Source organism: Orbicella faveolata, unplaced genomic scaffold (assembly GCF_042242905.1).
Source record: "Orbicella faveolata isolate gen_17 unplaced genomic scaffold, um_ofav_v1 contig_35, whole genome shotgun sequence".
In the NCBI taxonomy this organism is placed as follows: Eukaryota; Metazoa; Cnidaria; class Anthozoa; order Scleractinia; family Merulinidae; genus Orbicella; species Orbicella faveolata.
This window is the reverse complement of record NW_028301564.1, coordinates 8,037,712-8,109,353: the sequence shown is the minus strand read 5'-3', so window position 1 is coordinate 8,109,353 and position 71,642 is coordinate 8,037,712. Positions and strand designations below refer to the sequence as shown.

The window sequence follows — 71,642 nt, the reverse complement described above, 5'->3', positions numbered from 1 at the left end:
TGTACCTGGTTAGCCCAGCATCAAGTAAGGAACAGCCCCCGTTTATTGATAACTTCAGATAAGCTTAGATAGTGTACGTTATATGAAACTGAACAAATACATTCAAAACTAGTGTGCCTGCTGCCCGCCAAGAAAAACCCCCTTTTCTTTAGGAGGAGCGCTAGTCTAGAATGATTCCCCAAGTAAAATCCTGCCAACACACGATCTCGGTTCTGATGTTGCCATGACAACTGCCAAATGTCCGGCGAACCGTGAAAACGTAAATTTGTTGCTATTCTACGAACCGCAGCAAATAGCAAGCTTTGACGGTTGACGGTTAATGTTTTGGCCATTTGACCGTTAACCCCATTGAGATCCTCTGCCTAACGCTAAAACAAGGATAACATCGTTTTTGAAAAACTTTAATATTGAGCATCGTGAGAAGCAGGCAAATGTTCAACTGTTTGCTGTACTTCGTAGACTTATTTTTTCTGTCTTCCTGATCAAAAAACTAGAAACTGCCAGTTCCTGATTGGCACACCACTGAGTATGGCAGCTTTCATTCGTAAACGGTTTCAGTAGTGTAGTGGTTATCACGTCCGCTTTACACGCGGAAGGTCACCGGTTCGAGCCCAGCCGGAAACACATGATTGTTTTTCCTATGAGGCTAAATCTTGCTACCCAACTCTAGCCAACTCTTACAAAATTTTGAGTCAGTAAAAAGAAAACAAAAGAAAAAGAAACGAAAGGTGTCGACGTAACTGAGCTCCATTAATCCTTTATCCTTTAGCAACTTCATATTAGGATCCATACCTTAAATAACGCTATCGAGCTATGATCTTAATCAAGCTTATGTTATTGATTGTTAGTGGGTTGGTAACCAGAAATGTACGAGTTTAGTCGGAGAAACCAAAAATCTATTCGCAATTAGTTGACGGTTGATTACAATTTTTGTGTTAAATGTTAATTTACTCTTTTGTATTCTCCAACGACAAAACCATCGTTTTAAACTTTTCTATTCTTTTTGTTGTGTGTTGTTTTTTTATTAAATACTACTGCCTTTGTACAAGAACGTTGTCAAAAGTTTGGCCTAATGAGGAACAGCACCCGTTTATTGGCTTTGTTTAAACTGATTTGGTCTTATTCTTTAAGATGTATGTATATATTGTTAACGTGCTTTCTCAAATGATGAGGACATTTTTGTTGAAATATAGTTATCCCAAAATTATTTATTAGAAGTTGTTTCCCATTTATTTTCTAATCATGTCTCGTCAATATCAGTAGCTTATGTTCTAAATAACAAGGAACTAGAATGAAAAGCAACATATTAAATTATCTGTTTTTCTAAAATGAAATTCTAAGTACATTTAGAAAAAAAATAAAACAAATCACCAAGTCATGCCTCTAACATTGTTTTTTCAATAGTTATAGTATTTTGTATATTGAACCAAATGCTTACGGTTTGGGGAATAAGCTCAAATGGTAGGGCGCCCGCTTAGCATGCGGGAGTTACCGGGATCGATACCCGGATTCTCCAGCAGTCTTTACTTTACTAGCTAATATGCAGCTTTACTTTTTTTTGAAGGCAGATTTTTTTCGGACCATTGTTGTACAAGTAAAGGTTTGTAAACTTTTTATTTGGATAATTTTCTCTGGCTATCAGAGAAGATGAGAATACTCCTATTAAAAAATTTTCCGCTGTCGCTCTAAAACTACGTGGACTTCAATCGACCAGCGGTAAACAGGCAATACCCAGAGCACCTTTCGGTATATTTGTCGCGCGGTACGCTTTGTAGCGCAACTTTTCTCAAAACAGCTGTATGACACAGATATCACAAAGATTCTTTGAAGAATTACTCTTTCCTTTGCGACTTGCTTTATTGTAACCTGGCAGTTAAAGGTTGAATTTCATCTTTTAGAACTGAAATTGACGCCCTCCTTTGGCACGGAATGGTAAGGAAAGGTTAAATGGCCGCACCCGGGCCTTGCTAGCCCACACACTGCAGATCTAATCTAGTCTCCGTTGTATTAAACAACTGAGAGTATTTTTCTTTTCCATGGATGGGATGCTAGTCCATCGTAGTTATCCGCCCACACTCCCAGCCCCCCACCGTGGAGCGAACTACTTTTACAGCAATGAAAAAAGAAAGAAATATAAATTCATCAAACGAGACAAGTCGACCAAAGAAATGTCGCTGAACTAACGGGACAAATGTAATCCAGGGCGTCTATTTACATTTAAGTAATTTTGTGAAAGCGCTTTATACTCTGATAAAACATCGGTTTTTGACCAATCAGAGCGTGCGCAGGGTCCTATCTATATCATAATGGTCATTTATTCGCCATATAATTCTTGAAATTTTCCACGCGACTCTTGCGTAGATCTTAAAAGTAAATCCATCGGATAACACAACCAAAAAAATTCCCAGTGGTACAACATGTGAAGCTTCGTTGAGCAATTTTCGAAAGTAATAAAAAATTAAAAAGTGCAATATTTGTAAGGCACCGATGGGATTTGAACCCATGACCTCCTGTTTACTAGACAGGCGCTCTAACCAACTGAGCTACGGCGCCCTACATTAGATAACCTCGTGTATTATTGTTTACTCGTTTATTTTTTAAAAATAAAAAGAAAAAAAATTATAAAGAAAAAAACATTGTTAATACATATAGTACTAAGTTGGTGACATGTCCATTTCACGCTTGGTAATTTCCAGCAGTATTAAGATAGCTCAATACCTCTTAGGGTGTTCAGCCTCAAAAGGTCCACAGCGGGAGCTTTCGTGTTTCCTTTCAGCGTATTGAGCCAAAAAAATATGACAGGAGATAATGTGTTGTTTTAGAATTGGTACTTCTTAGGGGTCCCTCGGGGACCACCTGGGCTTTGATTGGGCGTTTGAAAGGCGGGCTCCGAAAAGTTCCAGAGGTCAAATTCTTAAAAAAAAAGATACCAGAAAGGGTTAATTCCTAGGGTTGGTATGGGAGATGGACGCTCCGGGTCATGAGCTCCTGATCTTGCTTTATTGACGGGACGCAGAAAAATAATCAGCGGAGTTGGACTGGTAACTACAAGACTACACAGAACAATAACCATAATAACAAATGTTTGCCAGGGAACATACTTCATCAAAGGTGTTCTTCATTGGGGCCCTACAACTGTTCTCAGATAAGTCTACACATTGTGCAACAACATTTACACAAATCTCAACATGGAAAAACATAGTATTAATTCCAAGTTTGAAGTGAACTATTCTCTGCCAAATATTGTTTAAGTGGGCCCAACTTAGTCAACTTGTGAGGTTCCTTAAAGAACAAGTTCGCATTTAGCGACTATAGTTTCACGTGCCTTGCAGCTGCAAGATGGCAGGATTCGATGTCCCGTGGAGAGAAATCTCGAATGTTTTTTTTAACTGCCGGCTTCCTACCTTTTTTTTAACTTTCTATCTTTATTGCTAGCAAATATCATTTTTTTTTTTTGTTTTCTTTAACTTCCTAGCTTGATTTTCTGTTTATTTTTGGACAATGTGGAGATAATTGTAAATAAAATCTGTTTCTGGAAAGAAAAGTAGGGGTCACCAAGCTCGTTAAATCCAAGCAAAGCTATAGCAGTGGCCATCTGCCTTATCATTGTTCATTCTAGTACTTAGCGCGCGCACTTGATACATGACGTGGCTCTCTCTTCATCCTCTCCTGATACCGGCGAAATGTTTAAGCAATCTGCCAAAATACTCTTCACCCTCAAAGATGTTCTCATCATGCTATACGATAATAGGGGTTAAGGTTATGGATTGCTTGTAATGGAATGGTCAATGTCATCATCTCTCTTTTTCGCCAAATCTTATTAGCAAAACGTATAAAAGAAATTGATTAATTACTCCATTTAAAATACCCTGGAGAAAAACAAAAACAATTGAAAAGTTTAAAACGATGGTTTTGTCGTTGGAGAATACAAAAGTTGAAATTGACTAAAATTGCAATCAACCGTCAACTAATTGCGAATAGATTCTTGGTTTCTCCGACTAAAACTCGTACATTTCTGGTTACCAACCCACTAACAATCAATAACATAAGCTTTGTTAAGATCATAGCTCGATAGCATTATTTAAGGTATCGATCTTAATATGAAGTTGCTAAGAGATGAAAGATCAATGGAGCTGAGTTACGTCGACACCTTTCGTTTTTTTTTTTCCTTTTGTTTTGTTTTTGCTGACTCAAAATTTTGTAAGTGGTGGGTAGCAAGATTTAGTCTCATAGGAAGAACAATCATGTGTTTCCGGCTGGGCTCGAACCGGCGACCTTCCGCGTGTAAACGGACGTGATAACACTACGGAAACCGGTTACGAATGAAAGCTGCCATACTCAGTGGTGTGCCAATCAGGAACTGGTAGTTTCTAGTTTTTTGATCAGGAAGACAGAAAAAATAAGGCTACGAAGTACAGCAAACAGTTGAACATTTACCTACTTCTGACGATGCTCAAAATTGAAGTTTTTCAAAAACAACGCTATCCTGGTTTTAGCGTTAGGCAGTGGATCTCAATGGGGTTAACCGTCAAATGACCAAAACATTAACCGTCAACCGTCAAAACCGCAATATTTTTACCGTCAACCGTCAAATGAGCAAGCCAATATTAGCCGTCAAATGTCTCAGATATCCTTAATTAAGAACTAAACGATTGTCTAGGGGCAAGGTATGCTGTTTATAAAGCAACGTTTTAATATATCACAAAAAGTATGCTTATGTTCAAGTCCTTCAACTTCTAGTCACGGGAGCAGGCGACTAATGCACGCGGCGGTAATAAAGGTGATATAATTACGTTAATAAGACAAACATTTGAAGAGTAAAGACGCAATATTGAATGCACAAATTATAGTACTAATTGGATTGGTCAAATATGGACAAATTTGTACCCTTTTATGAAAAATTACAGCCTAATTTGCTTCAACCGTCAAAAAACCAATAATGGTAACGATCGCGATAATAACGGTTTATTTACATCACATCCGCGCAGTGGCTGTTTGAGAAGACCTACTAACATGCAATGCAACTAAAAATTACGCTAACAGGATGGACTCTTGACGCTAACTATACAGAAAACAATTATCAAAAAAAAGAATCGTCCCCGGGTGGGCTTGAACCACCAACCTTTCGGTTAACAGCCGAACGCGCTAACCGATTGCGCCACGGAGACTTACATGGACGGTGTTTGTACGATTTTCATCAAGTTAAATTGTGTGGATGAAATTTTAACTCGCGTAAGGTTTCTGCTACATTATTGTATCTTGCTCGAATGACATGAAAAGCGAAAAACCAGGGAAGTTGGATAGTAACTGTCTTAGTCAATAAGCCAACAAATAACTGGTGTTATATAGTACCAGTTTAATAGAGAGAAGTAGGTTAAGACCTTTTTCAAATGAATATTCAACCACGTTTGGCCTGTTGGTCTAGGAGCATGATTCTCGCTTAGGGTGCGATAGGTCCTGGGCTCGACTCCCGGAGAGGCCCTTTTAATACTCTTTTATTGATAAACACGACATCAAAACGAAACAAGCTACGATGGCTTATGTGACGTCACGAATGCCATATGAAACAGTGAATTACCTTCCCCCTTTAAAAACAAATTTCTTTCATTTTTGTGCAAACAATTCTAACTGACCACAATGAAGCCTCTTTATATTAGAATATGACTTAATCAAGTGTTTCTATTGGCACCCATATTTTTCAAACCGGTACTCTCCAGCCCCCCGGGGTGGGGGGAAAATACTGGCGGATATGGGCTATATAGGTAAGTGCCGCAGTAAAGGGTATGGTTTTCAAGCAGTTTACTCTAGCATAGTGTATATAAATCAGAGCGTTTGGGTCTAGAATAGAGTATCATTATTCACGAAACTGACCAGTTGGTTGAAGATTTTATCTAACCTAAGGAAACCAGGAATTGCCACTCATAAATATAAAAAAATAAAATCGGCAAGTTTAAATTTTTGCAACTCGGACCCAACAGCGTCGATAGATGACTATCATAAAACACCACTGGATATTTTTAAATGGGGTCCCAGCGGAACATCCCTGCGCAGAAAATTCTAAAGTACCCCCGTCCCCGGGTTTTCAGCTACATGTAGTAACATTATATATAGACAAAGGTAAATTTGATCTAGTCCTTTTGTTTTGTAGCGATCAAAACAAATATATAAAAACAGGTTTTTAATTGAAATAAAGGTCAAGAATTAGGAAAAGAGAAATCAGATAAATCAGATAAAAATCTCAAGATAGTATCTTCCAGTTGATTTAGTTAAAAGGAATATTGGTCCGTGTGAGGGTCAAACTTACGACCTTGGCGTTATCAACACCACGCTCTGCCGACTGAGGTAACGGACCAGACACATTTACCTCAGTGCCGTCTTTTATTAAGTTATACTGCCTTTGTACAAGACATTTACCATAAGTTTGGTCCGGTGAGATATAGCAAACGCTCAGTGGTGTCAGTTATTTTAATAGTCCATTGGGCGGTGGCCAGCAGATTATTGCTTCTATGAGATACTTTAAGAGGCGCCCTCTGTAAATTTCAACTATGGCCATTTGGACCAGAAAAAATCAAATTTCTCAAACTTCCTGAGATGAATGGTCTAGATAAGTGATTCACAAAAATATAACTATCAGTTCAATTTGATTCGTATTTTAGCGCTGGGGCCAACATCTTGGCTTTGCCCCTCTGAGAGGGCTTTCAGCGGCCATTTTAGGGCACATTTTTAACAATTTGCCATACAAACAAAACGATATAAATCCGGGTAAAAACCCTTTATTCCAGACAAGCAAATGTTTCTTGTTACACTGAAGTAAACTAAAGTAATTTTGATCTAGTCCTCTTGTTTTTAACTGATCAGGGGAAATTAACTAATGAAAAAAAATAAAGGAAAAGAGAAATCAGAGTACAGTCAGTTAGAAATCTTAAAAGTGCATTTTCCAGCTGGTTTACTTAAAAGGAAAAGTTGGTCCGTGTGAGAGTCGAACTCACGACCTTGGCGTTATCAGCACCACGCTCTGCCGACTGAGCTAACGGACCAGACAAATTAACCTCGGTGCCGTTTTTTTAAGTATTACTGCCTTTGTACAAGAACTTTATCAGAAGTTTGGCCTTATGAGGAACAACATTGGCTTTGTTCAAACTGATTTGGTTTTATTCTTTAAGATGTATGTATATATTGTTAACGAGCTTTCTCAAATGCATGATGAGGACATTTATGTTGAAAGATAGTTATCCCGAAATTATTTATTGGCAGCTGTTTTTCATATACCTTCCAGTAATGTCTCATCAGTATCAGTAGCTTATGTTCTAAATAACAAGGAACTAGAATAAAAAGCAACATATTTTATTAAATGATCTGTTTTTCTAAAATGAAATTCTAAGTAATTTTTTTAGAAAAAAGCTTAAAACTAATTACCAGGTCATGCCTCAAACATTGGTTTTTCAATAGTTATAGCAATTTGTATATGCTTACGCTTTGGGGAATTAGCTCAAATGGTAAAGCGCCCGCTTAGCATGCGGGAGGTACCGGGATCGATACCCAGTCTTTATATTATTAGCTAATATGCAGCTTTTATTCTTTTTGAAGACAGATGTTTTTCCGACCATTGTTGAACAAATAACGGTTTGTAAACTTTTTATTTGGATAATTTTCTCTAGCTATCAGAGAAGATGGGAATACTCCTATTAATGAATTTTCCGCTGTCCCTCTGAAACAACGTGGATTTCAATCGACCAGCGGTAAAGCAACAATACCCGAAACACCTTTCGGTATTGGCGCGGGGTACGCTTTCAGTTACGCTTTTGTAACGCAACCTTTCTCATAACAGCCTTATAACGCAGATAACACAAAGATTCTTTGAAAAATTACTCTTGCCTTTACGACTCGCTTTATTGAAATCTGGAAGTTAAAGCTTGAATTTCATCTTTTAGAAGTGAAATTGCCGGCCTCCTTTGACACTGGATGGTAAGGAAACGTTAAATGGTCGCACCTGCGCCTTGCTAGCCCCCACACGGCAGAGCTTATCCCAGTCTCCCTTGAATTAAACAACTGAGAGTATTTTTCTGTCCATGGATGGGATGCTAGTCCATCGTAGTTATCCGCCCTCACACCCAGCCTCCCATCGTGGAGCGAACTACTCTTACAGCAATGAAAGAAGAAAGAAATGTAAACTCATCAAACGAGACAAGTCGAACAAAGAAATGTCGCTGAACTTACGCGACAAATGTAATCCAGGGCGTCTATTTACATTTGAGTAATGTTTTAAAAGCGCGTCGATAATTTGAGCTGTGAAATGCATAAATGAATGGATTTACCACAGAACTTATAAAAAGGAGCAATAGCCTAAAAGCCCGCACGGTTTGGCTTACCATCCGAAAATAGCGAAGGGCAGTAACAACACTGGCAGGTGAAACACACGCTCCGGAAACAAAAGTAACTGTCAGCGACATCTTCAAGAGTTGTTTTCGTTGTCGCATGAGTTTTTTTTTCTGGGATATTGCTATCAGGTGTAACCGCACTTATGTGATTGAGCGATTTCACAAGTTTGCTGTAGCGAAAGCTAATAACGAGAAAAGGAAGAGTGAAAACAAAAATTATGTAGAAGATAATGTGAGTTAACTCTGCGTTCTGCCTGTACATCTGTCGGCAAGCTGCTGTCTTGAACTTGTAGTTTGTGTACACAAACAACGGTGTGTTTAAGGCAACGGACGCCATCCATGTGCCAATAATCGCGTATCGAACCGTTTCTCTCGTAAGCTGCGACATCCGTAGAGATCTTACTACTGCGTTATAACGTTCTATTGCTAGGATTGTAAGCGTGAATACCGAGACAATCGTAGCATTCAGAGGAACGTTGAAGCCGACAGAGAACATACAGAGAACAGTTCCAACAGCTTCATCTGGAAGGACCCTAATCATTGGGATGAGGCAAAAACCACAAAACAGGAGACTTGTAACATCGGCAGCCGCTAGATTTGCCAATAAATAATTCTGAGCGGTTTGAAGCGACTGGGAAACAGGACTGAAATATTTCCAGCGATTCCAACTCCGATAACTACTGACGCTGACAAACAAATCAATAACTCGTCGATCGTAAGATAAAGTTTTCCATTTGAGGCTTTCTTAACCAACTCCACTATTGTCTCGTTCGTTGTAGAATTCCCTGAAATGTTTAAAGACATTCTCTTTTTCAGATTCGTTACTTGGTAGCGATTGAAGATCTGTTGAACGTTGAAGTTTGTGCCAAAGCAAATGGCTTGTAACCAGTTAAAGTAAGCCTTCCTGAAAGATGTTATCAAAGCAATTGACCTTTAATGCAAAGGGCTAATCAATTTTGTTGTCTATAAATGACAGCAAACGCAATTAAAAAAAATTGCATCGTTCTTCGGAGAATGAAATTGATTAACAATGAAATCTTGTGAAACTTTTTAATCCAGCTCGGTAGTTGGTACAGCGATGGCAGTTTTTATATTAATTTTGCTTTCTCGTGGGAGAGGAAATTAATTGAAAATGCGCCGATCGTAATCACTTAGTATTTATTTCATAGCGGGAAAGATTAAAACAAACAGAGCATTTAATCCACGTGCGAGAATCAGTTTTGTGTAAATGTAATTACCGACTGATGTTATAGATCGCCATCGATTTGAAAATAGCGTAAGGTTCAGCCTACTACTATATGCTGTTCTTAACAAATTTATACCGAGTTTTAGGGCTTTTCGGTTTGGTTCCTATTTAATGATGATGGACAGAAAGTAAAGCTATTTTATTATTTTATTCACGCAGACGCTTTAATTCACTGAGGTTATGTTCCGCTAGAATCAAGATTTTAATTTTTTGCTATGTAAGCAAAAGCCAAAGACCACACAGGTCGGACTGAGGTTCTCCCAAAGGTAATACTTTTTAATTGGAAACATACACCCGTATTTACATAAGAAAGAGTTGTTGAATCTGGGAAAATAATGATTTTGAAGAAAAACACAATCTGGAGAATCCGGGTATCGATCCCGGCACCTTTCGCATGCTAAGCGGATGCTCTACCATTTGAGCTAATTCCCCAGAAGCTCTTGATGCCAAATTGCTAAGCGGGTTCTCAATCTCACTGTACCCAAGCTTTCGTATTATAGCTCATACTAAATAAGACAGCAACGAGAATGAAGAGCGTGGTGCTGATAACGGCAAGGTCGTGAGTTCGACCCTCACACATACGGACCATCTTCTTGCTTAAGTAAGCCAGCTGAGATAACACTATCTACTGATTTGTTTCTGATTTCTGTTTTTAAACAGAAGTAAACTCAGCGACCTATTTTGCGCTTAGAACAGAAAATTCTACGGTTAAATAGTGGTACTGTTGAATTTGATCGGTTAGAAATTACAAATTCAGAAACTTATATGCTATATAATATATGAAACATTTTTCGCACGGTAACGTAAAAATCCCAATAATTCCGGCCCATGCAGTACCTGTCTTTTCTTTTTTTGTTTTTATGTGCACGTTGCTTTGATTAAAAAAGAAAGAAAGAAGAAGCAACAAAATATGGCGACACAATTCATAAGTTGATCCGGAAAATCTCACACTTTAATTTTTTTGATGTTACTCTACGTGAAGGTAGTAACGTACTGGTAAATTAACCTGTTTTAAACCAGATTTACCGTAGTTTGTAGTATGTATTCATTTTTTTTTGGCCTGTTGGTCTAGTGGTATGATTCTCGCTTCGGGTGCGAGAGGTCCCCGGTTCGACTCCCGGATAGGCCCCATGTTTAATATTTTGTCAAAATATTTTGCAAGTCGTAACAGCATCGATTACTTTGGCTCTTTTTCATGACTGGCGTATTGCATGTAAAGAACTGAACGAACGGGCGAAAGAAGAAAAGCGAAGAAAGTAAGCGAAAAAGATATTTCATTCTTACGCAAAAGCTAGGGCTTGCGTTGAGCTGTGAAACTCTCCCTTTGATTTGTTTACCATATACAAAGCCTTCTTTGAACATGTTTTAATAAATATCTGCTGCCCTGGAATTGTCTTTTTTTAAATGAACAACGAAACATTTCCCGCGCAAAGAAAGTAAAAAGAAAAACACAGATTTGGCTTGCTATTGTTTGCGTGCAGTTCTTGTCAAAACAGAAAAGGGAGTTTTTTAAACTGCTTAAAAAAAAAAAGTAGTATAAACATGCTGATAGAGTTGTACTTGGTTGTCCTATTAGTGAAGTAAAAAGCTGCGTATGATGACAGCACGTGTGACTCTCTTCACACCCTGTTTGCAGAGCAGAAATTAGAAGATTGAAAATTAACTGAAGGCAACCACAGCTTTGCTAAGAATCTGGAATGAATGAATGAATGAATTTTTGATCATTACTTACTAAACACGATGAAATTTAAGCTATAAGCTTGTGGGTTCATGTCGATGTCGCGATAAGAAAACCCATCCAAAATTATCCCAAAAAAATCCACTGTGGGCAACAAGATGGCGACTGGTGCATTTAACAATAGTTTTTAGCGTCAACTGAATCCCTAAGAAACGCTCATGAAAAACGCACAGAAAACTTCCTAAAACTTTAAACCTAGCGTACACAATTAATGCAATTCAGCGACAAATGTTGTAATACTTTGATAATCCAGGTACGCCATCCATTGTCCTAAAATGTACAGCCGCCATTTTTTCCCACTGTGGATTTTGGCGCGCTGTTACTGACGCCATGACACTGCCGAAGATTTAAGAAAATAATGATCGCATTCAATAGATATATTTTCAATGAAAATCTGCTTAACATTGAGAGATGGTGCGTTCACGGTTTCCTACAGAAAATTTTAATGCACGTTTTAAAATATAACAATAATAAACAAATATCCAACGACAAATCGATAATAAAAAATTGGAGAATGCGAATAACAGTGAATACTGACGATGAGTAATACAGTGATTTTGTGCAGGAAGTCATGGCACACTACCTGCGTTTTAAGAGCAGATAAATGAGGAAAAAAGAACTGCAAACAGAAAAGAAAAGACCAAAAAAAATGTTAACATGGGTAGCAAAAATCTTGATTTTGGAGAATCCGGGTATCGATCCCGGTATTTCCCGCATGCTAAGCGGGCGCTCTACCGTTTGAGCTAATCCCCCATTATACAGATGCCTTAGCTATTGCGAGGCTATTTTGAAAAACAGGTCACCAGTTTTCGTCAAGCGTTACCGAAAATGAAAAAAGAGATTGAAATACACCACGTTAACTAATTTAAAACTAGTAGTAATCAGAGATTATGAGAGTATATTCGACGCTCTCACTTTAATATATATATACCGTAAATAAATGATTTCATTAGCTACCTTTCAACTTTTTCAGCAGCAATCGAGGTTTTACAGTCAGATATGCATAGTGTCAAAGTCCATGCTAGTGAAGAGGTCACGATTTGTTGATACGTTGCGTGACGCTGCCAGTTTCTGTAGATTCTCAAGTTTCATAGAATATTTAAATTACGTACATTATTCTAAGCTAGCATTTGCAATCGCGTGTTCGTTTCGCGTGGTCGTTTATCGTAAACAAACTCCGTGCGACTAATTTGAGTATTTCCCCTGATGAATAAAGTAGTCTTATGGGTCTTGCCTTCAGAGTACTTTTCCACCGATTCCAAACAATAAAATTTCGACCGGATAAAGACTGAGCTATCTGTCGCGACTGGAACTAATCAACAAATGCAATCAAAATGTAGCTGTTCCCACGGTCATCATCCAAAGCCAAGTGGTGTTAACAAACAAGGACAATTCCCTCAGATTTCGATAAATGCTACCGTCGAAAGGTGTAAATTCGCCAAAATCTAACGCCGAGAGCACATAATAGCGAAGCGTACGGCGACTGAATGGAAAGAAGTCAAAGAAAGATCCATCGGAAAGACTAGCTCACATGACCTGCTCACATACTCACATGTTCGCCACATGTCTTATCACATGTATTAGCATTTTAAAACGGTACCAGTTTACTGGCTGTGACGTGGCCCTGCAAAAATCAAGCGGGGTGGCCATTTTGGTGTCCTGACAAGAATGTGTTTTTTTCGGCCTATAACCGTGCACAGCAACACCAACTCTGAAAAGCCACAGGTCAAAATTAGGTTTGCGTTCCACGTCGTCGAACGCAACAATTAAAAAGAGTTAGTGCTATTTGTAAAATTTGGAAGAAAATAACTTGCCAAATAATAGTAAAAAATCACTCTTGATCTGAATTTTGTCTTTTAGAGTGAAATAACATTATTTGGAGAATCCGGGTATCGATACCGGTACCTCCTGCATGCAAAGCGGGCGCTCTACCATTTGGGCTAATCCCCCGATTGTTACATGAAAATCAGAGTCTTAGATAAAAGAAATTACTAGTTTTGGAAGAATTTTTGTCATAATATTACTATTGTCATGAGATTACAACAGAAAAATAACTACTAAATAATTGAAATGGCGCAGCAAAATCTTCTATTTTATTTTGACATCCCTCAATTGTGGTTAATTTACTTGAAAAGATTAGTATTAATTGAGTATATTTTCATTGCCGTAAAACAGTCCATAAAGAAATGGAGACGAACAATTACAAAAAAAAAAAAAAAAAAAAAAATGCAGAAGTCAATTAAAGAAATGAAAAGGAATGTTTTCGGCCGGGCTCGAACCGGCGACCTCCCGCGTGTGAGGCGGACGTGATAACCACTACACTACGGAAACTACAATTAACATAATTTCAACAAACAAAGAAGCGTAAGTCGTGTATTACACCGCGATAAAACACGATGGGCATTAATTTTGAGAACACGAGGGAAATGTAGAAATGTAGATTTCTCGAGTGGTCTCAAATGTCCAGAGTGTTTTATCACAGTGTAATACACGGCTTAGGCTTTTTCATTTGCTTTATGATATAGATTTTACAGGCGAAAAACAATAAAACATGCTTTTTCTATTCTTTATACTCTGATCACCAGAGTAAAAAGCATGGGTTTTTGACTAATCAGAGCGTGCGCAGGGTCCTATCTATATTATAATGCATGGTCATTAATTCGCAAATTACGTTCGATATAATTTTTGAAATTTTTCAGTCTTGCGTAATCTTAAAATTTAATCCATTGGATAACACAACCAAAAAAATTCCCAGGGGTACAACATGTGAAGCTTCGTTGAGCAATTTTCAAAAGTAATAAAAAATTAAAAAGTGCAACAACTGTAAGGCACCGATGGGATTTGAACCCATGACCTCCTGTTTACTAGACAGGCGCTCTAACGAACTGAGCTACGGCGCCCTACACTAGATAATCTCGTGTATTATTGTTTTATTTCTTAAAAATAAACAGAAAAAAATAGTTAAAAGAAACATTGTTAATACATGTAGTACTAAGTTGGTCACATGTCCACTTTCACGCTTGGTAATTTCCAGCAGTACTAAGATAGCTCAATACTTCTTAGGGTGTTCAGCCTCAAAAGGTCCATAGCGGGAGCTTTTCTGTAGTTGAGCCGAAAACTATGACAGGAGATAATGTGTCGGCTTTAGAATTGGTACCTCTTAGGGGTCCCTCGGGGACCACCTGGGCTTTGATTGGGCGTTTGAAAGGCGGGGTGCGAAAACTCCCAGAGGTCAAATTCTAAAAATAAAAAGATACGAAAAGGGTTGAATCCGAGGGTTGGTATTGGAGATGGACGCTCCGGGTCATGAGCTCCTGATCTTGCTTTATTGAAGGGACGCGGAAAATTAATCTGCGCAGTTGGACTGGTAACTACAAGACAACACAGAACAATAATCATAATAATGAATGTTTAGCAGGGCGCATACTTCATCAAAGGTGTTCTTCATTGGGGCCCTGCAACTGTTCTCAGATGAGTTTACGCATTGTGCAACAACATTTACAAAAATCTCAACATGGAAAAACATAGTATTAATTCCAAGTTTGAATTGAACTTTTCTCTGCCAAATATTGTTTAAGTGGGCCTATTAAGTGAATGTAGTCAACTGGTGAGGTTCGTTAAAGAACAAGTTCGCATTTAGCGACTATAGCTTAACCTACCTTGCAGCCGCAAGAGGGCAGGATTCGATGTCCCGTAGAGAGAAATCTTGAATTTTTTTTAACTGCCGGCTTCCTACATTTTTTTTTTTAAGTTTCTATCTTTATTGCTAGCAAATATCATTTTTTTTTTGTTTTCTTTAACTTCCTACCTTGATTTTCTGTTTATTTTTGGACAATGTGGAGATAATTGAAAATAAAATCGCTCCTTAGCATCCTGTTAGACTTTTCGTGAATCCGCTGACCAATTTAAATTGCCAAAATACTCAAAGATGTTCCCATCATGCTTTACAATAATAGAGGTTAAAGTTATGGTTTGTTTGGAATGGAATGGGTCGATGTCATCATCTTTCTTTTTCGCCAAACCTTATCAGCAAAAACGTATAAAAGAAATTGATTAACTACTCCATTTAAAATACCCTGGAACACAACAAAAAGAATAGAAATGCATAAAACGATGGTTTTGTCGTTGGAGAATATGAAAGTTGAAATTGACATTTGACACAAAAGTTTTAGTAAACCGTCAACTAATTGCGAATAGATTTCTGGTTTCTCCGACTAAAACTCGTGCATTTCTGGTTACCAACCCACTAACAATTAACAAGAAGATCTGTTAGATCTTATAACCGCGCTTTTAAAATTTAACTGTTTGCTTAACACTACCGTCGGAACGCAGTGCAAATTCCAAAGCAGTTATTGATGATTCTTTTCTTACTGTAGACATCACATCACTTGATCAACACAAACTGTATTATTGCACCATCAGTGGTAGCCATTGACAAATCTCCGATGACGTAATGGTCTTAATCTTTGTAGAACTTTCTTCGGGATATGTATGGGCATGAGCGATATGAATGACATGATAATAGCACTATTAACAACAACTTTCTTTCTTAAAAGTCATGATTAAATTTAATTGGTGTTTTCCACGAGTAAAGGGCTAGCAAAGTAGTCACACAAGTCATATAATTTAATAATAAAACTCTATCCCGACCGATGTATCGATTTTGGTCACTCCAGTGACCACAGATTGAAAACGTGACAGAAAATTGGCGTTACTTTCGATGATCTCATCATTAGCCAATTATAGGCCATCTTTCAGCTCTTTTCGTCATATCCCCCCCTCGGGAGAATTTTGTCAAGTTAGCTAATTTAGTATGCAAGCCACCGTAATGGCGGTCGCCGTCGACGAAATGTTTATTTGCTCAAAATTGGGGCAAAATCTTTCGGAGATGGAAGTCAAGACATTTGTAAGGATACAGAAAGTAATTTGGGGCCGGTTGCTGGCTTCTAAGGCTGAATTTATCCAGAAGTAAGCTGTATTTTCGTTTTCGTGCCGAAAGCCGTGCGATGAAATGTTATCGGCTTGTTCTGCTGTCTTGTTCTGTTTTTCTCTTGGTCTTTCTTGTAGCCCGCCGAGGCCAGTCTCTCGTCTAAATCAGTTGAAAAAAGTTCGAAAAAGATGTTCCCATTCAAGTTTAAGCTCTCAGGCGATAATTCTGGAGATTTTTGGCCGAAACGTTCGGCTTTGTTATGTTCGTTTTTTTCGGTTGCTATGGGCGACCATGGCTTCCTTTGTTAGGTCAAGTCTAGGGAGTGAGGTCACAAAAAAATTCGACTTAATTCTGGTTTTGTTGGATTTCTATGAAATTTTAACACGATAAAGCTGGATTGTTAACGAATAGATTTACCGCCTGCCAATTTGTGGTAGCTATTAACGCTTAAGTGATATATCGCTTCGAAATCAGGGTTTCGAAGAGATTTTTTTGCAACGTGTGGGTTCGGCGTGATTTTGTAATCGGAGGTTTTTGTTGACCCCGAAGGAAAAAATATCCGAAAAAGGTCATTTCATCGACGATTCAAAGGAATATAAATATGTTTATGTTCCGAGCTAAATTTCTGGTGAAAAAATATAATTTTTGACGAACGCTGGGTTTTTAATTTTTTTCCCGCGAAAGTCAGTATCGGAGATGAGATTTATTAATGTTTCAACAGCTTTTGGCGAGTAAACATCACAGGTTGCGTGACTGAAAATTTGGCCGAGTGGAAGCTTGGGTCTGCTCGGACACAAGGCGAAAAAAAAAAACCACGGGTAAACCATGAACCGCGCTCGGCCAATAACATAAGCTGTTTTAAGATCATAGCTCGATAGCGTTATTTAAGCTATCGATCGTAATATGAAGTTGCTGAAAGAAAAAAGATTAATAGAGCTCAGTTACGTCAACACCTTTCGTTTTTTCCCTTTTGTTTTGTTTTCGCTGACCCAAAATTTTGTAAGAGCTGGCTAGAGTTGGGTAGCAAGATATAGTCTCATAGGAAAAAAAATTCATGTCTTTCCGGCTGGGCTCGAACCGGCGACCTTCCGGGTGTTAAGCGGAAGTGATAACCACTACATTACGGAAACCGGTTACGAATGAAAGCAGCCATACTCTGTGGTGTGCTAGTCGGAAACTGGTAGTTTTCTAGTTTTTTAACAGGAAGACAGAAAAAAATAAGTCTACGAAGTACAGCAAACAGTTGAACATTTGCCTACTTCTCACGATGCTCAAAATTGAGGGTCCCCAATAGGTTTGGCGGGATGCGGGATTTGGCTATTTTTTCGCTGTGATATTTGGGATTTGAGCTGAAAACAGGGGCGGGAAGCGGGAATTACAATTACGAGCGGAAGCGGGATTTCGTGTTTTTATAGGGTTGGGATGCGGGATTCGTAAGGGGAACAGAGCGGGATACGGGATTTCAATTCTTACATGACTTCATAAATTGTTATTGACAAGCGCAAAAACCACAAGCTGGCAGAGACGTGCGTATAGCTGTATCAGGTTTCAAGTAATGAATAGCAACAGCTCTGTGCCCTGTCAGGTTCTGTCAAACGTATCCATTATCGTTTGACTACGTTAGTACCATGAGCCTGTATGAGATCTTTGATTCCTATTTCTACTGATTGCGATCATTTGTGTTGACTTCTGACATCAATGACATCTGTCCATTTCCGACAATTTCGACGCTTGCGTCTGTAATCTTGGTCCCTCGGTCCTTTCTAGGTTTTCTAGTCATTCGACCTTTTCCAGAGCGCTTGGTTTCTTTTGGACAGGATGACCACACCGGATGGCGGTGATAGTGATTTACCGTACGAAGTATGCGAATTACGAATTGCGTCGCCATATGTTACGAAAAGGATGCGCGAGCAGGAATGCCTTCTTTCTGAAAGAAAAGTTCTGAGCCCAGATCTCACGGAAAGTGAAGACGCTGAAAGCTTTGAAAGAAATTGTCAAGTGTATTTACTGGCCATCTCTTAAATATGGTAATGAACAATCTTTTTCTTTAATTGATACTTGGACAAAAGAAAACAAAACAGTAAATCGTTTACTGAAAGACACGTTATAATCATTTGGCTTATTTATCTGCTACCCATTGAATTCTTTTGTAATCTTTTATACGATTTTGATTTTTAGAAAGTTAATTTAACAAATTAATAATTAACACAGAAACGCCTTTAAAAAGTGGGCGGGATTGGGATTTCCAGGCAAAAAAAGGCGGGATGGCGGGATTAACAGGAAAAAATGGGTGGGAAAGCGGGAATTGAGAACCCTTTTGTGCACCCTCAAAATTGAAGTTTTTCAAAAACGATGCTATCCTTGTTTTATCGTTAGGCAGAGGGTCTCAATGGAGCTAACCGTCAAATGGCCAAAACATTAACCGTCAACCGTCAAAACCGCAATGCTTTTACCGTCAACCGTCAAATGAGCAAGCCGTCAAATGTCTTAGATATCCTTAAGTAAGAACTAAACGATTGTCTTGGGGCAAGGTATGCTGTTTATAAAGCAACGCTTTAATATATCACAAAAAGTATGCTTATGTTCAAGTCTTTCAACTTCTAGTCACGGGAGCAGGCGATTAATGCGCGCGGAGGTAATAAAGGTGATGTAATTACGTAAATAAGACAAACATTTGAAGGCTAAAGACGTAATATTGAATGCAGAAATTATAGTACTAATTGGATTATTCAAATATGGAAAAATTACAGCCAAATTTGCTTCAACTGTCAAAAAACCAATAATGATAACGATCACGATAATAACGATTTATTCACATCACATCACATCAGAACTGAGCGAACGAGCGAAAGAAGGAAAGCGAAGAAAGTAAGCGAAAAAGATACTTTATTCGCACGCGAAAGCTAGGGCTTGCGTTGAACTCTGAAACTCTGCCTTTAATTTGTTTCATTACCATATACAAAGCCTTCTCTGAACGTTTTTTTAATAAATATCTGCTGCCATGAAAATGTCTTTTTTAAATCAGGAAGGAAACATTTCCCGCGCAAAGAAAGCAAAAAAAGAAACAGAAATTTGGTTTGCTTTGTTTTTCGTGCAGTCCTTATCAAAACAGAAAAGAGAGTTTTTAAACTGCTTTTAGAGAAAGCAGTATAAAAATTATAATAGAGATCTCGTTGGTTGTCCTATTATTGAAGCAAAAAGCTGCACATGGCTAAGCCCGGTTTTCACTAGCTACACAAGCACAAGCGCAAGTACGAACGCAAGCATCAGGGATGACCCAAGTAAAAACGAAATTCAATGCCAACTCAACCACAAGGAAAATCATTTGAACTTTCCGCCATTTTGGAAAACTGTTTAGACGTGAGGTGATCTGGATCGAGTGTTTTCATTGGGCAAACATAACCACGTGTAGTTAATATCCTTGGATTGTGCTTGCCCTTGTGCATATGCCTGCGTCAAGGCCGTTTTGACGGTGAAATAAGAATTATTGTGTTTCCACTTGTGCTTGCGCTTGTACTTGCGTCGCTAACGAAAACCAGGCTTTACTGCACGTGTGACTCTCTTGCCACACTGTTTCCATAGCAGGAATTAAAGGATTAAACATTAACTGAAGGCATCGATAGATTTGCTAAGAATCTGGAATGACTAAATAAATAATCATTACGTATTAAACACGATGGAATTTAAACTATAATCTTGTGGGTTCATGTCCATGTCGCGATAAGAAAACCCATCTAAAAATTATCCAAAAAAAATCCACTGTGGGGAACAAGATGGCGACGGTTGCATTTACCTATAATTCTTAGCGTCAAAATCCCTAAGAAACGCTCATGAAAAACGCGCAGAACTCTTCCTAAAGCTTTAAACCTAGCGTACACAATTAATGTAATACAGCGGCAAATATTGCAAAGATATGATTTTATGCCTACTTTGATAATCCATGTACGCAATGCATTGTGGTAAAATGTACAGCCGCCATTTTTTCCCACTGTGGATTTTGGCCCGCTGTTGTAGACGCCATGACAACATATGTCGAAGAAGCCGTACTTAGGTTCTGCCACTAGTGAGCCAGCTCCTCTTAAATAGTTAACAAAATAATAATCGCATTCAATAAATTTACTTTTAATGAAAATCTGCTTAACATTGAGAATATGGTGCATTCACGGTTTCCTACTGAAAATTTCAATGCACGTTTTAAGCTATAACAATGAACTATCCAATGACGAAATTGAGAATCCGAATAACAGTCAATACTAATGATGCGTAATACAGTAATTTTGTGCAGGACGTTACGGCACACTATCTGCTTTTTATAAGCAGATAAATGAGGAAAAAAGAACTGTAAACAGAAAAGGCAAAAAGACAAAAAAAAAAAAATGTTAACATGGGTAGCAAAAATCTTGAATTTGGAGAATCCGGGTATCGATCCCGGTACTTCCTGCATGCGAAGCGGGCGCTCTACCATTTGAGCCTATCCCCCATTGTATAGATGCTTTAGCTATTACGAGGCTATTTTGAAAAACAGGTTACCAGTTTTCGTCAGGTGTAACCGAAAATGAAAAAGGAGATTTAAATACACCAGATTAACTAATTTAGAACAATAAAAAAGACTTACTGCTATTTGTAAAATTTTGAAGAAAATAACTTGCTATATAATATTAAAAAATCAGTGTTAATCTCAACTTTGTCTTTTGAAGTAAATAATACTATATGGAGAATCCGGGTATCGATCCCGGTACCTCCCGCATGCAAAGCGGGCGCTCTACCATTCGAGCTAATCCCCCGGTTGTTACATGAAATCAGAGTCTTGGATAAAACAAATTACTAGTTTTGGAAGAATATTTGGACATTTTTGAGAATATTTGGTACAAGCTATTGTCATAATATTACAACAGAAAAATAACTGCTAAATAATTTAACTGATGCAGCGAAGTCTGCTATTATATTTTGACCTCCGTCAATTATGATTAATTTACTTGTCAAGCTTACTATTACTTGAGTATCATTCTCTCAAAATACAAGGTGCCATAAAACAGTTCATAAAGAAATCGAGACATGCAATCATAAAAAATCAACTACAGAAGTTAGATAAAGAAACGAAAGAGAGTGTTTCCGGTCGGGCGACCTTCCGCGTGTGAGGCGGACGTGATAGCCACTACACTACGGAAACCTCGGTGAACCACTAGTGATCTTAAAACGAAGTATTTCTAAACCACGTTAACGTGGTACTATGATCAAATTTTACTCCTTGAATTTTTGGGTGAATCACATGGAATTCCACGAAATATTAAAAACGCCGTTTGCCGCTTGCAAATATCTGCATTAGTTCCGGAGATATTTAAGTTTGAAAAATGTGTAAAATATGCAAATGAAAGACAGCTTAATATTATATCGAATATAGAAATAAAGCTATCTTGGTCAATTTGCAGCGGAAACATTAACCATTGAACCATTGTTCCCAGGGCAACTAACTTTTTTCCATTCCCCTCCAATCTGATTCAAATATTTTAGTGATTTTAGCTCGAAAGACATTAAGGTGGCTGAACACAGTTTTTGATACCTGTGTTCATTCGCCTTTTTCTCTAAAACCCTTGATCCCTCGGTCGCTTAAAATGGCAGCAAGCAAGTTAACAACACAAACTTTGGTTTTTTGATGGTTAGGCTGACGTATGTTCCGTTGCCATGGCAACACGAATAAATATAAACAGGCCTTTAAAATCGGTTTTGTTTATTTATAGAAAATCTAGTCATTAGATTTTCTTTATAATTTGCATGCAACAAGCTTGTAACGATTCTCACAAGTTAACATCATTTTGCTAATAATTTAACAAAGAGATCTTTAATTATCCCTTGTTGAAGGTTCTCTGGAATATCTAGAATTTCCTTTGTTAAAGTTCAATTATTTTCATTACTCCAGTTACTTATTTCCTTAAAGTGCACCTAACACCAAAAATGTTTTTTCGCTAAAATAATAAAGCTTATTTTGTGGAGTTATTTGCCGCAAAAATTTTTCGATTTGGTTAAATCCTCGAATTTCTGTGCCCCTTCGAAACCGAGTTTCGAATGGTTCGCGACCGCGCATGGGGAATCTGGGGAGAGTTAAAGCTGTGACGTCAAATCCAGAATGAATACTTCGGCTGTCCCAGTCAGGTCTTTTATTTTGTCCGAGTGTAGAAGCCTTTTTACAGCACAAGTTCTTTCGCTGGGACTCCGCAGTCGACCGATTTCTGTTTTAACTAACAATGTCTTCTAGTTCGTCTGATTCTGAAATGAGCTTTGACTCGGAAAACTCTGAAATTTATTATGTCGCTGAAGAGAATGACCGCTCACGCTTATCAACATCGCAAACTGAATAGTCAAACGGTGACGACCGAGCTGATTTGTATGCTGACTACTCTCTGGCCAATGGAAAATGGACAGCCAAATACCAGGAGGTGGACGCTGACAAAGAACTCGAGCGAGCTCTGATGGACAGACTCGAAGGCAATGATATGTAGAAGTCGAAGAGTGATACTATTAAGACTCTAGCGCGTGGCGCGTCTTTACTATCTTCGCGCCTTCTTCGATCTCGCACTAATATACTTTCGTAATAACAGACAAGTCCGTTCACTTTTTCAAATTATTTTAACTTCATGCGTTCAATGTAGATCAAAATGATTATCCCATGACAGTGTTTGTGTTCTTTACGTGCAAGTGTAGAAATTGTAGCGTCGCTTCCCTTCGAAACATCAACGAATGTTATGGTTGTCAAGACTCAAAGAAGAGTGATCTTGCTCTTGAAGATATTGGCGCTGATGTTATCTTAAAGTGTGTTACTGAATATTTAGGAATTAAACCTTTATTCCTTCAGAAATGGAGTTTAAGATTAGCAGCGGGAAAATACGAAACTAGAGGGAAGCAAACCTATCATCAAACTGGCAGCAAAAAGAGGTAATTCAGGCATGCACATGGCTGTATAAAATAAAAAAAAATGTTTCCGAATCCCTCTTTACATGCATGCACACGACACTTTACTTAACAGTGATTCTTCCGATTTACAAGTATAGTTGTGAAACGATCAGTTACATGTATAAACAAGTCATCGTAAAGTTCCTGAGTTAGAGGGGGGTAGCTAGGGGGTTGGTTATGTTAATGCAATCTTTGGTTGGTCAAGTGTGAATTACGATTAGTGTACACCCGTTTAGACCTGTATCACTGTTACAAAGATGCTTTAGTGATTCTCGAACAATACTGTTACTTTTTGTGATTTCTTCATTGAGCTTTGTTTTGAGGTATCCTGCCCTATCCCCCCCCCCCCCCTCTCCTTCCCTCACCATAAGATGCCCACTGCTAGAAAACTTTTTTCCATCAATCTTTTTTAGTTATGAAGTGTTTCATACTAAGAGTTCTCAAGGCTGGTGTATGGGATGTTGGGGAACAAGAGGATTCCTTTATGTAGCAATAATATTATTAGAAAGGAATTTTCAGTTGAAAAGGATGAAAGCTCTGAATGATTTGACCTTCATGAGGAATTCAAACAAAACTAGAGTGGGCTTGATATTTACTATACTTATTTTGACAAACTGCAACACAAACTGTTTTACAAGTGTACAATTCTGCAAAAATATGGCATTTGTTCGAAAACATATCAGTCTTATTCACCTGGAGAAAAACAGCTTACTGAACTATTGATTCATAGACATAGACAGTTTGTTTTACTCGCACAACACACTCATAAAAAAGGCCCATGAAACATCAAAAGGACCCCTTTTTCTTCGCTTGTGCTTAGAAATGTGAATTATTATAATCCTGTGTTACAAACTGGAAGCAGCTGCCTTTCTTTCTTTTATTGTCAAGTGGAAAATTTAATGTTTGTGTCCCTTCACTGACCATTTACATGTCGCAATCAACCTGGACAACAATAAAATTATGTTGTTTATTTATTTATTTATTTATTTTTGATTCTGTATTCTTTAATCTATTTCCTGGCAAACAATGACAAGCTAATAATATGGCTCTGTCTCACAAGGACTGGAAACTACCAAATTCACAAATCTGATTGGCTGAAACTGATATTGAAAGCAGACAAGATCTTCCCATCTAGACCGGTAATGCTTAACAGTGAAAAAGTTGTAAACTAAAATGAAAAATCATTGCTTTCTTCTAACAATACTTATAAAAACCTGATCAGAAAAAAAAGTAAAGAGGATGAGCAAATTTTGGCAGAATTATATTCAGCTCATCGCTGTTCGCAAGCAAAATGTCAGTCAGCACAAACCAGTTACATTAAAAGAATTAAATTGTTCTTGTTTGCCAATTATAGTAAACATCATAATAACCAAGCTTAGTCAGTCTGTATGGGAGAATCTCAACCTCGGTCGTGTTTACAGACCTCGCTGCGTTTGGTCCTCGGTCAAGATTCTCCCATACAGACCTCCTGCTCAGCTAATACGAGCTAAATAATGATGATAATAACAAAATTGATGATAATAATAATAATGATAATAATAATAATAATAATAATAATAGTAATAATGATAATGAGAAGAAGAAGAAGAACAACAACAACAACATCAGTTTAATGATGGCTTTTCTACAGTGCAGCAAGTTACAGATGCATTGTTACGGACTCAACCATGTCCCTGTAAAAAATAGTATTTATCAGAAACATTTTTTGTGTCGCAACAATGTTTCCCATGCTGGGCAAAGAGGGAAATATTTGTGTCTTTAGCAATGTTAATGGAACAACGTGTCCTCATTTGCAACAGCATTTGGTCAGCAGAGATGCAATCTCATAAGCATGTGTTACCATGGTATCAATAATTAAAACTTCCTATAAATACAATTCAAGTCCACAAGCCTCATACAGAAACAGACACATACACAGACAGCTTGAAATTGTTCTGGTCCTGGCCAAAGTATGTTCTCTGTATTTTGATAATACCCACACGTAAAAAGGGTTCTGAACATATAAACTAATTCTAAGCCATTCCTTGTTTGAATGTCTCCATGGCCGCATTCGTTGAATGGTGGGTCTTCCAAACTAGTGTGCTTGTCCGCATGACTTTGAAAGGATTCAAATCTTGCCCAAAATACCCTTACAGATTTCTTTTTCAAAGAATTGAACAAGGAAGGAAACTAACATATCAAGGCAGGGAACATTTGCTCAGAAAAAAATATCTCACCATTCTTCTGTATCTGTCAGCTGTGCCGACTCACTGCTGCTGTTTCTCAGATCAGATGCAACAACGGCTGCATGAATCGATGGAAAAGCGGTTATTCCAAATTCGTCTCGCTTAAGCCATGGAATCAGCAAACTCCATTCCTCTGCCCGAAAATCCAGGCGTCGAGCGAAATCATCTTGTTTGAAATGCTTAGAACAGATCACCGAACTCAGACGGCTCTCACTTTGCACGTTTCACTTTCACGAAATCGCCGGCGAAATCGACCCATCGCTTCGTACGTTTCTTCTCTTCAGGACGACCATCTCTCCATAAAACGGTATGGCATGAAGCGCAGTACCTCCTGTACGTTTGCTGTGTTGCTACATCCCACTACAACGCACCTGGCTTGCATTTTTTCGAACTACTTTCCCTGCCTTTCCCCAAAGAAACAAGTAAATATGCGAATTTACAGAATCACCGTGTTTTGGATTTGACGTCACATCCGGCCCTCGACCCATGCCCCGTTAAACTCGGTCGTGAACCAAAATGGCGGCGTTTTGACGTACTTTGACGAGCCATAGAAAATCAAAGATTTAACCAAATCGAAGATTTTTTGCAGCAAATTACTCCACAAAATAGGCTTTATTATTTTAGCTAAAAAAAAGTGGGGTTAGGTGCACTTGAAAGATTCTCGCCTATTTAGATCTGTTTTTGACTCGCGTGTTTTCGCGCGTTTAGCAATGCGGGAAGTTCGCGTTTTTGGTGTGGGGATCCCAAACTATGCTTGCGGGAATCTTTAAAAATTCTAGTTTCGGCCTTCCCCCAAATCTACACAAACGTATTTCACTTATGGAATTCTATCGATTTGGACGGTGCTTAAGTTGGAGATCCCAACCAGGGATTACCTAACTTTTTAAAAATGCAACTTTTAGCCCTTCCTCAAATCTAAACACGTGTATTTAACTTGTCAAAGTCTATCGATTTGGACAGTGTCTCGGTTAAAGATTTTCGCCCATACCAACATTCTTTTCCCTCGTAAGTTTTCGCGCGTTAAAAGATGCGCCACACTCGCGTTTTAGGTGCGGGAATCCCAACCAATGCTCACCTAACTTTTTAAAGATGCTACTTTTAGCCCTCCCCCAAAGTTACACACGTGTATTTCAGTTGTGAAAGCCTACCGATTTGGACAGTGCTTGGGTGAGAGATTCTCGCCTATATCAACTTTCTTTTCTCTAGTAAGTTCTCGCGCGTGTAGAGATGCGCCCCACTCGCAGTTTTGGTGTCGAGATCTCAAACTATGCTTACTGGACTTTTTAAAGATGCTAGATTTAGCTCTCTCTCAAATGTACACACGTGTATTTCACTTGTGGTAGTCTGTCGCTTTGGACAATGCTTGGGTTGGTGATTCTTGCCCATTTATATTTTATTTCTCTCACGTGTTTTTGCGCGTTTAGAGTTGCGTTACACTCGCGATTTCGGTTTTGGTATCTCAAACTATGCTTACTGGACCTTTTGAAAATGCTAGATTTGGCCCTTTCTCAAATCTACACTCGTGTATTTCACTTGTGGAAGTCTACTGATTTTCACAGTACTTGGGTAAGATATTCTCGCCTATATCAACTTTCTTTTCGCTAGTAAGTTCTCGTGCGTTTAGAGATGCGCCACACTCGCGGTTTTAGGGTCGGGATCTTAAACTATGTTCAATGGACTTTTTAAAGATGCTAGATTTGGCCCTTTCTCAAATCTACACACGTGTATTTCACTTGTGGAAGTCTGTCGCTTTGCCTGGGTTAAAGATTTTCGCCCATTTATATCCTTTGTTTTTTTACTCGCGTGTGTTCGCGCGTTTAGCAAGATACACGTGTGTAGATTTGGGGAAAGGCTAAAAGTTGCATCTCTAAAAAGTCAGGTAAGCATTGGTTGGGATCACCGCACCTAAAACGCGAGTGAGGCGCATCTCTAAACGCCCGAGAACTTGCGAGAGAAAAGAAAGTTGATATGGGCGAGAATCTCCAACCTAAGCGCTGTCCAAGTCGATAGACTTCCACAAGCGAAATACATTTGTGTAGATTTGGACTAGGGCCAAAAGTAGCATTTTTAAAGAGCCCCGTAAGCATAGTTTGGGATCCCTAAACCAAAAACTTGATTGTGCCGCATCGCTAAATGCGTGAAAACACGCGAGTAAAAAAGAAGATATAAATGGGCGAGAATCTTTAATCCAGGCATTGTCTAAAGGGACAGACTTCCACAAGTGAAATACAAGTGTGTAGATTTGAGAAGATGCCGAATGCAGCATCTTTAAAAAGTCCAGTAAGCATAGTTTAAGATCACGACGCCGAAATCACGAGTATGGCGTATCTGTAAACGCGCGAAAACACGCGAGAGAAAAGCAAAAGTTCGAGTGTGCCGCATAGCTAAACGCGCGAGAAAAGACAAGGGAAAAGTAAATTGACATCGTTGAAAATATCCACCCAAACACTGTTCGAATAGATAAACTTCCATAAGTGAAATACACGTTGGAGATTTGGAAGAGGGCTAAAACTAGCTCTTTAAAAAGCGAGGTAGGCAAAGTTTGGGATCCCCGTATCTAAAAACAAGTGTGCCGCCTCGCTTAACGTGCGAGAACACGCCGGAGAAATTGACAAGGGAAAGAATACTCAACCCAAGCACTGTCCAAATCGATAGACTTCCATAAGTGAAATACACTTGTGTAAATTTGAGGGAGGGCCAAAGCTAGCATTTTTAAAGAGGCCCGTAAGCATAGTTTGGGATCCCCACACAAAAAGAACGCGAGTGTGCCGCATGGCTAAACGCGCGAAAACACGCCAGTGAAAAAAAGATATAAATGGGCGAGAATCTTTAACCCAAGCATTGTCCAAAGCGACAGACTTTCGCAAGTGAAATACACGTGTGTAGATTTGGGGGAGGGCTGAAAGTAGCATTTTTAAGCATTAGTTGGAATCCCGGCCCGCACCTAAAACGCGAGTGTGGCGAATCTCTAAACGCGCGAGAACTTACGAGAGAAAAGAAAGTTGATAGGGGCGAAAATTTCTCACCCAAACACTGTCCAAATCGATAGACTTCCATTAGTAAAATACACGTGTGTATATTTGGGGGAGGGCTAAAAGTAGCATCTTTAAAAAGTTAGGTAAACATTGGTAGGGATTCTTGCACCTAAAACGCGAGTGTGGCGCATTTCTAAACGCGCCAGAAGTTACGAGAGAAAAGAAAGTCGATATGGGCTAGAATCTCCAACACAAACACTGTGCAAATCGATAGTTTTCCACAAGTGAAATACACGTGTGTAGATTTGGGGGAGGGCTAAAAGCAGCATCTTTAAAAAGTTAGGTAAGCATTGGTTGGGATCCCTGCACCTAAAACGCGAGTGTGGCGTATTTCTAAACGCGCGAGAACTTACGAGAGAAAAGAAAGTTGATATGGGCGAGAATCTCTCACTTAATGAGGGAACGACTTCTACTGAAAGTATCTCTTCCTGGTGTTTTTTTTTTTTTTTTTTAATTGTATGAGAACAGGGCTGTATTCCTCTAAGGCTGTGGGCGTGATTCGTAAAAACGCTGAGTTCTTATAAATCACTTAGAAACTCTTCGTTCCAGTTCAAATTTATGTTGCTGGCACATGGCTGGGCACTTTATATGTAGACCGTGATGTAAGATACCTTAAACTATTTTTACTATTCATGATGCACTGCTACGTTAGTCTGCTTTGTAAATATTTAACTGCTCTGGTCGAGTTTTTAATTTCAATATGACTAAACGTTCTTTTTATGCGTTCCTATTAAAAAGTGATCCAAAGTTGTCAATTTTAGTAATTTCAATTTGAAGAAAAGGTCCTCTCAGTACCCTCTTATTACTTGATGAAAATATTGCGGGGTTTGTTTTACCAGGGCGCTGCATGACGCTTCCTGGAATAAGCTATACTTTCCCTAGTTGAATCGTCATCAGTTTATCGTACGTTATTCAGGTTATTGATTGGAAAAATAATTGTACTTTTGAACCTTAGTTCCTCTATTCTCAGGGGATGGGGGAGGGGGGGGGTGGGCTCACTTCTTTCGGAGGTCGTTACTTACGGACTTTTACGATTCGTTGCGTGTATTTTTTTTTTTTTTATTTTTGCCCTCGGCTATGTAATTGTGTGATATTTTCTACACAATAACTTCAATTGCCGAGCATGATAATACTGCACGTGGCTCCCACTGGCAACGACATAATCAGACAAGTATTCCAGATCATCTGGGTTTCTATTCGTTAAGATCTGTTTTAAATTGATTAATCAAACGCTCCTTTACGCCCGGACAAACGTCTCGATGCAAGCTCAGAGTTTATTGTGATGGCTTTCATTGGGTAAACAAGACATTTACGTCTGCTCGCCGCGCTCAACATTCATTAGTAGGCACTTTGGTATCTTTACGTTCAGTTCGTAGATCTGAACTTGGTTCAGGGGGAGAAGCAAAGGAAGGTTCATGATGTGTAATTCGTTCATCATTGCGGGATTTCTTGATTTATTGGCATTCCCCAGTTTTGTCCGCTCACGTTTTTTTCCTGCGCAAGTCTTTCCTTCGTGACGTGTGTTTAGACGTGATTCGATATATAATGACCTTGTTTTGTTCCAGATTATTGGCGTGATTAAAGCATTATTACTATCGTGACTTCATTTTAAAGCTTGTCTCATGTTCCATCGGCCCTTTCTGGTGTATTTTTTTGCTTTTGTTTTAATATCATCTACATGTCACTGAAATAGATTATGACGCCTTCCCTGGCCGCAAGACGAAGAATCCTAGTAAGAGTATGTAAGAATGCTGGGAAAAGTTCCTACCATTTAATTTCTCTGCGGTACTTACGGTAGTCCCGTGCGGCCCGTCATGGAGTGAGGTAAAACACACGCCCCGAACACAAGAGTAACTGTCACCGACATCTTCAAGAGTTGTTTTCGTTGCCGAATGAGCTCTTTTTCTGGGATGTTGCTATCATGCGTAACCACACTTCTGTGATTGAGCGCTTTCACAAGTTTACTGTAGCAAAAGCTAATAACGAGAAAAGGAAGAGTGAAAACAAAAATTATGTAGAAGACTATATGAGTTAACTCTGCGTGCTCACTGTACGTCTGTCGGCAAGCTGCTGTCTTGAACTTGTAGTTTGTGTACACAAACAATGGTGTGTTTAAGGCAACAGATGGTATCCATGTGCCAATTATTGCGTATCGGACCGTTTCTCTCGTAGGCTGCAACATCCGTAAAGGTCTTACTACTGCGTTATAACGCTCTATTGCTAGGATTGTAAGCGTCAATACCGAGACAACCGTAGCAGTCAGAGGAACGTTTAAGCCGACAATGAACATACAGAGAACAGTTCCTACAGCTCCATCTGGAAGGACCTTAATCATTGGGATGAGGGAAAAACTACAAAACAGAAGACTTGTGACATCGGCAGCCGCTAGATTTGCCAATAAATAATTCTGAGCGGTTTGAAGCGACTGGGTTCTCTTGATTATTGACAGGACGGAAATATTTCCAGCGATTCCAACTCCGATAACTACTGACGCTGACAAACAAATGAATAACTTGTCGATCGTAAAATAAAGTTTTCCATTTGAGGCTTTCTTTACCAGCTCCACTCTTGTCTCGTTCGTTGTAGAATTCCCTGAAATGTTTAAAGACATGCATTCTTTTTCTCAGAATTGTTACTTGGTAGGATCTGTTGAACGTTGAAGTTTGCGCCAAAGCAAAAGACTTGTAACAAATTAAAGTAAGCCTTCCTGAATGGTGTCATAAAAGCAATCTCCCTTTAATGGAAGGGGTAGTCAATTTCCTTGTCTTTAAATGACAGCAAATGCATTTTTAAAAAATTAAATCGTTCTTCGGAGAAAGAAATTAATTAACAATGAGACCTTGTGAAGCTTTTTATTCCAGCTCGGTAGTTGCTACAGCGCTGGCAGTTCAGTTTTTAAATTAATTTTGCTCTCTCCAGGGAGAGGAAATTAATTGAAAACGCGCCGATCGTAATCACTTAGTATTTATTTCATATTGCGAAAGAATAAAACAAACAGAGCATCTAATCCACGTGCGAGAATCAGTTCAGACTGCCATCTGCTGCTTCATATGTGAAGGGTAAATGTAATTACGGACTGATGTTCTAGATCGCCATAGATTTGTAAACAGCCTAATGTTCAGCCTACCACAATATGCTGTTCTTAACGAATTTATACCTTGTTTTAATTTAGGTCTTTTAGCGGGGTCAATTCCTATTTGATGATGATGAACAGAAAGCTATTTTATCAATTTATTCATGCAGACGCTTTACCGATGTTATATCTCGCTAGAATTACAATTTTATCTTTTTGCAAGTTGAAACAAACGCCAAATATGAACACACGTCCAACTGACGTTCTCACAAAGGTGATGCTTTTTTTTTTTATTGCAGACATACACCCGTATTTCCATAAGAAGGAGTTGCTGAATCTGGAAAAATAATGATTTTGAACGAAAAAAAAAGGAAATCTGGAGAATCCTGGTATCGATCCTGGTACCTCCTGCATGCTAAGGGAGCGCCCTGCCATTTGAGAAGTTCAAGATGCCAAATTGCAATTGCTAAGCGGCTTCTCAATCTCACTGCACCCAACCTTTCGTATTACAGCTCATACTGATTAATTTTTTCTTACTTGATAAGAGACAGTAACGAGATTAATGAACCTGGTCCGTTAACTCAGTCGGCAGAGCGTGGTGCTGATAACACCAAGGTCGTGAGTTTGACCCTCGCACGGACAGTTGTTTTGCTTAAGTAAGCCAGCTAAGATAACACTATCTAGTGATTTGTTACTGATTTTAAACAGAAACAAACTCACGGACCTATTTTGCGCTTGAAACACAATAAAAAGATCGTTGAATTTGATCGGTTATATAGAAATTACAAATTCAGAAACTTATATGCTATATGTGATATGTGATAAGTTAATAAAGATATTGAATTTTAAGCTCGGTAATGAAACGTGAAGATGAGTTAATCAACATGACACGAGCGTGGGACAAAGAAAAATTCTGAGTCCCCGACAGGAATCGAACCCATGACCTCCCGAACAACGGGCGGGCGCTCTATCCACTGAGCTACGAGAAACTCAGAGTTTTTCTTTGTCCCACGCTCGTGTCCTGTTGATTAATTCATCTTCACATTTCATTACCGAGCTTAACTTATCACTACTCACGATGACTTCGATAGTGTTGATCCTAGCAGTATGCAGGACACCTGTCATATATCAACTCATTTAAATGACCTTGCTCTCCATGAGTTCTCGTAGCTGAGTGGATAGAGCGCCCGCCCGGTGTTCGGGAGGTCATGGGTTCGATTCCTGTCGGGGACTCAGAATTTTTCTTTGTCCCACGCTCGTGTCATGTTGATTAACTCATCTTCACATTTCATTACCGAGCTTAAAATTCACCATCTTTATTAACTTATCACTACTCACGATGGGGTGTAAAGTCCAGCTCCACGTCCCTGTCGTACACCCTGGGCAACGTCCTAAAGTAGGGGAGCGCCAGTCAGGGTGAAGTACGGTGGGGAAGCCTCATTCCTCAGGGCCGCTACGGTAACCGTGAAGGCCTGACTGGAACCGTGAAACGGGGCGGCTAACGGAGCTCTGGTGAAGCTACGAAGGCTAACCCCCTACGTGGTGGATTCATTTGGTTACTGAAACCGAAACTATGGAAAACTTTACCGGGTCTCTATTACTAGTAGAGATCGAGCAGGGATCGTTAAAACCGAATTATGACCATAAGGTTAGAACGAGAATGAAGCGAAGCCCGCGGATGAAGCTGTTCTCTCCGAAATTCAGAACCTGGATAGGACAATGGAATGAGCGAACTCTATACGAGTCTGGAAAGGCAGCTCTCCTGGCCGCTGAGATGAGACGTTATAGACTGGAAATCTTGGGAGTCAGTGAAGCTAGGTGGAACCAATTCGGGAAAACTGAGTTGGCAACAGGAGAGCTTTTCATATACTCGGGGAAAGGGAACAAAGATGATGCCCATGAGAGAGGGGTCGGTATCGTATTGTCAGGGCACGCGAAAAAGTGCTTGATGGAATGGGGACCGATTGATGATCGCATTATTACAGCCAGAATTAACGCTAAAGTTCAAAAGATCACAATCATACAGTGCTATGCTCCTACGAACAATGCTGAGCCATATGAGAAAGAGGCTGTGGTCGATAAGGCTCCGAATAGAGATATCTTCATCGTAATGGGCGACTTTAATGCAAAGCTTGGACGGAATAATGCCAACATTGAGAGGATTATGGGAAAGGAAGGACTTGGAGATGTGAATGAAAATGGCGAAGAGTTGGTGGATTTTTGTGCATTGAAGTATTGGTGGAACTCTCTTTCCCCATAAGAGGGTACATAAAGCGACCTGGATATCCCCAGATGGAGTGACTGAAAACCAAATCGATCACATTCTGATAAGTCAGCGATGGAGAACTTCACTGCAGGATGTGCGCGTAAAAAGGGGAGCTACTATTGGTTCTGACCATCACCTTGTGGTGGCCTCTCTGAAGATCAAGCTGGCTGCAAGAAAGCCGTTCGTAAATACAAGATGGAAATTTGATGTCATGAAATTGAGAGACCCTGACACAAAACAGGCCTTTCAAATTGAGTTGCAAAACCGGTTTGAATCCCTATCCCTTCAAGAGGAAGAAGAAGAAATAGTAAGAAATCCAAGCGGGGATGAAGATGAACGGGCCCAAGATACTGATATCAATGCACAATGGGAGAAAACCAAGAAAATACTTGTTGATACATGTGGGAGTGTTCTCGGACGTATGAAAAGGACTCGGAAGGAGTGGCTGTCTGACGAGACTTACAGGAAGGTTGAAGAAAGACGAAAGACGAAGCAGATACTGAATGACGCTCGAACGAGACAAGGGAAACGTGAAGCAACCAGATACTACAATGAAAAGAATAGAGAGGTTAAGAAATCTTGCCGAAGAGACAAAAGGGATTTAATTGAGAGCATTGCACGAGAAGCAGAAGACGCGGCTAAGAACAATGATCTAAGAACACTATATATGACAACACGAAAACTTAGTGGGATAAGATGCAACCAGAATCGCCCAATTAGAAGTGAAGGTGGAACTCTCTTGACGAAAATGGAAGATCAGCTCCAGCGATGGAAGAGGCATTTTGAATCCGTATTGACCAGACCAGCCCCAAGCCAATTACCAGATCCTCTGCCTGCAGATGTTCCCCTGAACATCGTCACAGGACCTATTTTCAAAGGAGAAATAAGATCAGCCCTCACTCAACTAAAGAATGCCAAAGCTCCAGGGGTAGATAACATCCCTTCTGAGGCATTGAAGGAGGGAGGTCCTTGTACTGTGGAGGCACTGCATAGAATTTTAACCTTCGCATGGGAGAAAGAAGAGCTTCCAGATGACTGGAAGAGAGGTCTTCTAGTAAAGCTGACAAAGAATGGGGACCTTAGTCGGTGCGGTAACTGGAGGGGAATAATGTTGCTCTCGATACCCAGCAAAGTCTTAACCCGGGTCATATTGAACCCGGTCAGTTTTAACCCGGGTTATATTGGGTCATTTCGACTAAATTGTGTTGCTAACTACGATGTTATGAATATCACCACTCAATCATCAAAACGCGACTTGGCTTGCATTTCTTTGCAATTCTCAGTAAAATTATGATCAATGCAACATACGCTACATATCCTCTTTTGTTAAACATTGATATTTCGGTGTTATAGTTAAATCACATTTTATCAGCCATTAACGCCACTCGTCTAAAGTTTTAAACTAAAATCTAACCATGAAGCAACTATTAAGGAAGAGGCTGTTACCTGAGTAGACCTAACCCCCGGGCCCGGGGGAGGGAGCACTGCCATATATGGGCTATAGAGGTATGTGCGGCTGTGAAGGGTATGGTTTTCAAGGAGTTTACTCTAGGATAGGATATATAAATCAGAGCGTTTGGGTCTAGAATAGGGTATAATTTTTCACAAAACCGACTAGTTGGTTGAAGATTTCATCTAGACTAACGAAACCAGGAATTTCCACTCAAAAATATAAAAAAATCAAATCGGCAAGTTTAAATTTACGCAAAATCAGCCTCAACAGTGTCGATAAATGGAGGGATTTGGGGAGTTTACTCTAGTATAGGATAGCAAAATTCAGCTGAACTAGCTCTGGTATAGGCTAAGGGTTCCAGTGTCCCAGCGGCACATCCCCACCCGGAAATTCCCAAATTACACCCACCCACCCCCCCCCCCCCCGGAGACCTAGAAGCCTATCGCTTCATCACTCTGTAAAACACCTGGTGTATAAAACTGGAAATTTGAACAAATTTATTTTTTTATTTTTCCTTGGTCGTATTTTGGTTTTAATTCCTCGGAAATGACTACTTGAGTATTCTAAGAAGCCAAAATTCCAAGCTATAGTTATGAAGTTCAGCTTCATGGTCCTTCATGACCAAGCAAGGCCAAGGCTTGCGTTTTGACAAGTTAGCTGTTTGATAGATGTTTGATACTATCGCCACCGGGATTTCGAGAATGTTTACAAGTTTGTGTTTTTCTAAGAATTCTAATTCAATAGATCGTCTTCACGTGACGTGTTTCTATCCTCATCAGGCATAAGAGGCGGTATATTTATATCTGTTTACAATTAGCGTGCTTCGTTTGGAAACCAGAGCATTTTGAATTTCAGGGTTATGGAGGTTGCGTGACGCAAGGCTACGATCGTGTTTGTTGAAAAATATATCCTCATCTCATGATTTTGAGCCTTTTTGGAAGTTAGAGCATTAGGAAAAGTGCTTATGTAAATGCTTGTTTGTTTAGTACTGATAATCAGTCGCCCGGAAACCCAAAGTAAGTTCTAGATGTTTACACTATATTCCGGCTGCCATATTGGTGTACCACGGATGTATACCAACATGGCGTTTTCTTACTGGGCTCTGTAAATTTCTGGGAAACATTTACGACGAATTTCTGAAGTTTGGGGAAACGCACAGGCCTAAAGGCTTGGAGAAGTGTCCTATTTAGTTATCTTCTATAGCGTATATCACAATGTCTTAGCTTTTTCTATTGATTGGTTTTCGATTTATTATTGTTTTTTATTGCGTGACGGTGAAAACGATCTGAACCGTTCGAAGAACAAAACAGCAACTGTGGAATATTTTTTTTGTAAAATGATAAAACATGTTTTTTACTTCATAATTTTTGTATATGTTCCCACCTTCCTCTGATATCCATGCCATTCCTTATTTTTTGATCGGGATCATTTGCGGTCCAATATGGGGATCATTTCCGGTGCGGGATCATTTGCGGTTCAATTTGGGGATCATTTGCGGTCCGGGATCATTTGCGGTCCTGGGATCATTTGCGGACCCGTACACTGCTCTCTCTGATCTAAAGAAAACACTGCTTCTAAATGGTTACCCGAAAGGCATAATTTCCTTCAATATGAATGATGTCTTAAACAAGCATAGGAACAGACCTTCCGAAACTGTTACCACGGTTCCCAAGAGAGATGTAATCCTTGTGCTTCCTTATTTAGGTTTTGGAAGCGAAGTTTTTAAACGCCGTCTTAAATCTTGTGTTAATAAAGTTTTTGGTTTCGTCAGTCTTCGGTTGATTTTTCAGAACACTTGCCGAGTTAAGTCCTTTTTTCCTTACAAAGATCGTTTAAATCGCGCGCAAAAATCTAAAGTCGTATACAAAGCCAGCTGCTGGGATTGTGACGCTTTCTATATCGGCAAAACACAAAGCGACGACTGCATGACAGAAAGGTCGAGAATTTTAGAGCCCTTACGCAAGTGGGTCACGCTTCCGCTGTTGCTGATCACGCAATCTCCACCGGCCATAAAATCAAATGGGACCATTTCGAGGTCTTAGCTAGTGGACAATGTGATTTACATTGTAAAATAAAAGAAACATTGTTTATACGAGACTTAAAACCAACACTTAATGACAATGCTAGCAGTGAAAAGCCGTCTCTTTATTAGCTATCACCTTTTGTTTTCGTTATTGTTTAGTTAGTTACCAGTACCTCGCTTTGTATTTTTAAGTTTTAAATCTTTCGTTTTTTTGTAACCGCCACTTTTGAAAATGCGTGCTGTAGCATGCGAAACGTCAAGAAAATTTTAGATTGTTGTTCCAAACCATGCGTAGTTCATGTGTTATGTATGTTGCCGCTGTTTGCATTTTATTTCTTGTTAAATTGAAATGGCCAAAGAACAAGAGTGTTTATGTTGTCAAGATTACTATAACTTGAGTATCATTACTCAAGATCAGGCTATCAGGTTATCAGGTAATCAGGTTCTTTCCCGCCACTTTACTGGCCTCCTCGTCACTGTAATACAAGATGCTATAAAACAGTTCATAAAGAAATCGAGACATGCAATCATAAAAAAGCAACTGCAGAAGTGAAATAAAGAAACGAAAAAGAATGTTTCCGGCCGGGCTCGAACTGGGGACCTTCCGCGTGTGAGGCGGACGTGATAGCCACTACACTACGGAAACCTCGGTGAACCACTAATGATCTTAAAACGAAGTATTTCTAAACTACGTTTACGTGGTCCTATGATCAAATTTTACTCCTTGAATTTTTGGGTGAATCACATGGAATTCCACGAAAGATGTAAACGCCGTTTACCGTTTGCAAATACATGTCTCTGCATTAGTTCCGGAGATATTTAAGTTTTTAAAAATGAGTAAAATATACAAATGAGAAGACTGATGACGTCATACACTAAACCCAATATTGCATCAAATATATAAATAGAGCTATCCCGGTCAATTTGCAGCGGAGACCATTGAAACTTGGTAGGCTGATAGTTCTACAGGCAACACACCTATGGCTATAAAAAATTATGTTTACATGGCAACTCACTGTTTTTCAGTCCTCTCCAGTCTGTTTTCAATATTTTAGTGATTTTCTGCTCGAGAAATATTAAGCAAGGCGACAAACAGCACCCACCATATTTATATCCTTGCTGGATGATGCAGATGAGGCACCACTGGCAAACACAACACCCACCATATTTAAATCCTTGCTGGATGATGCAGATGAGGCACCACTGGCAAATATCAAAATGGAACGAACTGCTTTTAATATTGGGGAGGTCTGGAAACCGGTATGTTTCCATGGTAACAGAATTGATAAGCTCATATTGTGGAGCTCACCCAGTAGAATCATACTGCAAAGAATCAAATTGGCTGCATGAGATGTCTTTTTACATCAAATTTGATCAAAATTTGGTGGAGTTTATGACGTCATCACCTGGCTAATTTGCACATTTTAAAAACTTGAATATCTCTGAAACAAAAAGAGATCTTTCAAATAGTAAACAGCATTTTTCTTCGGCGTAAAGTCTCTTGTGTATGCTTTAAAATGGGTTAGGTAGGAAAGAAGCGAATTTCATCATAGTAGCACTTTAAATGTACCTTCACATAATTTTTCAGTCGACTCAAGCGTGGGCCTTAAAAGTAAATCCAATGGATAACACAGCCATACAAAAATTCCCAGCTATACAAAATGTGAAGCTTCCATGAGCAAACGTAATGAGAATTAAAAAGTGCGACATCTCAAAGGCGCCGATGGGATTTGAACCCATGACCTCCTGTTTACAAGACAGGCGCTCTAACCAACTGAGCTACGGCGCCCTGCATTAGATATAACGTGTTTTAGTATGTTTCTTTTAATAATAATAATAATAATAATAATAATAATAATAATAAACATTGTTAGTAGTACTAAGTTGGTCACATCTCCACTTTGTTAGTAATTCCTAGCAGTACCAAGACAGCTCAAGTTGTGAGGTCTACATAAATCGCATAACTGTTTAGATAAAGAAGTGTGGTTTTTTTTCATTATGGCGTTAATGGTTTTGTTTCTTTGTCTGTTTGGCTATTTTTTCTCTGCTTGTCTTTTTTTTTTTCCGTTCTGATCAGATGAGGGATAAAATTGGTTTCATTTTTTAAAGACATTTCACCAACTGATGGCAATCGCTCCCGCTGATGAAAAAACGTTTAACAAACAATTCGCTTGTTGATATTCATGATTTTGTGAAGTCTGTCAATCAAGACTGGAATGTTTTTTTTGGTCTTTTTTTTTTCATCTTGGAGCTTGTAGCGAGAAAGCGACCAGATTACTTGAGCTTTTGGAATACTTTATTTCTGAAGATTGAGAGACGAATTAGTCAGAAATCATTATTTTGACAGCACGATAGGGAGGTTCGCGGGGTGTAATGGGATGTTTTATGACTTTTTAAGCTTTTGGCGGGGATTTACGTCATTCTAGGTCGGTCAGTCTTCGTCTTGGTCCAAACTTTTATTAAGCTTTGTTTTAACAGTGTCTTGTAAAATGTTCTAGCTTATTGATTTTGTACTCTTTCCTCGGGGCCCCGTGCTTCTGCAGCAAATGAGGAATACGTTTCCACACATTTTTTGACCACATCTTAAGGGTACGTTTTTAGCGGTTTTTCATTTCTGGCGTAGCACAGGTTCTAATTGTTAGAATCAACAGTTTTAATTTGCAAGGAGATAGACTATCTTATCAGACGGGCGAATACATCCGCATCAGATGACTGATTTACGCATCCGCAATAAAATATTCACATTTCATGTCTCGTGTTAGTGCTGAGTCAGTATTGCTCTATTGACATGAAGCGGAAAACTCGGTTAATCAGCGGAGTTGGACTGGAAACTACAACACAACACAGAACAGGTATTAAAACACCAGCTGAGTCAAGGGAGTAGCAGATTAAAAAAGTTGTCTAAACGAGTTATCATACGTTTGGCCTGTTGGTCTAGTGGCATGATTCTCGCTTTGGGTGCGAGAGGTCCCGGGTTCGACTCCCGGACAGGCCCAAATTGATTTTCTTTTCCAATAATAATTAAAATAATCATAACAATAATTTTTAGCAAACTAGTATTTTCCAAATTGTAGGTATGGATGAGACATTCACTCGTTCTTTCCCTCTCTCCTTCGCTTCCTGTTAGACTTTTCGTGAATCCGCTGATCAATTTAAAGCGAATTTTAGTCACAGCCCAAGAGAATCCCAAGCGGCTTTAATACGTGCATTTTGATCCTCCAAGAAAACATCAACGCAACTCGCGTGCTAACACGCTATTTTTCGCCAAATCTTATTAGCAAAACTTAAAAAAGAAATTGATTAGTTTTTCCATTTAAATTACCCTGGAACGAAACAAAACGAACGGAAAAGTTTAAAGCGATGGTTTTTGTCCTTGGGTCATTTGAAAGCTTTCATTTAACACAGAAATTGCACTCAACCGTCAACTTATAGCAGAGAGACTTTTGGTTTCTCCGGCTGAAACTCATACATTTCTGGCTACCAATCCACTAACAATCAGCAACATAAGCTTTGTTAAGATCATAGCTCGATAGCGTTATTTATTTATATGAAGTTGCTGAAGGATAAAAAAATGAATAAGCTCAGCTACGTCAACATCTTTCGTTTTTTTTTTTCTTTTTTTATTTGTTTTCGCTGACTCAAAATTTTGTAAGAGTTGGTAGCAAGATTTAGTCTCATAGGAAAAACAATCATGTGTTTCCGGCCGGGCTCGAACCGGCGACCTTCCGCGTGTAAAGCGGACGTGATAACCACTACACTACGGAAACCCGTTACGACTGAAAGCTGCCATACTCAGTGTTGTGCTAATCAGGAACTCGTAGTTTCTAGTTTTTTTTATCAGGAAGACAGAAAAAATAAGTCTACGAAGTACAACAAACAGTTGAACATTTGCCTACTTCTCACGATGCTCAATATTGAAGTTTTTCAAAAACGATGCTATCCTTGTTTTAGCGTTACCAGAGCATCTCAGTGGAGTTAACCGTCAAATCGCCAAAAAATTAACCGTCAACCGTCAAATGAGCAAGCCAATAGTAGCCGTCAAATGTCTCAGATATCCTTAATCAAGAACTAAACGATTGACTTTAGGAAATTTATGCTGTTTAGAAATAAACGTTTTAATGCACCACAAAAAGATACACTTATGTTCAAGTCCTTCAACTTCTAGTTATGGGAGCGGGAGATTAATGCGCGCAGCGGTGAGGTGATGTAATTACGTTAATTAGACAAACAGTCGAAGATTAAAGAACTCATAATTAATGCACAAATTATAGGACTAATTGGGTTATTCAAATATGGACAAATTTGTACCCTTTTATGAAAAATTACAGCCAAATTTGCTTCAACCATCAAAAAACCAATAATGATAACGATCACGATAATAACGGCTTATTCACATCACATCCGCGCAGTGGCTGTTCGTTTGAATAGACCTACTTACATGCAATACAACTAAAAATTACGCTAACAGGATGGATGGATGGAATCATGACGCTAAGTATATAGAAAATAATTATCAAAACAAAAAGAACCGTCCCCGGGTGGGCTTGAACCACCAACCTTTCGGTTAACAGCCGAACGCGCTAACCGATTGTGCCACGGAGGCTTCCTTGAACACTTTTTGTACAATTTTGATCAATTTTTTTGGAAGAAATTCTAACTTGCGTAAGGTTTCTGTTACATTATTGTATCTTGCTCGAAAGACATGAAAAGCGAAAAACCGGGGGAATTGGGTAGTAACTGTCTTGCCCAATGAGACAACACAAAACAGGTGTTATAGAACCAGTTCGACAGAGAGAAGTAGATTAAGACCTTTGTTAAATGACGTTCAACCATGTTTGGCCTTTTGGTCTAGTGGCATGATTCTTGCTTTAGGTGCGTTGCGAGAGGTGCCGGTTCGACTCCCGGAGAGGCCCTTTGTAACACTCTTTTGTCAATGAACACAACATAATAACGAAGCAGGCAATATTACGATGGTTTTTGTGACGTCACAACGGCCATATGAAACAACGGAACACCTGCCTCCTTTTTTTGCAGACAATTCCAACTGACTACCATGAAACCCTAGATTCAAATATCACTTATAACCAACTGTTTCTGTTGGCCGGGAAACATTTCCAACGACTTCTAGGAAAATATTAATCTAAAGTAATTTTGATCTGGTCCTCTTGTTTTAAACCGATGAGGGGGAATAAACTAATCAAAAAAATAGAGGAAAAAAGAAATCAGAATACAGTCAGTTATAAATCTTAAAATAGTATTTTCCAGCTGGTTTACTTAAAAGGAAAAGTTGGTCCGTGTGAGGGTCGAACTCACGACCTTGGCGTTATCAGCACCACGCTCTACCGACTGAGCGAACGGACCAGACACATTATCCTTGTGCCGTTTTTTGTTAACTACTACTACCTTTGAACAAGAACGTTGTCAAAAGTTTGGCCTAATGAGCAACAGCACCCGCTTATTGGCTTTGTTGAAACTGATTTGGTTTTATTCTTTAAGATGTATGTATATATTGTTAACGTGCTTTGTCAAATGATGAGGACATTTTTGTTGAAATATAGTTATCCCGAAACTATTTATTAGAATTTGTTCCCCATTTATTTTATACTCATGCCTCGTCAATATCAGTAGCTTATGTTCTAAATATCAAGGAACTAGAATGAAAAGCAACATATTTCTTAAATTATTTGTTTTTCTAAAATGAAATTCTAAGTACATTTAGAAAAAAAAAAAATAAAACTAATCACCAAGTGATGCCTCTAACATTGTTTTTTCAATAGTTATCGTAACTTGTATATTGAACTAAATGCTTACGCTTTGGGGAATAAGCTCAAATGGTAGAGCGCCCGCTTAGCATGCGGGAGGCACGGGATCGATACCCGGATTCTCCAGCAGTCTTCATTTTACTAGCTAATATGTAGCTTTAATTCTTTTTGAAGGCAGATTTTTTTCGGACCGTTGTTGTACAAATAACGCAACCTCGTTCCCAGGGTCTCTCATCTTACCGCCCCCTGGAGCGAGCGAAGAGAGACCCTGGTTGGGTCTGGTCACGTGCCTGCCAGAATCTGGGAGGTGACAATTAAATTATTGAAGGGCTGGGCGGCCTAGTAGGAATTTTGTCTATACTTAGCCTACGGGAGTTCGGGAAGTGTTGTCACCAAAGTAAACCAGGAACGATATGATGTTCTGAGGCAATGTCCGGCGGTAATATTCTGCAAACGCCAAGGAAAACTTATCCATCATCTGATAGCGGAAATCCATGTCGCTGATGGTTGCATGGTTCAGTGAAGGACGTTACATATTGTAAAAATCTCCTCACGAAGGCGAATGGAGAATTACACACCGCAGCCGAGGCTGTGTATGCCGGAAGATGTCGGCGCCCCGAACTTTGCCGAGCGCGAAGGATATAAATACAGTGAACTCGTCGCGGTATACATTTCGCCGTCGTTGCTGATAAAATGGATTTATCTTCGAACGAAACGAGGCTAGAAAAAGAAAAATATAATTTTTATTGTGTCGTTAATAAATTAGTGCACGTGACACCAACGGTTCGAGAGAATTGTGCACATTTTCATTTAATTCTCGATCTCTCGACCTTTCTTTGCTTCAAGCGTGTTTCTGAGGGGCATTTTTTGTGCCGTGTTATTAGAAGAAATGGAAATTATAAGTAGAGCGGAGTCGTTTGATTATGTTACAGCATATTTTTAGAGGTCGTAGGTCTGCATGGTTCCGCTGTTAACTGCACGTCGCTTCTCAGAGTTTGACACCTCTGTAATTTGCCATGCCGTGCTTATACTTTGGTTAGGTTCGTTTCTATTGCAAGATATGTTTTAAGGCTCTCAGTATTGGCTCTCCAGCGACAGAGATTAAAATATTCCGTGAACATATTGCTTACTTGCATTCTATGTTGTGACGCCGCAGGTGACGCCGGGCCCGGCTATTTGATTAGAACTGTTTGCAAGCGCAGTGCGTTGCACGAATATCATATTTATCTTCGTCAAGCTTTTCTTCAGAGACTGCCGTAGCTTTACTTTGAGAAAGCTATACGTTATCCTAGAGACGTTCTTATGTTTTTTTTTGCATCAATTTGATCGAGTGCATTCAAAGGAGAAACAACAATTACTACGGGATGAAATTGCGCTGCTCGACGTCCACAGTTGAAATATGAATGACTTTCCATAAATCCAGTGGGTAAGACGGCAACACTGAAAATCACGACTACTAAATTGCCTCGAGACAGATTTGCTTAACCTTTAGGTAAACGTTGGAACAGATATTATTCGAAATTTCAGCCTGAAAGCTGAGTATTGATAAACCCCGCGGGTAATGTGGCGGTCGCAGCGCGCGACAAAGCTCAACGCGACAAACTGCTGATTACAGAGGACCCCTCCCTGATGTTCTCAATTGTCAAAGTGGCACGTGACCAGACCCAAACAGGGTCTCTCTTCGCTCGCTCCAGGGGGCGGTAAGATGAGAGACCCTGGGAACGAGGTTGCAAATAACGGTTTGTAAACTTTTTATTTGGATAATCTAGCTATTAGAGAAGATGCGAATACTCCTATGAATGAATTTTCCGCTGTCCCTCTAAAACAACGTGGACTTCAATCGACCAGAGGTAAACGGGCAATACCCGGAGCACCTTTCGATATATTTGTAGCGCGGTACTCTTTACGCTTTGTAGCGCAACCTTTCTCAAAACAGCTTTATAACACAGATAACACAAAGATTCTTTGAAGAATTACTCTTTCCTTTGCGACTTGCATTATTATAAACTGGCAGTTAAAGGTTAAATTTCATCTTTTACAACTGAAATTGACGCCCTCCTTTGGCACGGAATGGTAAGGAAAGGTTAAATGGCCGCAAATGGGCCTTGCTAGCCCACACACTGCAGATCTAATCCCAGTCTTAGCTGTATTGAACAACTGAGAGTATTCTTCTTTTCCATGAGTGGGATGCCAGTCCATTGTAGTTATCCGCCCCCACCCCCAGCCCACCACTTTGGAGCGAACTACTCTTAGAGCAATGAAAGAAGAAAGAAATATAAACAGGAGCCATAATCGGGGACGGAGACCGTAAGTCTTGGGATCCGCGCGCACCTATGAGATGGTTCAATTTTTCTATTTTTAGAACAAATTGCGCCATCCTGACGTCACATATCCGCGCGGATCCACGCACATGTCGGGGGCTCTCGCGTGGATGTTGTCACGTTGCCTGATCAAATGGTGAGAAAGGCGAGATTCTCTTGAAGATTTTTCACAGCGATGGCAGGGAATAAGGCAGGGAATTAGATCCAGGGCTCTTATATGTAGCTTTATGCTCTAAACTAATGGAAAAGGTAAGATTTTCAGAGTCGAAAACAAGACTTCAATTTCGCGGTGTGAATTAATAACAATATGTGCTCGCGCTTGTTGAACGGGTAAGCTTTTGCGTTTGTTCTGTAAAGAAAAGTTATGAAAGAAAACTCTTTACTCTCGTATCGAGTTCATTTGAGAGTTTCCCAAACAATGCTTAATCATAACCAAACCCTGTTTTTGATAGTTTCTTATTGCTTCTGTTTGTTTGGCGAGTTTGCAAAAGTTTTTTAAAGGAAAGTCTCACGCGTACATAAGTAGCTCATTTGCATAGTGCAGCCCGTGTATCTTCAAATCCGAGGCGGTGTTTTCAATTGTGAACAAATCTTGACAAAGATTTCTTTCGTTGTTTTTTGCGCTGAGATGCTGCAACAATTTTCACCGACGCCAAAAGGCTACTAACATCAGGTGTATTTCTTTAACTTAGTGAAATTTTACACTGCGAAAATAAAATAGACAAGGAGTTTTGATAACTCAACCAACAAAATCGAAATCTTTATTCGAGGACCGTGACTACTCGGGTTGATTAAAGAAAGCTGATTATTTCTGCTGTATTCGCATATTTTCAGCTAAGCTTTTAATATGTTCTGAAACATTTATCAACCTTAAACATATTTAAAAACTAGAGATATTATATGAGTTCGATGTACGTTTTCACACGAAAGTGGGGAAGTCCAATTTGTCGTGTTTTACTGACTGTACAAAACACGCATCGGCGGGCGCTCTTATTCATCGACAACAGACAATTTGTTGGATTTTTACTCAAACAAAACTGAGCATAATCTATAGACCTAAACTTTATTGTCACTTATTGGGCCTTGATAAAGCATCAAGCGTTGCTTACAATTCAGGCGAAACTCAAACTTGCAATTACTTTATTTTACTTTTCGGTCGAGATAGACTCTGGCGAAATCCTCGCAAGCGTGTGGCAAGAGGAGGGAAACTTTGAAGTCCTGAAACGGTGCTATATCCAAATATATCCAACTGGTTTTTTCCTGTCTTATGGAAAAGCTGTTAATCTTCGTTCAACATATGTGAGACTTGGAGTGGAGTAATGTGGAGCTCTTGTAAAAGAAACAGCGGAACACAACTTGGTCAGCGATATAAACCGGGGCAACTAAATTCGGCACTGTCTTACTTCACTCAAACTGGAGCAGCTTACGACGAAAATACTGAAGCAATGTTCCAACAGACATGAACGTTTTGTTTTGTGGGCCAAGAGCATCAAACATTTCGGGAATTTCGGACGCCATTTCCCCGCGCTATATCCGCAAAAATCCACGCAGGACGTACGCGCGTGTGCAGCACATGATGGTGCAATTTGTTCTAAAAATGGAAAAATTGTCCCATATCATAGGGACAGCCCCAATACTACAAATGGCGTGCTCTTACGGTCTCCTTCCCCGATTATGGCTCCTGATATAAATTCATCAAACGAGACAAGTCGACCAAAGAAATGTCGTTGAACTAACGTGACAAATGTAATCTAGGGCGTCTATTTACATGAAAGTAATGTTTTAAAAGCGCTTTATACCCTGATAAAACATGGGTTTTTGACCAATCAGAGCGTGCGCAGGGTCCTATCTATATTATAATGGTCATTTATTCGCAAATTACGTTCCATATAATTCTTGAAATTTTTCACTCGACTCTTGCGTAGATCTTCAAAGTAAATCCATCGGATAACACAACAAAAAAAATTCCCAGTGGTAAAACATGTGGAGCTTCGTTGAGCAATTTTAAAAAGTAATAACAAATTAAAAAGTGCAACATCTGTGAAGCACCGATGAGATTTGAACCCATGACCTCCTGTTTGCTAAATAAAAAGAAAAAAAAAATTTAAATAAAACATTGTAAATACATGTAGTACTAAGTTGATCACATGTCCACTTTCACGCTTGGTAATTTCCAGCAGTACTAAGATAGCTTAATACCTCTTAGTGTGTTCAACCTCAAAAGGTCCACAGCGGCAGCTTTCGTGGTTCCTTTTAGCGTATTGAGCTCAAAAAATTATGACAGGAGATAATGTGTCGTTTTAGAATTGGTACCTCTTAGGGGTCCCTCAGGGACCACCTGGGCTTTGATTGGGCGTTTGAAAGGCGGGGTGCGAAAACTCCAAGAGGTCAGACTCTAAAAATAAAAAGATACGAGAAAGGGTTGAATCCTAGGGTTGGTATGGGAGATGGACGCTCCGGGTCATGAGCTCCTGATCTTGCTTTATTGACGGGACGCAGAAAAATAATCAGCAGAGTTGGACTGGTAACTACACGACTACACAGAACAATAACCATAATAATGAATGTTTACCAGGGAGCATACTTCATCAACGGTGTTCTTCGTTGGGGCCCCGCAACTGCTCTCAGATAAGTTTACACATTGTGCAACAACATTTACACGAATCTCAACATGGAAAAACATGGTATTAATTCCAAGTTTGAAGTGAACTTTTCTCTGCGAAATATTGTTTAAGTGGGGCTATTAAGTGAATTTAGTCAACTGGTGAGGTTCCTTAAAGAACAAGTTCGCATTTAGCGACTATAGGTTCACGCGCCTTGTAGCCACAAGATGGCAGGATTCGACGTCCCGTGGAGAGAAGTCTTAATTCTTTTTTTTAACTGCCGGCTTCCTACCTTTTTTTCTTTTTTTAAGTTTCTATCTTTATTGCTAGCAAAGATCATTTTTTTTTTGTTTTTGTTTTCTTTAACTTCCTACCTTGATTTTCTGTTTATTTTTGGACAATGTGGAGATAATTGTAAATAAAATCTGTTTCTGGAAAGAAAAGTAGGGGTCAGCAAGCTCGTTAAAGTGGCCATCTGCCCTGTCATTGTTCATTTTAGTACTTAGCGCGCGCAGTTGATGCATGACGTGGCTCACTCTTCATCCTCTCCAGACACCGGCGAATTGTTTAAGCAACCTGCCAAAATATTGTTCACCCTCAAAGATGTTCTCATCATGCTATACGATAATAGGGGTTAAGATTATGGATTGCGTGGAATGGATTGGTCAATGTCATCATCTCTCTTTTTCGCCAAATCTTATTAGCAAAACGTATAAAAGAAATTGATTAATTACTCCATTTAAAATACCCTGGAACACAACAAAAAGAATCGAAAAGTTTAAAACGATGGTTTTGTCTTTGGAAAATACAAAAGTCGAAATTGACATTTAACACAAAAACAAACGCTGTCCTTGTTTTAGCGTTAGGCAGAGGATCTCAATGGGGTTAACCGTCAAATGGCCAAAACATTAACCGTCAACCGTCAAAACCGCAATATTTTTACCGTCAACCGTCGAATGAGCAAGCCAATACTAGCCGTCAAATGTCTCAGATATCCTTAATTAAGAAGTAAACGATTGTCTAGGGGCAAGGTATGCTGTTTATAAAGCAACGTTTTAATATATCACAAAAAGTATGCTTATGTTCAAGTCCTTCAACTTCTAGTCACGGGAGCAGGCGATTAATGCGCGCAGCGGTAATAAAGGTGATGTAATTACGTTAATAATACACATGAAAAAATTACTCGATTCTGATTGGCTAAGAGCAGTGCAGTTCAAGTGTAACACCAGTGCAAAAAGTGTAACATCAGTGCAAAAAGTGTAACACCAGCTCAAATTACACATCGAAATTCTGGATTATGATTGACTGACTTTGCACATATTATATTACTAATTGGATTGTTTAAATATGGACAAATTTGTACCCTTTTATGAAAAATTACAGCCACATTTGCTTCAACCGTCAAAAAACCAATAATGATAACGATCGCGATAATAACGGTTTATTCACATCACATCCGCGCAGTGACTGTATGTTTGAGAAGACCTACTAACATGCAATACAACTAAAAATGAAGCTAACAGGATGGACTCTTGACGCTAACTATATAGAGAACAATTATCAAAACAGAAAGAATCGTCCCCGGGTGGACTTGAACCACCAACCTTTCGGTTAACAGCCGAACACGCTAGCCGATTGCGCCACGGAGACTTCCATGGAGGGAATTTGTACGATTTTCTCCCTGCCCCGCCCCCTGCCACTAATTTTTTGTTACCTCTGTCCCCGTGCCCTCGCGCGATTCCCGCTTACATGAAAGGAAACGGAAAAGACTGCTACGCAGGCTAGCCTGAAATGGAAAACTTTATTTTACGATCGACAAGTTTTTGATTTGTTTGTCAGCGTCAGTAGTTATAGGAGTTGGAATCGATGGAAATATTTCCGTCCTGTTAATAATCAAGAGAACCCAGTCGCTTCAAACCACTCAGAATTATTTATTGGCAAATCTAGCGGCTGCCGATGTTATAAGTCTCCTGTTTTGTGGTTTTTGCCTCATCCCAATGATTTACAAAAGCGTAACTGAAAGCGTACACCGCGCCAATACCGAAAGGTGCTTCGGGTATTGCTCCTTTACCGCTGGTCGATTGAAGTCCACGTTGTTTTAGAGGGACAGCGGAAAATTCATTAATAGGAGTATTCGCATCTTCTCTAATAGCTAGATTATCCAAATAAAAAGTTTACAAACTGTTATTTGTACAACAACGGTCCGAAAAAAATCTGCGTTCAAAAAGAATTAAAGCTTCATATTAGCTAGTAAAATAAAGACTGCTGGAGAATCCGGGTATCTATACCGGTACCTCCCGCATGCTAAGCGGGCGCTGTACCATTTGAGCTAATTCCCCAAAGCGTAAGCATTTAGTTCAATATACAAGTTGCTATAACTTTTGAAAAACCAATGTTTGAGGCATGACCTGGTAATTAGTTTTAAGCTTTTTTCTAAACAATTTACTTAGAATTTCATTTTAGAAAAACAGATAATTTAATAAAATATGTTGCTTTTCATTCTAGTTCCTTGTTATTTAGAACATATGCTACTGATATTGACCAGACATTATTAGAAAGTATACAAGAAACAACTGCGAATAAATAATTTCGGGATAACTATATTTCAACAAAAATGTCCTCATCATTTGAGAAAGCACGTTAACAATATATAAATACATCTTAAAGAATAAAATCAAATCAGTTTGAACAAAGCCAATAAGCGGGTGCTGTTCCTCATTAGGCCAAACTTCTGATAACGTTGTACAAACGTTGTACAAAGGCAGTAATACTTAAAAAAACGGCACCGAGACTAATTTGTCTGGTCCGTTAGCTCAGTCGGTAGAGCGTGGTGCTGATAACGCCAAGGTCGTGAGTTCGACCCTCACACGGACCAACTTTTCCTTTTAAGTAAACCACATGGAAAATACCATTTTAAGATTTGTAACTGACTGTACTGTGATTTCTCTTTTCCTTTTTTTTTTCATTAGTTACTTCCCCCTGATCATTTCAAAACAAGAGGACTAGATCAAAATTACTTTAGTTTAATATTTTCCTAGGAGTCGTTGGAAATGTTTCCCGGCCGACAGAAACACTTGGTTAAGTCTTATTTTAATCTAGAAGGGCTTCATAGCAGTCACTTGGAATTCTCCGCGCAAAAACAAAAGTGCTTCTTTAAAGAAGAAAGGTATTTGAAAATTTTACAAATAGCAGTAAGTATTTTTAAATGTTCTGAATTCTTTAATGTGGTGTATTTAAATTTCCTCTTTCATTTTCGGTAACACTTGACGAAAACTGGTGAGCAGTTTATTTAAATAGCCTCGCAATAGTTAAGGCATGTGTACAATGGGGAATTAGCTCAAATGGTAGAGCGCCCGCTTCGCATGCGTTTGCTACCCAACATAACATTTTTTTTTGTCTTTTTGTCTTTTTTTTTTTTTTTTTGGGAGTTCTTTTTTCCTCATCTATCTGCTCATAAAACGCAGGTAGTGTGCCAGAACTTCCCGCGCAAAATTACTGTATTACTCATCATCAGTATTGACTGTTATTCGGATTCTCCATTTTTTTTTAATCAATTTGTCATTAGATATTTGTTTTTCAAGTTATAATTTAAAACGTGCATTGAAATTTTCTGTAGGAAACCGTGAACGCACCATACTCTCAATGTTAAGCAGATTTTCATTGAAAATATGTTTATTGAATAAGATTATTATTTACTTAAATCCTTAAGATGAGCTGGCTCACTGGTGGCGGAGCCTAAGTGCGGCTTCTTGGACACAAGGTGTCATGGCGTCTGTAACAGTGCGCCAAAGTCCACAGTGGGAAAAAATGGCGGCTGTACATTTTACCACACTGAATGCATGGCGTACCTGGATTATCAAAGTAGGCATAAATTAATATCTTTGCAACATTTCTCACTGTATTACATTCATTGTGTACGCTAGGTTAAAAGCTTTAGGAAGTTTTCTGTGTATTTTTCACGAGCGTTTATTAGGGATATTGAAGCTAAGAATTATTGGTAAATGCACCAGTCGCCATCTTGTTCCCCACAGTGGATTTTTCTGGAAAATTTTTACATAGGTTTCTCCAGTTATCGCAACATCGACATGAAAGCGCAAGCTTATAGCTTAAATTCCATCGTGTTTAATAAGGAATATTCATTCATTCATCGCAGATTCTTAATAAAGCTATCGTTGCCTTCAGTTAATTTTCAATCTTCTTATTTCTGCTCTGGAAACAGGGTGTGAAGAAAATCACACGTGCTTTCATCATGCGCAGCTTTTTGCTTCACTTATAGGACAACCAACGCAATTCTATTAACATGTTTATACTGCTTGTTTTAAAAGCAGTTTAAAATTCCCTTTTCTGTTTTGATAATGACTAGATGGAAAACCAAGGAAGCCGTTTTTAAAAAGTTTGATATAAATTTTCATGGTTTAAAAAATTTGTGTAGCAGACCATTTACTTTGCTTCGGTGAGCCTATTTCGGAGAGCCAAAACACACAGTTTGGAACGCGCGCGAGGAAGAAAATAACCCTGACTTGATCTTTTCACCCAAACCAAGCATTGTTCTTTTTCGCTCGTTTCTGATACAATGAAGCTGCTCACGGCAGTGTTCAATGAAAGACCCCCATTGATATATTTATAAACTTGATCTTGAGGCTATATATAGTGTGTGGAATGCTTTTATTGAAAAGCTACAACTATCAGACAAATTTTAATTTGCAAATTTGAATATCTGTTAAAGATATTAAAGTATCTCATAGAAACAATAATCTGCCGGCCACCGCCCAATGGACTATCAAAATAACTGACACCACTAAGCCTTTGCTCTATCTCACCTGACCCAACTTTCTTGTACAAAGGCAGAATAACTTAATAAAAGACGTCACTGAGGTTAATGTGTCTGGCCCGTTAGCTCAGTCGGCAGAGCGTGGTGCTGATAACGCCAAGGTCGTAAGTTTGACCCTCACACGGACCAATATTTCTTTTAACTAAGTGAACTTGAAAATACTATCTTAAGATTTTCTTCTGATTTATCTGATTTCTCTTTTCCTAATTCTTGACCTTTATTTCAATTAAAAACCTGTTTATATATATATTTTTGATCACCACAAAACAAAAGAACTAGATCAAATTTGTCTTTGTCTATAATGTTACTACATGTTGCTGAAAACCCGGGGAGTAGGGTACTTTAGGAATTTCTGGGTGGGGATGTTCCGCTGGGACCCCAGTTAATAATATCCAGTAGTGTTTTAGTGTTTTTTTTCCTCCCCACCCCCTCCCCCCCGTTCCTCTTTTTGCTCTCGCCCCATGCGTTCGCGCGACTTCCCCTTGGCTCTCGCTTTCTCCCGCTAAGAGGAAACGGAAAAGACTACTACGCAGGCTAATTTGAGGCTTTCTTTACCAACTCCACTATTGTCCCGTTCGTTGTAGAATTCCCTGAAATGTTTAAAGACATTCTCTTTCCCAGATTCGTTACTTGGTAGCGATTGAAGATCTGTTGAACGTTGAAGTTTGTGCCAAAGCAAATGGCTCGTAACAAATTAAAGTAAGCCTTCCTGAAAGATGTCATCAAAGCAATCAACCTTTAATGCAAAGGTGTAATCAATTTTGTTGTCTATAAATGGCAGCAAACGCAATTTAAAAAAAATGATTGAATCGTTCTTCGGAAAATGAAATTGATTAAGAATGAAATCTTGTGAAACTTTTTAATCTAGCTCGGTAGTTGGTACGGCGATGGCAGTTTTTGTATTAATTTTGCTTTCTCCAGGGAGAAGAAATTAATTGAAAATGCGCCGATCGTAATCACTCGTCCAAACATGACCCGCCTAGATTAGCTCAGCTATCCGCGGGCATGTTATAATTGTAATTTTAATTTGATAACAAATAAAATGTATGTATGTATGTATGTATGTATGTATGTATGTATGTATGTATGTATGTATGTGTGTGTGTGTATGCTGTTCTTAGCAAATTTATACCGAGGTTTAGGTCTTTTAGGTTCAGTTCCTATTTGATGATGATGGACAGAAAGTAAAGCTATTTCATTATTTTATTCATGCAGACGTTTTAATTCATTGATGTTATGTTCCGCTAGAATCACGATTTTAATTTTTTGCTATGTAAGCAAAAGCCAAACACCACACAGGTCCGACTGAGGTTCTCCCAAAGGTGATAGTTTTTAATTGCAAACATACACCCGTATTTACATAAGAAAGAGTTGTTGAATCTGGGAAAATAATGATTTTGAAGAAAAAAACAATCTGGAGAATCCGGGTATCGATCCCGGCACCTCCCGCATGCTAAGCGGACGCTCTACCATTTAAGCTAATTCCCCGCAAGTCGTAACAACATCGATTTCTTTGGCTTTTTTTTATCACTGGCTTATTGCATGTAAAGAACTGAACGAACGCGCGAAGGAAGAAAAGCGAAGAAAGTAAGCGAAAAAGATACTTCATTCTCACGCGAAAGCTAGGGCTTGCGTTGAACTGTGAAACTCTCCCTTTGATTTGTTTACCATATACAAAGCCTTCTTTGAACATGTTTTAATAAATATCGGCTGCCCTGGAAATGTCTTTTTTAAATGAACAACGAAACATTTCCCGCGCAAAGAAAGCAAAAAGAGAAACACAAATTTGGCTTGCTTTTGTTTGCGTGCAGTCCTTATCAAACAGAAAAGGAAGTTTTTTAACTGCTTTAAGAAAAAAAGTGGTATAAACATGCTGATAGAGTTGTACTTGGTTGTCCTATTAGTGAAGCAAAAAGCTGCGCATGATGACAGCACGCGTGACTCTCTTCACACCCTGTTTCCAGAGCAGAAATTAGAAGATTGAAAATTAACTAAAGGCAACGACAGCTTTGCTAAGAATCCGGCTGGAATGAATGAATAAATAATCATTACTTATTAAACACGATGAAATTTCAGCTAGAAGCTTGGGTTCATATCGATGTCGCGATAAGAAACCCATCTAAAAATTATCCCGAAAAATCCACTGTGGGCAACAAGATGGCGACTGGTGCATTTACCAATAGTTTTTAGCGTCAAAATCCTTAAGAAACGCTCATGAAAAACGCGCAGAAAACTTCCTAAAGGTTCAAAGCTAGCGTACAAAATTAATGAAATACAGCGACAAATGTTGCAAAGATACGATTTTATGTCTACTTTGATAATCCAGGTACGCAATGCATTGTCGTAAAATGAACAGCCGCCATTTTTTCCACTGTGGATTTTGGCGCGCTGTTACTGACGCCATGACACTTGTGCCGAAGAAGCCATACTTGGGTTCCGCCACCAGTGAGCCAACTCTTGTTAAAGATTTAAGAAAATAATGATCGCATTCAATAAATTTATTTTCAGTGGAAATCCGCTTAACATTAAGAATATGGTGCATTCACGGTTTCCTACAGAAAATTTCAATTCACGTTTTAAGCTATAACAATGAAAAACAACTATCCTATGACAAAATTGAGAATCCGAATAACAGTCAATACTGATGATGAGTAATAACGTAATTTTGTGCAGGAAGTTATGGCAGACTTCCTGCTTTTTATGAGCAGATAAATGAGGAAAAAAGAACTGCAAATAGAAAAGACAAAAAGACAAAAAAAAAAAAAAAATGTTAACATGGGTAGCAAAAAGCTTGATTTTGGAGAATCCGGGTATTGATCCCGGTACTTCCCGCATGCGAAGCGGGCGCTCCACCATTTGAGCTATACCTATTGTATAGATGCCTTAGCTATGACGAGGCTATTTTGAAAAATTGGTTACCAGTTTTCGTCAGGTGTTACCGAAAATGAAAAAGGAAATTTAAATACACCACATTAACTAATTTAGAACAATGAAAAAGACTTACTGCTATTTGTAAAATTTTGAAGAAAATAACTTGCCAAATAATAGTAAAAAATCAGTGTTGATCTGAACTTTGTCTTTTGAAGCAAAATAATATTATATGGAGAATCCGGGCATCGATCCCGGTACCTCCCGCATGCAAAGCGGGCGCTTTACCATTATAGCTAATCCTCCGGTTGTTATATGAAATCAGAGTCTTGGATAAAACAAATTACTAGTTTTGGAAGAATATTTGGACGTCTTTGAGAATATTTGGTACAAGCTGTTGTCATAATATTACAACAGAAAAATAACTGCTAAATAATTTAACTGATGCAGCGAAGTCTTCAATTATGATTAATTTACTTGTCAAGATTACTATAACTTCAGTATCATTACTCTTAAAATACAAGGTGCCATAAAACAGTTCATAAAGAAATCGAGACATGCAATCGTAAAAAGCAACTGCAGAAGTCAAATAAAGAAACGAAAAAGAATGCTTCCGGCCGGGCTCGAACCGGCGACCTTCCGCGTGTGAGGCGGACGTGATAGCCACTACACTACGGAAAACTCGGTGAACCACTAGTGATCCTAAAACGAAGTATTTCTAAACCACGTTAACGTGGTACTATGATCAACTTTTACTCCTTGAATTTTTGGGTCAATCACATGGAAATCCACGAAATATTAAAAACGCCGTTTGCCGCTTGCAAATATCTGCATTAGTTCCGGAGATATTTAAGTTTGAAAAATGTGTAAAATATGCAAATGAAAGACAGCTCAATATTATATCGAATATATAAATAGAGCTATCTTGGTCAATTTGCAGCGGAAACCATTGAACCATTGTTCCCAGGGCAACTAACTGTTTTCCATTCCCCTCCAATCTGATTCAAATATTTTAGTGATTTTCAGCCGGAAAAACATGAAACAAGGCCACCGACACCACCTAACATATTTATATGTTTGCTGGATCATGCAGATGAGGCACCACTGGCAAATATCAAATTGGAACGCCAAAGGTGGCCAGAAAAGCTTTCGATATCGAGGAGGTCTGGACCCCAGCATGTTCCCATGGTAACATAAATGTTTAGCTCATATTGTGGAGCACATCTAGTAGAATCTTACCGCAAAGAATCAAAGATTTCTGATACAAATTGGCTGAGATATCTTTTTCATAAAATTTGATCAAAATTTGGTCGAGTTTATGACGTCATCACTTGGAAATTTGCATATTTTAAAATCTTGAATATCTCTGGAACGAAAGGAGATCTTTGAAACAGTAAACAGCGTTTTTCTTCTCGTACAGTCTACTTTTTTGTGCTTTAAAATGGCTTAGATAGGAAAGATGCAAATTTCATGATATATAGTAGCACTTTAAATGAACCGTCATGTAATTTTTCAGTCGACCCCTGCGTGGACCTTAAAATAACACTCTTATTGTTAAATAATATGTGAAGCTTCGATGAGCAAAAGTAATGAAAAAGTATTGAGAATTAAAAAGTTTGAACCCTCTAAGGCACCGATGGGATTTGAACCCATGACCTCCTGTTTACAAGACAGGCGCTCCAACCAACTGAGCTACGGCGCCCTACATTAGAGGGAGAGAGACTTCATGGATTCGAGAAAGAAACATCTGGTAGGCAGGAAAGAGAATTGTGTTCTCTTCATAATAGAATTATTGTTAAAATTAAGAAGTGTGTGTGTTTTTCTTTTCATTATGTGGGGGTAATGATTGTGTTTCTATGTCTGTTTCACTGCTTGGCTTTTTTTTGCATTCTGATCAGATAAGGGATAAAATTGGTTTCATTTTTTTCAGACATTTGACCAACTGATCGCAATCGTTCGCTTGTTGATATTCATGATTTTGTGACGTGTGTCAATCAAGACGGGCATGTTCTTTTTTTCTTTTTTTGTAGCTTGTGCCGAGAAAGCAACAAATTTATTTGCGCTTTTGAAATATGTAATTTCTGACGATCGAGGGACGACTTAGTTAGATATTACTATTCTGACAGCATGATGGAGAGGCTCGCGGGGTGTCCTGGGATGTTTAAGGACTTTTTTGCCTTTGGCGGGAGATTAACGTCGTTCTTGATCAGTCAGTCTTCGTGTTCGTCCAAAATCTTATTAAGCTTTGTTTTAACAGCGTCTTGTAAAATGTTCTAGCTTATTGATTTGTACCAGGAGCCATAATCGGGGACGGAGACCGTAAGCGCGCGCCATTTCTGGTACTGGGGCTGTCCCTATGATATGGCAGAATTTTTCTATTTTTAGAAAAAATTGCCCCATCATGTGCGACACACGCGTGTACAATGCTGCGAGGATTTTTGCGGATGCAGCGCGGGGAAATGGCGTCCGAAATTCCCGAAATGTTTGATGCTTTAATGTTGGCCCACATATCAATAAGTTCATGTCTGTTGGGAGTTTACTTCAGTATTTTCGTCGTAAGATGCTCCAGTTTAAGTGAAGGAAGACAGTGTCGAATTTAGTTATGTGCCGCTTTATATCACTGACCAAGTTGTGTTCCTCAGCTTCTTTTACAAGGGCTCCACATCACTCCACTCTAAGTTTTACATATGTTGAAGATTGACAGCTTTTCCAAAACACCGCAAAAAAACTAGTAGGATATATTTGGATATAGCACCGTTTCAGGACTTCAAAGTTTGCCTCCTCTTGTCACACGCTAGCGAAGATTTCGCCAGAGTAAAAAAAAGAGTGTAAAGAGAAGAGTAAAGAGAAGAGTAAAAAATTCATGTTGTCCATGAATAAGAGCGACCGCCGATGCGTGTTTTGTACAGTCAGTAAAACATGACAAATTGGACTTCCCCACTTTCGTTTGAAAACGTACATCGAACTTATATAATATCTCTAATTTTTAAATATGTTTAAGGTTGATAAATGTTTCAGAACGTATTAAAAGCTTAGCTGAAAATATGTGAATACCGCAGAAATAATCAGCAAAGTTACGATGACGCTTTCTTTAATCAACTGGAATAACGATTTCGATTTTGTTGGTTGAGTTATCAAAACTCCTTGTCTATTTTATTTTCGCAGTGTAAAATTTCACTATGTTAAAGAAACACACATGATATTAGCAGCCTTTTGGCGTTGGTGAAAATTGTTGCAACATCTCAGCACAAAACACAACGAAAGAAATTTTTGTCAAGATTTGTTGACAATTGAAAACACCGACTTCGGACTTGAAAGTGCATGCGCTGCACTATGCAAATGAGCTACTTGTACGCCTCAGACTTGCCTTTCAAAAACTTTTGCAAACTCGCCAAACAAACAGAAACAATATGATTAAGCATTGTTTGGGAAACTCACAAATTAACTCAATACCAGAGTAAAGAGTTTTCTTACACAACTTTTCTTTACAGAACAAACGCAAAAGATTACGCGTACAACTAGCGCGAGCAGATATTATTCATTTACAGCGCGAAATTGAAGTAATATTTTGGACCCTGCAAAACTTACCTTTTCCATTAGCTCAGAGCATAACACTACATATAAGAGCCCTGGTTCTTATTCCCTGCCTTATTCCTTGTCATCGCTGTGAAAAATCTGCAAGAGAATCTCGCAACTCTCACCATTTGATCACTCAACGTGACAACATCCACGCGAGAGCCCCTGACATGTGCGTGGATCCGCGCGGATATATGACGTCAGGACGGCGCAATTTGTTCTAAAAATAGAAAAATAGTCCCATATCATAGGTGCTCGCGGATCCCAAGACTTACGGTCTCCGTGCCCGATTATGGCTCCTGCGACAACAACACAGAACAGGTATTAAAACACCAGCTGAGTTAAGGGAGTGGCAGATTAAAGCATTTGTCTAAAGAGTTTACTATATGTCTGGCCTGTTGGTCTAGTGGCATGATTCTCCCTTTGGGTGCGAGAGGTCCCGGGTTCGACTCCAGGACAGGCCCAAATTATTTGTTTTTCTTTTCAAATAATAATTAAAATAAACATAACAGTAATTTTTTAGCAAACTAGTATTTTCCAAATTGTAGGTATGGATGAGACATTTACTCGTTCTCCCTCTCTCCGTCGCTTCCTGTTAGAGTTTTCGTGAATCCGCTCATCAATTTAAAGGGAATTTTAGTCACAGCCCAAGGGAGTCCAGAGCGGCTTTAATACGTGCATTTTGATCATCAGAGAAAACATCAACGCAACGCTCGTGCTAACATTATCCGCCGGAGAACTGGCTACTATATCTAAAAATAGTTTGAGAGGAATTACCTTGCTCTCCTGATACCGGCGAAATGTTTAAGCAACCTGCCAAAATACTCTACACCCTCAAAGATGTTCACATTAGGCTATACAATAATAGGGGTTAAGGTTATGGATTGTTTGGACTGATGAAATGGTCGATGTCATCATCTTTATATTTCGCCAAATCTTATTAGCAAAACGTAAAAAAGAAATTGATTAGTTATTCCATTTAAATTACCCTGGAACAAAACAAAATGAACGGAAAAGTTTAAAGCGATGGTTTTTGTCCTTGGGTTATTTGAAAGCTTTCATTTAACACAGAAATTGCATTCAACCGTCAAGTTATAGGTGAGAGACTTTTGGTTTCTCCGGCTGAAACTCATACATTTCTGGCTACCAATCCACTAACAATCAGTGACATAAGCTTTGTTAAGATCATAGCTCGATAGCGTTATTTAAGGTATCGATCCCAACATGAAGTTGCTGAAGGATAAAAAATTAAATAAGCTCAGTTACGTCAACATCTTTCGTCTTTTTCGTTTTGTTTTGTTTTCGCTGACTCAAAATTTTGTAAGAGCTGGCTAGAGTTGGGTAGCAAGATTTAGTCTCATAGGAAAAACAATCATGTGTTTCCGGCCGGGCTCGAACCGGCGATATTCCGCGTGTAAAGTGGACGTGATGACCACTACACCACGGAAACCTGTTACGACTGAAAGCTGCCATACTCAGTGTTGTGCTAATCAGGAACTCGTAGTTTCTAGTTTTTTTTTTATCAGGAAGACAGAAAAAATAAGTCTACGAAGTACAACAAACAGTTGAACATTTGCCTACTTCTCACGATGCTCAATATTGAAGTTTTTCAAAAACGATGCTATCCTTGTTTTGGCGTTACCAGAGAATCTTAGTGCAGTTAACCGTCAAATCGCCAAAAAATTAACCGTCAACCGTCAAATGAGCAAGCCAATATTAGCCGTCAAATGTCTCAGATATCCTTAATCAAGAACTAAACGATTGACTATGGAAAATTTATGCTGTTTAGAAATGAACGTTAATACACCACAAAAAGATACACTTATGCTCAAGTCTTTCAACTTCTAGTTATGGGAGCGGAAGATTAATGCGCGCAGCGGTGAGGTGATGTAATTACGTTAATTAGACAAAAAATCGACGATTAAAGAAGTCATAAGTAATGCACAAATTATAGGACTAATTGGATTACTCAGATACGGGCAAATTTGTACCCTTTTATGAAAAATTACAGTCAAATTTGCTTCAACCGTCAAAAAACCAATAATGATAACGATCACGATAATAACGGTTCATTCACATCACATCCGCGCAGTGGCTGTTTGTTTGAATAGACCTTCTTACATGCAATACAACTAAAAATTACGCTAACAGGATGGATGGATGGAATCCTGACGCTAACTATAAAGAAAATAATTATCAAAACAAAAAGAACCGTCCCCGGGTGGGCTTGAACCACCAACCTTTCGGTTAACAGCCCAACGCGCTAGCCGATTGCGCCACGGAGACTTCCATCAAAACATTTTGAACAATTTTCATCACATTTTGTGCAAGAAATTTTAATTTGCGTAAGGTTTCTGTTACATTATTGTATCTTGCTCGAAAGACGTGAAAAGCGAAAAACCGGGGGAGTTGGGTAGTAACCGTCTTAGCCAATGAGACAATACAAAACAGGTGTTATAGAACCAGTTTGACAGAGAGAAGTAGATTAAGACCTTTGTTAAATGAAGTTCAACCATGTTTGGCCTGTTGGTCTAGTGGCATGATTCTCGCTTTGGGTGCGTTGCGAGAGGTGCCGGTTCGCCTCCAGCAGAGGCCCTTTGTAACACTCCTTTGTCAAATAACACAACATAATAACGAAGCAGGCAATATTACGATGGTTTCTGTGACGTCACAACGGCCATATAAAACAACGGAACACCTGCCTCCTTTTTTTGCAGACAATTCCAACTGACTACCATAAAACCCTAGATTTAAATATCACTTAACCAACTGTTTCTGTTGGCCGGGAAACATTTCCAACGACTTCTAGGAAAATATTAATCTAAAGTAATTTTGATCTAGTCCTCTTGTTTTAAACCGATGAGGGGGAATAAACTAATCAAAACAAATACAGGAAAAGAGAAATCAGAGTATAGTCAGTTATAAATCTTAAAATAGTATTTTCCATGTGGTTTACTTAAAAGGAAAAGTTGGTCCGTGTGAGGGTCGAACTCACGACCTTGGCGTTATCAGCACCACGCTCTACCGACTGAGCTAACGGACCAGACACATTATTCTTGTGCCGTTTTTTATTAAATACTACTGCCTTTGTACAGGAACGTTGTCAAAAGTTTGGCCTAATGAAGAACAGCACCCGCTTATTGGCTTTGTTTAAACTGATTTGGTTTTATTCTTTAAGATGTATGTATATATTGTTAACGTACTTTCTCAAATGATGAGGACATTTTTGTTGAAACATAGTTATCCCGAAATTATCTATTAGAAGTTGTTTGCCATTTATTTTATAATCATGTCATAGTTTTTTATTTTTAACTTAGGATAGAGGGCCACTGGTTCGTCAGTTTTTTTCATTGTTATGTGTTACCCTCTGTAAATAAAGTTGTTACTTACCTACTTACTTACTTACTAATATCAGCCGGTCCATTTTGGTCCATTTTGGTGATTTAACATAAACAATAGCCCTTTTGTTATTAGAAGCGCCGAGTTCTTTCTCGGAAGCTTAGCGAGAAAACTTGTGATCATCGGAAAAATTGTCGGCATGAGGAATTAGCTACCTTGGGGGTGTGAGGAGTGTAATTTTTGTTATCACAAGATCAATTTCCATCGGGGGAGCCCAAAGGGACACTTGACCGGCTGTATGAGTATCGGCCAGACTCTCACCAATAAAGTAAGAGCTTTAGGCCTATTCCAAACGTCGTGCCACTGCCGTGCCGAACGAAATTCAAGAACTTAATTTAACTTAAGCACGGCAGTTGCACAACGTATATTTTTGTAATCGGCTATAAAGGCATGACCCGCCTAGATTAGCCTTTCAGTGCTACTTGCGGGCATGCGAAGTGGCTTCAAACGGCGTGCTCTTGGAGGGCCGAACTGAATTCATAGCCTGTTATCAGCTGCCGTTGCTTTGTATCATTTAAAATGGTCTTCAGCAAGGCAAACTTCTTCCCATCTTCGGCGACTGAATTAAATTCGACGTTTGAAACCACTGGCGTTATTTTGTCATACCACTACTGGGTCAAATTTATTTGAGTTCGTCACCGCAGTAGCACGACGTTTGGAATAAGCATTAGCTTACAAGTTTGATTGGCAATGTTCGCTTTTATATCGATTTAATTTGGCAAAAGATAAAATGATTTATTCACTTGTGCTAGCATGACAAAGTATTATTAAACTTAAACTTAAACTTAAACGGCCGAGACAAGAAGAGAAGGTGAGGAGGAGTGATTTATGTAATACATTTCTATGTGTTAATAAATTCGGCCCTCATAAATTTTTTGACTTATTTTATCGTTGTGATAATATCAGGCAAGAGAAAAAGCGGTCATTGTGCACGACAGTTCGTTTCTTTGTTTGTCGCGTCCGAAGCAGGCAGCGTAAGTCAAAAGAAAAGAAACAAGTGCGATTTCTAAAAGCCGATTAACGAATTAAGATGCGTTGTTTTTACCTAATTTAAAAGTGAAAAAACAAACAAACAAACAAACAAAAACAAAAATCAAAAAACAAAAAAAACAAACAGCGGCCTCCGAAAGAGCAAAAGTTTACGCAACTCAGTTATCATTAGTGCAAGCAAAATATTGCCAACTGATCGTAGACTTTCTTCGGATTTTTTTTCATTGCCTGTGGAAAGCGGAGATGATCGTTCACAACAAGTTCAACATTAAGCTTATTTCGCACACTTCTGTAACACGCATCCAGTTTTTGTGCTTCCTATTTTTCAAGTTCCTATGCCTTTCTGTTTGCCTTAAAAAAAGCGTGAACTGTGCTAAGTTTCGAGTTGTTTTTCGCTCGGTAGTTTTCATTGCGTGAAATGAGTAATTTCGTGGAATTTACGTGGCCGTGAAATTCCTCGACACTCGACGAGTCCGAGATCAGAACGTGATGTGTCAAGACACGTGACGTGTCGGAGAGTGCCATGTTCCTGATACGTACGTTGCGGCGTGTCAGGAAAAATCATGGCCTGGGTACGTTATGTGCGGCGTATCAAGGGAAGCCAGGACTCTGATACTTAACGGCATGCGGTTTTAGTTTAATCAGCCAAATTAATTAACGGAGCTTATTTCTCTTTACGCGGAAACTAAAATTTTCGGACGTGCGTTTCGTTTGTTCGTTTCAGAATGTTCAAATATATACAAACAAAAACAACAGCAACAATAACAGAATGCTAAATAGCATTTTTTATCACGTCCGACTACTATTTTATATTCTAGTATTTAAAATCTACTTATCGCAGGGCTCTTTTAGAATACTACCCTGGCTACTGAATGTAAAACCCTTGTTTAAATAAAGTGCTAAAAAAACCACAGTGGAACATCCCTTCTCACCGACCTACGTGGTGGCGCAACTCACCAGTTTCGCAAAGCTTGAGAGCGGAATGCCCTAGGATCGGTTGCATGGGAGGACTTGAACCGGGACACCAAACCCACTTAACGCTGCCGCGTATTTGATGCAAACCATGGAACCCTCATAGGAGGCCTCTGGCCGATCGTAAGCTTGAAAAGATTGAATGTTGCAAAATCTATTTATTTAGACCGACTAGTGGTTTTCCATCATTGTGGTTACCGCTGTTAGTCTGAAAGCATCAGCACATGCGTAATTATGGAGGGTGTCTTCAACGAAATTTACCAACCAATATTTCTTCCAGTCGGGTTTTCAGTAAGATTTCTAAACACAAATCAAATAAATGATTTTCGATTTTTTTGTTGCGTCACAGTGAAAACGCTCTATAAACATTTTATCCGTCTTGGAATTGTTACGTGAATAACATTCAGAGGTCTGTGAGCGATTAAACTTTTTATTCTTTGCCGAAAGGGGCGAATCATTCAGACAAGTTCATTATACGTCGTAAGTTATAACGGTCTGCTGAGCATCAGATTGTTAATATTTAAATCAAGTTACCCGTGACGCGGCCAATTAAGTCAGATATAAAGAGCGGGGCCTTTAAAAAAGAAGATGAAAATACTCCTATTAAAGAATTTTCCGCTGTCGCTCTAAAACAACGTGGACTTCAATCGACCAGCGGTAAACGGGCAATACCCAGAGCACCTTTCGGTATATTTGTCGCGCGGTACTCTTTTACGCTTTGTAGCGCAACCTTTGTCAAAACTGCTGTATAACACAGATAACACAAAGACTCTTTGAAGAATTACTCTTTCCTTTGCGACTTGCTTTATTGTAACCTGGCAGTTAAAGGATTTATTAAATCCATTTTGAAATCACTGGTTATCCTTGCAATCTGATTGGCTCTCAGTGGTGCGATTTATTCACGAATCGCACTATTTTTTGCTCTAAATCGCATCTTTTTCTCAGCCAATGAGAATGGGCCAGTAAAACAAAACAACCAATCAGATTTCAAGACTAGTTTAAAGTAATCAATAAAATTTCAGGAAAATGAAAGGCAAAAAGCCACTGTGTGGAGAATTTTGCAAATACTATTGCCAAAACTTTGTTGTTATTGTAGCTTTTTTTCCCAAAAAATTGACAAGTTAAATTAATTACAGTTTCTGAATGACGATTATGAGCTCCTTTAGGCTGAGGACCTACTTTAATCGAAGTTCCCAACTTTCAGTGTCCATTTTGACGAACATTTTGGCGATTTTTCTTCAACATCTGCTCAAGATCCGTATGATACTGAGTCCAGTAAAACATAAACAAACGAAAACCACACAACAACAAATTCAGAGTCATCTCAAGAAGGTAGATGTTTCCAGGTTTCCGGTAGTTTCAAACGAAGCAACAAAACAGCTCAACTCTGTTGCTGTGAATAAACATAGTCAAAATACGCCACACTGCACAAAATAGTGCATGAACGAACGTCTTACGAAGCCGGTGCCAGTTCCGCCATCTCGGAAATATCTTAAAACAAATGGCGCTGCAAGAACTTGACAAGGTCCTGAGTATTGAGTCCTACGCGGAGGTTACAAAAAGAAACGGAGATGATAACGAGCTGGACCCCTTAAAATCATGCCATTGAACGGTATTTAAAAGAAAAAAAAACGTACTATCCACTGGGCATCGTGCACTCGAGGGAGTTTCACAACTCAAAAGAAATCGATCGCAGAATTACACAGGATATGCACCTTCAAATTCCTTCTCCAAAGACAATGAAAAGTCTCAGCCTCAATCACAGAAGAAAGGTAGGCCTTCCATAATTGATTCAGGCGACGAGAATTGCACTCTTACACCTGAAGTAGACTATTTTCGACTTCAGATCAGAACTGCTTGTTTCTTTGTCATGCTCGAATGAGTTTTCGTCACATGACATCGTTTTGCATACTAAATTAGACGTAAAGGCGTTTCCGGTTCCGCTTTTTTTTTTACCAAACCGGCTACTGGAACAATACACCAAAAATCTAAAATTTAAGGCGATAAAATTGCGCGATTTCAAAATGGATCTAATAAAGTGGCAATTGAACTTCGTGTCGTGCAATTTTGGTCTGAAATCATACTTGTGATTTCAAATCGAACTCGCGCTGCGCGCTCGTTCGATTTTGAAACCACGCGTATGATTTCAGACCAAATTGCACTCCACTCAGTTCAATTACCATTATTAATTTCATCTTTTAGAACTGACGCCCTCCTTTGGCACGGAATAGTAATGAAAGGTTAAATGGCCGCAAATGGGCCTTGCTAGCCCACACACTGCAGATCTAATCCCAGTCTCCGCTGTATTAAACAACTGAGAGTATTTTTCTTTTCCATGGATGGGATGCTAGTCCATCGTATTTATCCGCCCACACCCCCAGCCCCTCCCCCCCCCCCCCTTCCCCTTTGCAGCGAACTACTCTTACAGTAATGAAAGAAGAAAGAAATATAAACAGAAGCCATAATCGGGGACGGAGACCGTAAGTCTTGGGATCCGCGCGCAACTATGATATGGGACAATATTTCTATTTTTAGAAAAAATTGCGCCATCCTGACGTCACATATCCGCGCGGATCCACGCACATGTCGGGGGCTCTCGCGTGAATGTTGTCACGTTGCCTGATCAAATGGTCAGAGAGGCGAGATTCTCTTGCAGATTTTTCACAGCGATGGTTGGGAATAAGGCAGGGAATTAGATCCAGGGCTCTTATATGTAGCTTTATGCTCTAAACTAATGGAAAAAGTGAGATTTTCAGAGTCGAAAACAAGACTTCAATTTCGCGCTGTGAATGAATAATAATATGTGCTCGCGCTAGTTGAACGCGTAAGCTTTTGCGTTTGTTCTGTAAAGAAAAGTTATGTTGTCTTTTGCGCTGAGATGCTGCAACAATTTTCACCAACGCCAAAAGGCTACTAACATCATGTGTATTTCTTTAACATAGTGAAGTTTTACACTGCGAAAATAAAATAGACAAGGAGTTTTGATAACTCAACCAACAAAATCGAAATCTTTATTCGAGTACAGTGACTATTCGAGTTGATTAAAGAAAGCTGATTATTTCTGCTGTATTCACATATTTTCAGCTAAGCTTTTAATATGTTCTGAAACATTTATCAACCTTAAACATATTTAAAAACTAGAGATATTATACGAGTTCGATGTACGTTTTCACACGAAAGTGGGGAAGTCCAATTTGTCATGTTTTACTGACCGTACAAAACACGCATCGGCGGGCGCTCTTATTCATCGAGAACAGACAATTTATAAGATTTTTACACAAAGAAAACTGAGCATGATCTACAGACATAAACTTTATTGTCACTTATTGGGCCTTGATAAAGCATCAAGCGTTGCTTACAATTCAGGCGAAACTCAAACTTGCAATTACTTTGTTTTACTTTTCGGTCGAGATGGACTCTGGCGAAATCCTCGCAAGCGCCTGTGGCAAGAGGAGGGAAACTTTGAAGTCCTGAAACGGTGCTATATCCAAATATATCCAACTGGTTTTTTGCTGTGTAATGGAAACGTTGTTAATCTTTGTTCAACATATGTGAAAGAGAGAGTGGAGTAATGTGGAGCTCTTGTAAAACAAGCAGCGGAACACAACTTGGTCAGCGATATAAAGCGGGACAACTAAATTCGGCACTGTCTTACTTCACTCAAACTGGAGCAGCTTACGACGAAAATACTGAAGCAAAATTCCAACAGACATGAACGTATTGATTTGTGGGCCAAGAGTATCAAACATTTCGGGAATTTCGGACGCCATTTCCCCGCGCTATATCCGCAAAAATCCACGCAGCATGTACGCGCGTGTCCCGCACATGATCGCGGAATTTTTTCTAAAAATAGAAAAATTGTCCCATATCATAGGGACAGTCCCAATACTACAAATGGCGCGCGCTTACGGTCTCCTACCCCGATTATGGCTCCTGATATAAATTCATCAAACGAGACAAGTCGACCAAAGAAATGTCGTTGAACTAACGTGACAAATGTAATCCAGGGCGTTTATTTACATTAAAGTAATGTTTCAAAAGCGCTTTATACTCTGATAAAACATGGGTTTTTGACCAATCAGAGCGTGCGCAGGATCCTATCTATATTATAATGGTCATTTATTCGCAAATTACGTTCCATATAATTCTTGAAATTTTTCACTCGACTCTTGCGTAGATCTTCAAAGTAAATCCATCGGATAACACAACCAAAAAAATTCAAAGGGGTGCAATATGTGAAGCTTCGTTGAGCAATTTTCAAAAGTAATAAAAAATTAAAAAGTGCAACATCTGTAAGGCACCGATGGGATTTGAAGCCATGACCTCCTGTTTACTAGACAGGCGCTCTAACCAACTGAGCTACGGCGCCCTACATTAGATAACCTCGTGTAATATTGTTTTTTTGTTTATTTTTTAAAAATAAAAAGGAAAAAAAAATTAAAAAAAACATTGTTAATACATGCAGTACTAAGTTGGTGACATGTCCACTTTCGCGCTTGGTAATTTCCGGCGGCACTAAGATAGCTCAATACTTCTTAGGGTGTTCAAGTACCTCAAAAGGTCCACAGCGGGAGCTTTCGTGGTTCCTTTTAGCGTATTGAGCTCAAAAAAATTGACAGGAGATAATGTGTTGTTTTAGAATTGGTACCTCTTAGGGGTCCCTCGCGGACCACCCGGGCTTTGATTTGGCGTTAATTTGAAAGGCGGGGTGCGAAAACTTCCAGAGCTCAAATTCTAAAAATAAAAAGATACCAGAAAGGGTTGAATCCTAGGGTTGGTATGGGAGATGGACGCTCCGGGTCATGAGCTCCTGATCTTGCTTTATTGACGGGACGCGGAAAATTAATCAGCGGAGTTGGACTGGTAACTACACGACAACACAGAACAATAACCATAATAATAAATGTTTAGCAGGGCGCATACTTCATCAAAGGTGTTCTTCATTGGGGCCCTGCAACTGTTCTCAGATGAGTTTACACATTGTGCAACAACATTTACACGAATCTCAACATGGAAAAACATAGTATTAATTCCAAGTTTGAAGTGAACTTTTCTCTGCCAAATATTGTTTAAGTGGGCCTACTAAGTGAATTTAGTCAACTGGTGAGGTTCCTTAAAGGACAAGTTCGCATTTAGCGACTATAGTTTCACACGCCTTGCAGCCACAAGATGGCAGGATTCGATGTCTCGTGGAGAGAAATCTTGAATTTTTTTTTTTAACTGCCGGCTTCCTACCTTTTTTTTTTAACTTTCTATCTTTATTGCTAGCAAATATCATTTTTTTTTTGTTTTCTTTAACTTCCTACCTGGATTTTCTGTTTATTTTTGGACAATGTGGAGATAATTGTAAATAAAATCTGTTTCTGGAAAGAAAAGTAGGGGTCAGCAAGCTCGTTAAATCCAAGCAAAGCTATAGCAGTGGCCATCTGCCCTGTCATTGTTCATTTTAGTACTTACCGCGTGCACTTGATCCATGACGTGGCTCACTCTTCATCCTCCCCTGACACCGGCGAATTGTTTAAGCAACCTGCCAAAATATTCTTCACCCTCAAAGATGTTCTCATCATGCTATACAATAATAGGGGTTAATGTTATGGATTGCTTGGAATGGATTGGTCAATGTCATCATCTCTCTTTTTCGCCAAATCTTATTAGCAAAACGTATAAAAGAAATTGATTAATTACTCCATTGAAAATACCTTGGAACACAACAAAAAGAATAGAAAAGTTTAAAACGATGGGTTTGTCGTGGGAGAATACAAAAGTTGAAATTGACATTGAACACAAAAACAAACGCTATCCTTGTTTTAGCGTTCGGCAGAGGATCTCAATGGAGCTAACCGTCAAATGGCCAAAACATTAACCATCGACCGTCAAAACCGCAATATTTTTACCGTCAACTGTCGAATGAGCAAGCCAATATTAGCCGTCAAATGTCTCAGATATCCTTAATTAAGAACTAAACGATTGTCTAGGGGCAAGGTATGCTGTTTATAAAGCAACGTTTTAATATATCACAAAAAGTATGCTTATGTTCAAGTCCTTCAACTTCTAGTCACGGGAGCAGGCAATTAATGCACGCGTTTGTAATAAAGGTGATGTAATTACGTTAATCAGACAAACATTTGAAGAGTAAAGACCCAATATTGAATGCACAAATTATAGTACTAATTGGATTATTCAAATATGGACAAATTTGTACCCTTTTATGAAAAATTACAGCCAAATTTGCTTCAACCGTCAAAAAACCAACAATGATAACGATCACGATGATAACGGTTTATTCACATCACATCCGCGCAGTGGCTGTTTGTTTGACAAGACCTACTAACATGCAATACAACTAAAAATGAAGCTAACAGGATGGACTCTTGAAGCTAACTATATAGAAAACAATTATCAAAACAGAAAGAATCGTCCCCGGGTGGGCTTGAACCACCAACCTTTCAGTTAACAGCCGAACGCGCTAACCGATTGCGCCACGGAGACTTCCATGAAGGGAATTTGTACGATTTTCATCAAGTTGAATTGTGTGGATGAAATTTTAACTTGCGTAAGGTTTCTGTTACATTATTGTATCTTGCTCGAAAGACATGAAAAGCGAAAAACCAGGGAATTTGGATAGTAACTGTCTGAGCCAATAAGCCAACAAATAACTGGTGTTATATAGTACCAGTTCAATAGAGAGAAGTAGGTTAAGACTTTTCTCAAATAAATATTCAACCACGTTTGGCCTGTTGGTCTAGTGGCATGATTCTCGCTTAGGGTGCGATAGGTCCCCGGCTCGACTCCCGGAGAGGCCCTTTTAATACTCTTTTATTGATGAACACGACATCAAAATGAAACAAGCTACGATGGCTTATGTGATGTCACAAATGTCATATGAAACAGTGAATTACCTTCCCCCTTTAAAACAAATTTCTTTTATTTTTGTGCAAACAATTGTAACGGACCACAATGAAGCCTTTTTATATCAGAATATGGCTTAATCAAGTGTTTCTGTTG

The 71,642-nt window shown here is 39.0% G+C and overlaps 20 non-coding genes across 20 annotated transcripts; 4 read left to right on the top strand and 16 right to left on the bottom strand.

The window, feature by feature from the left end:
* Positions 1–551: 551 nt before the first annotated feature.
* Positions 552–624, top strand: Trnav-uac (transfer RNA valine (anticodon UAC)). The gene has a single exon. It is a non-coding gene; the product is annotated as a tRNA-Val (tRNA).
* Positions 625–2,479: 1,855 nt separating this feature from the next.
* Positions 2,480–2,553, bottom strand: Trnat-agu (transfer RNA threonine (anticodon AGU)). Its single transcript has one exon. It is a non-coding gene; the product is annotated as a tRNA-Thr (tRNA).
* Positions 2,554–5,094: 2,541 nt separating this feature from the next.
* Positions 5,095–5,168, bottom strand: Trnan-guu (transfer RNA asparagine (anticodon GUU)). Its single transcript has one exon. It is a non-coding gene; the product is annotated as a tRNA-Asn (tRNA).
* A 1,796-nt stretch (positions 5,169–6,964) lies between these two features.
* On the bottom strand, positions 6,965–7,037 carry Trnai-gau (transfer RNA isoleucine (anticodon GAU)). Its single transcript has one exon. It is a non-coding gene; the product is annotated as a tRNA-Ile (tRNA).
* A 3,644-nt stretch (positions 7,038–10,681) lies between these two features.
* Positions 10,682–10,753, top strand: Trnap-cgg (transfer RNA proline (anticodon CGG)). Its single transcript has one exon. It is a non-coding gene; the product is annotated as a tRNA-Pro (tRNA).
* Positions 10,754–13,620: 2,867 nt separating this feature from the next.
* Trnav-cac (transfer RNA valine (anticodon CAC)) lies at positions 13,621–13,693 on the bottom strand. Its single transcript has one exon. It is a non-coding gene; the product is annotated as a tRNA-Val (tRNA).
* A 495-nt stretch (positions 13,694–14,188) lies between these two features.
* On the bottom strand, positions 14,189–14,262 carry Trnat-agu (transfer RNA threonine (anticodon AGU)). The gene has a single exon. It is a non-coding gene; the product is annotated as a tRNA-Thr (tRNA).
* Positions 14,263–37,888: 23,626 nt separating this feature from the next.
* Positions 37,889–37,961, bottom strand: Trnav-cac (transfer RNA valine (anticodon CAC)). Its single transcript has one exon. It is a non-coding gene; the product is annotated as a tRNA-Val (tRNA).
* Positions 37,962–39,030: 1,069 nt separating this feature from the next.
* Positions 39,031–39,104, bottom strand: Trnat-ugu (transfer RNA threonine (anticodon UGU)). The gene has a single exon. It is a non-coding gene; the product is annotated as a tRNA-Thr (tRNA).
* Positions 39,105–40,238: 1,134 nt separating this feature from the next.
* Positions 40,239–40,310, top strand: Trnap-ugg (transfer RNA proline (anticodon UGG)). Its single transcript has one exon. It is a non-coding gene; the product is annotated as a tRNA-Pro (tRNA).
* Positions 40,311–41,009: 699 nt separating this feature from the next.
* On the bottom strand, positions 41,010–41,082 carry Trnav-uac (transfer RNA valine (anticodon UAC)). The gene has a single exon. It is a non-coding gene; the product is annotated as a tRNA-Val (tRNA).
* Positions 41,083–42,603: 1,521 nt separating this feature from the next.
* On the bottom strand, positions 42,604–42,676 carry Trnai-gau (transfer RNA isoleucine (anticodon GAU)). The gene has a single exon. It is a non-coding gene; the product is annotated as a tRNA-Ile (tRNA).
* Positions 42,677–50,803: 8,127 nt separating this feature from the next.
* On the top strand, positions 50,804–50,876 carry Trnai-gau (transfer RNA isoleucine (anticodon GAU)). The gene has a single exon. It is a non-coding gene; the product is annotated as a tRNA-Ile (tRNA).
* Positions 50,877–54,247: 3,371 nt separating this feature from the next.
* Trnaa-agc (transfer RNA alanine (anticodon AGC)) lies at positions 54,248–54,320 on the bottom strand. Its single transcript has one exon. It is a non-coding gene; the product is annotated as a tRNA-Ala (tRNA).
* Positions 54,321–56,308: 1,988 nt separating this feature from the next.
* On the bottom strand, positions 56,309–56,382 carry Trnav-cac (transfer RNA valine (anticodon CAC)). The gene has a single exon. It is a non-coding gene; the product is annotated as a tRNA-Val (tRNA).
* A 946-nt stretch (positions 56,383–57,328) lies between these two features.
* On the bottom strand, positions 57,329–57,402 carry Trnat-ugu (transfer RNA threonine (anticodon UGU)). The gene has a single exon. It is a non-coding gene; the product is annotated as a tRNA-Thr (tRNA).
* Positions 57,403–60,653: 3,251 nt separating this feature from the next.
* On the bottom strand, positions 60,654–60,726 carry Trnav-uac (transfer RNA valine (anticodon UAC)). Its single transcript has one exon. It is a non-coding gene; the product is annotated as a tRNA-Val (tRNA).
* A 1,520-nt stretch (positions 60,727–62,246) lies between these two features.
* Trnai-gau (transfer RNA isoleucine (anticodon GAU)) lies at positions 62,247–62,319 on the bottom strand. The gene has a single exon. It is a non-coding gene; the product is annotated as a tRNA-Ile (tRNA).
* A 6,613-nt stretch (positions 62,320–68,932) lies between these two features.
* On the bottom strand, positions 68,933–69,006 carry Trnat-agu (transfer RNA threonine (anticodon AGU)). The gene has a single exon. It is a non-coding gene; the product is annotated as a tRNA-Thr (tRNA).
* A 2,046-nt stretch (positions 69,007–71,052) lies between these two features.
* Trnan-guu (transfer RNA asparagine (anticodon GUU)) lies at positions 71,053–71,126 on the bottom strand. The gene has a single exon. It is a non-coding gene; the product is annotated as a tRNA-Asn (tRNA).
* Positions 71,127–71,642: the final 516 nt, after the last annotated feature.